Raw genomic sequence first — 70,717 nt, 5'->3', positions numbered from 1 at the left:
GGGTCACGAGGTGTCCCAGGCAACTGCAAAGGAGAAAGATGGTCACACTCTTGAATTGGGTTGGAGTGTTAAGGAACGGCAGCTTCAGACACTCCCGCTTCGGGCTGGCTCGAGACAATGCTGGTCTGCTCAGGACAGCAGTTTCCAAGTTGTCTTTTTGTCCACGGAAGTTGGCAAAATGATCACTCCTGGTCAGCTCAGCTACAGTCTGTTACAACAGAAAGCAGAAGGAGGGTAGGAAAGAAAAAGGAGGGTAGGAAAGAAGATGACAACAGCAGCGCAGACCACATGAGTGAGAGTAGTTGTCTCTCGTATCAGGTGCAGTTCAGGGCTCATGAGAAGCCATGAAAACATTCTAGTTGGTCCAGTCCCTCAGAATCCGGGCAAGGAAAGCCTTTGGTATTGCTGGAAACTGCTGGGGTCTCAAAGAAAGAGCAGTGTAAGTATCACTCTGTCCGCTCCCGCTCCCTCTCATGCTGCTATTGAAATAACAGAACCACACACGACTTGCATGACACAAGTCCCTAATAAAGCCAGAGCCCTTCTTGTCTTACCATCAGATCTCACCCAGAGGTCTGCTTCACAGAAAATGTCACACAGAACACACTCGATGCAGCTTTGCCTGCCCTGGAGGAAAATCATCCCCTCTTTCTAAGACGTTCTCAACTTACTGGTTATGGTTTTAAAAAGCATTCATTCTCAGACTCAGTCAGTAGAAGAGACTCACTGGCGTGATTACCTCTGGGGAGCTCACTCTTAAAAATAAACAGCTATTTTTAATCTCTGAGACTAACCATTCAGTCCATTATTACTGCTTTTGAATGGCCTTCCTCTACATTTCATGTCATGCAAAACAGTTTTCTGTGACCTCATGAAAACACACACACTAACTGAAAAGATACTGGAGAATGATTGTATAAAGACTGTTTTGCTTTTGTCAAGTGCAAGGAAAACCAGATCTTACCTGGGAGCCTCTTGTTCATACGTGTAAGAACCGAATGCCAGAAAGTCTCGCCGTCTCACGCATTCCATCAATCCAATCCAGTTTGTCTGACAACTGGAGATTCCCACGGACCCAGCTGACAGAATGAGCCACCGTTTTCCACGTGTGAAAGGCAAAGCCTCGTTATAAACAATCGGGAGAGTGTTGCTCTTTCTACTAATAACAACGTATTTTTATGACAGCTTGTTACAAACCAGCAAACAAAACTTCCCCCGGGACATTCTCATACGACTCTTTCAAAAACGTGGCACACACAAATATACACTTATGTATTCTAAAGACAGACACAGAACGTGCTACAGCAAACTGCTGTTAAGGCCCATCTCAACGACATACTTTGTACTATTTTCCCCACTCCCCCAAAGGACTACTGAAACAGAAACTCCAGTTTCTCTTCACCTGTTTACATGGGTTTTAAACTGAGTGGACTTTGGTGGAACAAAACCCTTCAATATTAACAATCAATACAACTGTTAATATAACACCTTCTGTATTAACAACACCTATCTCAGCTGAACACAGATTTAGAACTTCAGCACTAAACCAAGTTTCCACCTAGTTGGAAAGTATTTAAGTTGAACGGAAATCATCTGTATGTCATGAATGACGCTCAGCTCAGTACTCAGCTTTATGAGCTGTTCATCCCACACAACTCCAAATCACTCTAACGAAGAGTGAAGCCCGGTGTGATACGTGTCATATAAAGGCTGTTTCTAAGCCGCTGTAGTTACGGTCGTAACATCTTGCACACGGTTTTGTTCTCCTTTTAAGCCGAGCTTCGTTGGCATGCACCGTGAAGTAAAACAGAAACCTGGCAGTTCATTAAAAGTCTTTCTGATGAATAGTACATACAAAATAAAAACCTTCCAGAACTTCAAAATGGTCCATCTAATCAGATACGTTGGAACTGGGACTGAGCATTTGTTTTGGTTTTGTGTGCTTTAAACAGAAAAATACATGGCGATGAAATATTGAGAGTACAACTACACAACAGAGCACAGCACAACAGCAGAGTAAATAAACTCATGTTGCTGCATACAGACTGTTCCAGCACCTGAGCTAAACTGATTATTTCTCCCTATGCTGACTGTAGCTCACCCCTATTCCCATGTTAAGAATCTGGCCTTAAAAAGAATAAACAAACCGGATCAATAGATCCACCCGTAGACATCTGCCTTATTATCAAACCAATCAGACAGCACTCGGAAAGTAAATAAAGGAAAACGTTGATGAGGAACATGAAAGCCCACGTTTTCAAAAGGGTAATTCATTAGATTCACCTAGAAAAACACAGAGGCTGCGTTAACCTGCGTGATGTCTTTCATAGTCACAGAAATCCCTACTTTTTAAACACCGTGACAACTCAATTTATTAACTTTGTATTAGGATTCTCTGCTAAAAAAGTAAACATACATACGTAGAAGTCCCAAACTATTTACAAGTCAGGAAAGTATATCCCCCATCAGTTGAAAAGAAAAGGCAGAATTGTAAATCACAAAGGTCAGGTCTGAATTTGGTCAGAACAAGACTTCTAAGAACTCAACCATCTGAGTATTAAATGCACGGTCTTAAAGAGCAAAGCAATGAGTAAGTCTGACAGCTTAAAGTAAGTTCAAGTATTTAATTTAGGAAAAGCGCCACACTTGACAAATTGCGAAAACAGCTAAGTTGTTCTCAAAACCCCTAAAGAAGTGAAAAATCAGTGAAGGCAGTTTTTCTTCAAGGACATAAATATTAGTAATCTCCACCAATTAACATGTGTACGCCCTGCAACTGAAGCATCCTGAATTGACAATAATTACAGCAGTAAGGCTACAGTTTTACAATACATACCTAAGAAAAAGCAATTCCAAATCTAAGACTTTGCAGCTGTTCAGTTTAATATCCTCGTACATCTGTTCTTTTACTCATTTTATTGACGCTATCAGCCTGTCTGGGCTCTACATTTTTCAGAATGCAAGATGTCTATAGACACGGTCCTGCTTTCTATCTCAATGAACAGTGAAACAGTAAAGGACTCGGACATTTCAGATCATCACTCTAAGGCGGGTTAAAAAGCGGCTGGGACGGCCAAGCACAGAGAGTGGTGGTGAAGGGAGTTCAATCCAGCCGGCGGCCGGTCACAAGGGGTGTCCCCCAGGGCTCAGGACTGGGACCGCTCTGGTGTAACATCTGCAGGGATGAGCTGGGTGAGGGGATCGAGTGCTCCCGCAGGGAGCTTGCAGATGACACCAGGTTGGGTGGGAGTGTCGATCTGCTCGAGGGCAGGAAGGTCCTGCCGAGGGATCTGGCCAGGCTGGATCGAGGGGCCGAGGCCAACTGGATGAGCTTCAGCAAGGGCAAGTGCCGGGTCCTGCACCTGGGTCACACCAAGGCCACGCAGCGCTGCAGGCTGGGGAGGAGTGGCTGGGAAGCTGCCCGGCAGAAAAGGCCCTGGGGGTGCTGGTCGGCAGCCGGCTGAAGGTGAGCCGGCAGTGTGCCCACTTGGGCAAGGCGGCCAGCAGCATCCTGGCCTGTGTCAGCCATGGTGTGGCCAGCAGGAGCAGGGCAGTGAGCGTGCCCCTGTTCTCAGCACTGGTCAGACCACACCTTGAGAGCTGTGTCCAGTTTTGGGCGCCACGGTGTAGGAAAGACCTTGAGGTTCTGGAGCGGGTCCAGGTGAGGGGTCTGGAAAACAGGGCTTGTGAGGAGCGCCTGAGGGAATGGGAGTGTTGAGCCTAGTGAAGAGGAGGCTGAGGGGAGACATCATTGCTCTCTACAGCTACCTGAAAGGAAGTTGTAGTGAGGCCGGTGTTGGTCTCTTCTCCCAAGTGACTAATGACAGGACAAGAGGGAATGGCCTCAAGCGGATTTAGATTGGATATTAGGAAAAACGTCTTTACTGAAAGAGTGGTCAGACACTGCACCAGGCTGCCCAGGGTGGTGGTAGAGTCACCATCCCCGGAGGTGTTCAAAAGACGTACACGTGTGGTGCTTAGGGACCTGGTTTAGTGGTGGGCTTGGTAGTGTTAGGATAATGGTTGGACTTGATGACCTTAAAGGTCTTTTCGAACCAAAATGATTCTATGTTGCACCAGGGGAGGTTTAGATCAGACATCAGGATAAATTTCTTTACCGAATGGGTTATCAAGCATTGGAACAGGCCGCCCAGGGAGCTGGTGGAGTTACCATCCCTGGAGGTGTTCAAAAAAGTGTTGATGTAGTGCTTCCAGACATGGTTTAGTGGGCATGGTGGTATTAGGTCGACGGTTGGACTTGATGATCTTAGAGGTCTATTCCAGCCTAATGATTCCATGGTTCTATGATCACTACTGGCACTCAGATTGGCACAGTTTTAAGAATGGGTCAGTTCATACCTCAGAGCTATTGTTTAAAGCTCTCTGACAGCTCAAGCAGGCAGTATTTTACAGGATTGACTTGGTTTTGGTGTTGAAGGTTTCCTTGCAACTACAGAACTGGTTCTCATTTGAAAACAAAGTTAGGATGACACATCAAAACCACAGGTCTAGCTCTGTTCCCAAGATACTTTCTTTTATGTCCCCTGGGATTGCTGCTATTATTCTAAGAAGTTTGGCTTTACACAAAGTCCTGCTTAAATTGAAGATGGCAAGGAACAGCATATATTGCACAAACCTGCACACAAAGTTCCACTAACAGAACTTCATTGATTCAGATTGTGAAAATTCATGTCTACTCATCACCATGCTTAGAAAAAGGAATCAAACATCTACACAAGTTTACTACAAATATTTCAAATCTTACTGTATTAAGCCTTTGAGTGGAAAGGATCCTCAAAAGCAACAGGACTGCTTCAAGAATGGAAGAGAACTTGCATTTCCAATGCACTGAGAAAATAATAACATCCATCATCATCATTTAGTCGGATGAAAGTAAGTCCTCGCTTTTGATCCGTTATCTGTTTAAAGGCTACATACTTAATAACAGAACGGAGGACTTCCCACATTTAAGATACCCATAGGACTTCCTTAAGCTCCTCAGTACAACCTGATAACTGAAATAACAACATGCAAAGAAAACACAGACATCTCACTGCGTTACTCAAAGGTCCATGGGGACTAAGGGCTTCTCTACGAAAGCCGGGGTAGTAGAGATCCGGAAAAAAACAAAACCCATAAAGCACACTGGAGACTTTTTGGACTACATATTCACTAAAAGAAGGTGCAATGGAGAGGGGAGAAAACTAAACAAAATAGAATCCATTTACCTCCCAGGACACTGTAGACTATGGAAGTGAACAGGACAAAGTCTCCTTATCACAGTAACAGGTAAAACTTGGGGATAACACTACAGATTAGCTATGAGAGGCAGTTTTACGCATTGTGAATACACCTTTTGATGAACCTATTACAAAGTAAACATTTGAAGCCAGTTTATTCCCTACTAGTTGGTTTTCTGTAGTGGCTTTATTGCTTTATACCCAAGGGCTTACAGAAACAAGCATTTATTAGGTCTTTTTTCCAGCTGATGGCAGAATACACATACGGTAATCTGCCCAAACCATTCTTTTCCCATGCTACAGCCACTGCCATAGTAGAGGCTAGCCCTAAAAGAATAAAAAGAGGACTAGAAGCTACTGAAGATATTTTCCTTTTCATCGTCAGAGCAGTGATTGTCTCCATCTCTTTGAAAACAGATTTTACTTTATACCCGTGTGTTTAGATACCCTTGCAGCTGGTTACCCTATGGAGAACTCCAAAGATTAACAACCGAATCTGAAGACCCAGGTTAACCTTGTAAAATACTATCCAGTGATTCTGCATCTTCAATACTGGTTTTGCTCAGCCATGTACCTCTAGTGGTATATTCTACTTTTCATAGCGAGACGCTCTAAGAGCTTTTACCAGCACATTACGTCAGCTTACATGCCTCGTCATGACAAGCTTGAGTAAGAAATGGACTTGAATGCCAAGCTGTTCAGTAAACTTGACCAGATCTGAAAGCATGCAGGGTGTTAACGTCATGGTGTGATACACTTTGCGGCAGCCCTACTGCTCATTGCTTAGTGAAGAGACACCTTCAAAGAGCACTTCAGAGTCTTCCTCAGAAGCTACCACTGACATTTCCAAGAGTTGAAAAGAAAGGCTGTCTTTCTGAAGCCATGCAACAACTTCATGCAACTTCCTTCAGTGTCAGGAGAAGATCAAGAAGTTGTGCAACTTCAGAAGTACACCGACAAATCATACCTCCAATTTTTTTGTCCCTGAGGTCTGTTGGACAGTTATCACTGCAGTTAACTCACAGTCCACAAAGATCACCAATTAGTAAAATGCTTTTGGGCTGCTGAACTATAAAGCTGCAACCATCTCTCACTAGAGGCTCTAGTCGGAGTCTGGAAAACTCTCTGTGAACACCAGTATCACAGAACACAACTATTCCCGTTCTCGTGTTTCAGAGTTGGAAGTATTTGCATTTTATTTCCAGTACTAATGGCATCACTTTTATTCTAGACAGTTTCATTATTTCACTGTCCCAGCTCCTGGTCCTTTTCAGAGAAAGGTTTCATTCAATCCTTTGAACAGTAACGATGAGATTATTAACAAGGAGTTTAAGAAAGAACTGACACACACAAACTTGTTCAGGCACCCAGAACAAAAGAACCTGGAAGTATCGAGAGCAAAGTTCAGGACGATGAAGAAAAGGATCTATTTCTCATTTGTAATTAGACCAAGAAGTGAAAATGTTATAAAGTAGATTCAAATTATTTAGATCAGATTACCAGTGCAGCACTGTGCCAAATTATAAATTAGGACTTCTCTTCTACTTCATTTGACATTTTTCTAGATATTAGGAGCATTTTCCAAAGCCTCAGAGGAAATTGATGGAAAAACCAAAATCTGACCTCTCACACCCTAACCATCAGACTGCTCTCACACCCGAACCATCAACACTTACTCTTCCAGCGGTCATTCAAACACTTGGGACAACTGCAGCAAACAGACCCTAACCAGCAATAAAAATCAGTGCTTAACAAGTATTTTGCATAGTTAAGGCCAACACTTGACTGATGATTGCAAGTCCTAGCCAATTAACTTGAATATATCAAAAGGAAAATAAGCACAAAGTGCATTGAGAGCAAAGCACAAACCAACGGGAACTTCTCACACAGGTGACTGCCGCAGCATAGTATTAATAGTGATGACTGTGGGCTGGGACAACCACCTGAAAACCTCCTATTGACAGAAAGTAAGAGTAAGGCTTCTGCAACTCTACAGAGAAGCTGGCCATTCAAATCCCTGGGGCTCTAGCCCTTGAAGAGACAAAGAATTCCTTTATTTCTAGGAAAAGCAGAAAAGAATTGCCATCGAAACCACCAGAAGACCTTGAGATCTAAAACCACAAGTAAGGTTATTTATTTTTTGTCAGGGCTTTGGTCAGAAACTCATTCATCAGTGTCACCGGGGGGTTTCTGCACTGTCCTGTTCTAAAATGAATGCTCCCGCAAATTTCAAATTCTGTTTATTACTACATATTCATTTCTTCAGAGAAAAAAACTTTAAGAGAAAAAAAATGCTGTATCTCTAACTCTTTGATGACAAAGGCAGACTTCCAAATAAGAATCATTTCAACCCTATGCCCGTAGAAAAATTGCTCCTCTGCCGCCTCTACTGTTCCTATTCAGAGATTTCTAAGCAGCTACGAGTCCCAACCAGACGAATGTAACAAATTCAAACCCTCCTGGCAGAGGCCTGTTTATTATTTTCCAATGTGATTGTCTGCCAAGTTTCCCTGACCAGGGTTTTGTTTGTTCCTTTGGTTTTGTTGTTGTTTTGTTTTGTTTTGTTTTTTAAAGAAAGGAACCCTGTGAGGTAAACTATGTCAGGGACTATCCCTCCAAGAGTTCTCTCAGAAAGTGGAAGTGCTCCAGCACGTATGCAGACTTGTAACTGAATACGGTTCAAAACCATTAGAAGACACAGCACAGTCAAAACTTTAATCTTCAGAAAACAAAATGCTATGCTGTGAGTCTTGGAAATCATTTATCAGTACAGAATACTCACAATTGTTCTTAACACATGATGAAAAAGGCATACACTTCAATGAAATCAAGCTGAAACTGATGAACACAGACATCTTTGCTTCCCCTCACAATACCACCTTTTAATAACGCCTTTGGGTTTAGGACTTGTCCATACAGTGCCTCTTTCCAGTCTACTGCTCGTCAGTTTAGCTGTACAAATCTGCACCCAGTGTTATGGCACAAAAGCACAGATCTCATGAGGGTTTCTCAGAAGCACTGGTGCATCCCGTTACCTTAAATGATGGTGTTGTGATTAAGCACCTTGTGATTAAGGCACCTAAAGGCAAGAAAAGGAGGATGAATCCCCCGCGACCTCGCACAGGTCATTCAATCCCTCACTCTGGATTCCACATCTATAATACCAAATTCACAATTGCTTAAGTATTTTAAAGCACAAAATCATTTCCTGAGTGCATACATGGCACTCAGACGGAAAGGCAGTCGGGAAGTCTGTATGTGCGATAAACACTGAAAACAATTCCTTTGCAGGAGTAGAATTAAAAGAAAGAAAAAAATCAAATGCCTTTGCAAAGGTTCTGCACACGATTCTCAGCTTTCAATCTGAACGCAGTCTTGAAAGGCCAACGTGAACGAATCCTCCTCTTGCAAGAGTTCAAGCCAATCTAAAATAACTCCAGTAGAAGTACCGAACCACAGAGATATTGCTTAAAAGGGCAGTGGTTTGATACGGCGAGCCTTTTGATTACTCTTGTTATTAGGAGGTTTTCAGGTCTTGATGCATAAAATTCTGTCCAGGACAGGAACTGGGGAGTTGGGGGGGAGACAAAACCCTTAAGTTACGACTGCATGAACAACAGCAATCACTTAAAAATCATGGTCATGAAGAGCTAAAAAGTCAAGCCCATACACAACTCACAAATGAGACCGTGGGTTCTGCTGCTTCTCTCCGACAAATAAGTAACTCTCCTCGACAATTGTGCCTTAGAAAAACACAGGACTCCAATTATTGTTTCTAACTAAAAACATTTGTAGCACATTTCTACTAAAAAAAAAAAAAAAAAGATTAAGGGTGGAACTCCTGCAGGTAGCCAGACATACACTGATTTTATAGGAATTGTGAGCGTTCTGTACTTTTGAAAAACCAAGTTCTTGATGTTATGGAGCCAGACCAGCCAGATCATCTCCTGACAAACTTCCTTGCACCCAGCTGAAGGATTGCCCCTTGAAATTTTCATCCTGTCTCAAGGATTAAGAAACTGTCTTAAAACAAAGAAAAGTCTAAGACATGATTTCCTACAACAACGGCAAGTTAACAAAAATATTACATTAATCCTGTTATCGTGGCTGCTACTGATCAATCGCTAGGGATCAAGGGCTCTGTTAACCCAGATAATTCCAGAACAGAAATATTTGTCTTCCCACTGGAAAAAGTGCAACCTCTTTCTAAAGAGATATTAATTATAATCATAACCTTCTACTGCATTTCTCACTTTTTTCACCTTTCACTTAATGGAAAGGATGAGTTTTAACCGCATCCACAATTCCTTTTGTATCAGTTTATTTCACTTTTGGAAAAGATCACTCCGTTTTCATCACATTCTCTACTAACAGTAGAAATGTTTGATTATTTTTCTTTTCTTTAAAGAAATTTTTTAACTGCTTGAGCAAATTCTAATACAAAACTACAACCATGTCAACCATTACAAACCCTCTCTGGAGTGAAGCCTTTTGTCTATGATTGGGCCTAAGCAGAAATACCACTAAGCCTCACGAGAGACCATTTCCAGAAGCCTTTTGAAAGCTAAATAGTCCAACATACAGGTTGGCAAGGAGAGACAATGATGCCCAGTGGCAGCTGAGCTTACTTTAAATGTGACTGAAGCTCCTGAATGGAAAAAGAGCTCCTGACCTGACTGTGCAACCACAGAAAGCCAAAGAGCAGCAATTCTCCCTGCAGATGTGACCCACGCTTCAAGAATCCAGAGCTAAACTTGAACTAACTCACAACAGCAGAAACCACCTCAGATCAGATTTACTTCTGACTTAGGGACATGTGTGCACAGCAGCTGCTTGCCAGAAAAACACCCCTTCATGCAGTTGGCGCCTTGTCCTGTCACACGGCTAGCCTCCAGCCTGAACCTGGAGATTTCCTTGCTCCAAACGCTGGCAGCTGCTAGAACATGGGCGGACGAACAATACTTTTCTCCTTGTAAAATACGTATTGTATCACGGTGATGCATTTTGTTGGTCAACTGAAAAGTCATCAAAAATAGAAAAAAAAACCCAACTCAACAGGTTAAAAAAAAAAAGCAGTGCTTCCTTACATACAAAACCCTCATACTTTTTCCATTTTGATCCTAGCTTGCAAATAATATCAGAGAATAAAAAGTTCCTTTATACTATGTATTAATAATCATGACAGACTAAACACTCAAATTAGAGACTGCTTAAAACACAGTACTTTGGAAAAAAACATCATTGTAATCAGACGCCGTAAAACAGCTGCTGTCCTTTGGCACATGTAATCTTGTTTTCTTTTCATAACGGGATTTTTTAAGACATTACATAGAACTACATTTAGGTCTCACATTTCTGTTAAAACGGAGAGAACACCAGCACTACAAGGAGGAACGACAAAGAACACCAACCACTTTTAAAAGCACGGTAACAGTAATCACAACTAGGATTTGTGTCGAAGTTCACTAGAAGTCATTCCTTTTGTATAGATGACACTATCGCCCTTAATTACAAGTTTATTCCTTTAATTGATTTTTTAAACAAGATTTCCCCAAATATTTTAACGTTCTGTAACAAACCCACACCAATGAATGAAACACACACCTCAAAGTATAACCACAAAGACTGCACTCACACCCAGTCACTCTGGTATTCACAGAGCCAAAGATTTATCGGACAGCTCTCCCTATCACATGTTCCTCCTCTCCCAAAAAGGAGAAGAAAATAAAGAATATCAATACAACAGTTGCAGAATTTTCCAATTATGACTTAATTGAAAAAAAAAAAAAAGAAAAATTAGAGTTACATTAAATTTTAACATCCAAGCTTTTGTTGAAAACTGGATCACAAGATTTGTAACAGCTATACTAGGCTGTATTCTGTCAAAAAGACTCTGGTTCTGAGTATGCATTTAAATATTCAGTTTACAGATATTGAAGAGCAGGCCTGATATCCAGTACAGCAGAGCACATCTAACTCCATCACTTCTAGTTACTTCAAGGAATGGCTGGGATCTGTAACAGATCACCACGTAGTTGAAGAAATTAAGAAGCCTTTGTAATAATGCATAGATGGAAAAACGCTGACACTCCTTCATGAATGCAGATGAAACAAACTTCTAATTCCACCAGTTGGGTTTTTGCCTCTTTTCCTTTTCATGTATGTCTCTTCCTGTAATCCTCACATGAATACACTGCCTGTAGTACTAGCAGTACCCAGGTTTGATGAGCTGAAACAGCACAATTCTTCTGCAAAGCTTCAGTGTGTGTAGTATTTCAGGACACACAACTGGTAGAAAAATCCCCTGCCCTTCTTTAGTCACTCATCACAGTATCCATAGGCAGCTCACAAAATACTCTGAAACAGTAAACTGCTTTCAGCTCTAGAACAGCTCAAACCTCCATTAGTGCTAACAAAGATCCCAGTTATTTGAGGACAATAGACTGAGTCGACCTCCAGAAGAAAAAACCCCAACCAAAACACCACCCCAGCCCTCCTCAGCTCAGCAAATAAATCACATCAGGCTTCCCCCTCTGCTTCCCCCTTCCCTGCAATTCTAAGTGACTTTCTAGCACAAAGGCACTCACAAATAGCCACACTGTGCATTTGTCCAAACAAGCCCAATGAAATCACAACGGCTTCTGAAAGCAACATTTATGCCATGTGACGGCTGCTGCATCAAACCCTCGCCCTAGGAAACTCCTGCTCACTATTGCACACCATGAAACATCTAGGATTATAAACATAAAAGAAAAATAATGCAAGCTACTGGATTGGAAAACTCGTCCATCCACCTTCGAGGCAGGTGCAGATTCAACTGTATGATCAAGCTTCCAGTTTCAGCTGATGGCTGCTGCAAAGCAGCTGTAAAAACGGCCAAAGTTTTGTACTACTCGGTTTTAAACATTACTTGTGCTTCTCCTGACCCTTCTATACCAAATTATCTCTCTTCAGATAATAAAAGCATTACGCTGCAATCTTAGTCACCAAGGTTTCTCCTAAACCCACTTCTTGCTGAAGGGTCTTTGGACAACGCCACTCTGATTTACTGTTACTTTTCCATCATCATTTTATCTCCACAACTTCATTGTCAAATGAATAAGCTTCGGCCTCTCACCGTCAATGTTCTGCCATCAAAATACCAAGTCCCTGGTCATGAGGGTACTACAAGTAGAAAAATGGAACTGCTCAACCTTTAGAAACTACAGAATTCAAACCTTCAGTGACATTCAATGGTTTACTAGGAGACAGACGACTACTGACAGAAACCAGATTATTAACAAAACTAAAACATCGCATTGCTAGTGGTTTCCATAAGAGAATGACATTCTGAGAAAGCCAAAGACTAACTTGGCAAGAATCAGATGTTGCTAAGGTTTGCTTTCAACAAATCAAGCTCACGCAAAACAAGTAAGGTATTTATGGAAGCAACTGAAGAACACGGCAAACAAACAGGCTACAGAAAGCCCCCTGACACTAAAGAAGAGATGATCAGTTGAAGAAGTGACCTGTTTCTCACTCTGTTTGGGTTTCGCTCTGTTTTTCAAATCTGCCACGTAGGCACCTACATTAGGCAGCTCCACCTACCTTTCTCTGCCACCAAAAGTATTTTCTTGTGCACGCATCACCCTGCAGTCAGGCTTGAAGTCTGGCTGGTTTTAGTTTCTTTCTACGGATACACGGGGAAGATGAACACTAGATAGTTGGAATTCATTTTATTTACATTTCCACATCCCTTAACCTAAAAACAACCACACAAATTTTGACGAAAGCAGGCCACACAAAACGTGCTCACAAACCACAGCGCTCACGAGAACACTGTAGTTCTCCGCTCTGCTCAACACCCCTTGGACAGTTCTCAGCAGGGGGACTTTGTCCTCCTCCTCTCTTCTCCCACTGCACAGAGCAATAAACCTCACCTAACACTTCACCTGCTTCCACAAGTCTGGAGATAAGAAATTCCAGGGGATGAGTCAGCCCCGTGAACCAAAGCAAGCGAAACCAAAAGGGAGCAGCCTTAGATCACTGGTCCCTGTTGTTGCAACTCCCACGTCAGTATTTTCTGCAGCCCTGGCTCTCAGCACTCTCTTCCTCCAGCCACCCCCACCCTCCCCCCCACCTCACCTCACATGCTCTACATCTCCCTTTCCAAACAAACTGGTTTCTGTTCTTAACTCTTTCATCTTTAATATAGCCGTGGTTAAAAATGACTATTTTTTTCCTTGATTAGGTTTCCAACTGCTGGTATAAGAACACAAGCTCACCAAAACCTGACATGCTGGCACAATCTGTAAATGCTTAGCAGAGCTTTATCCTGTTCTCCCCATCTATCCTATGGTGCGGGGTTTTGTTGGTGGGTTTGAGGTTTGTTTTCTTTTTAAATGCATCAGACTCAAAACAGAAATCCCGACTGGAAAGGTACTAAATCCATCTCTGCATGGGAATCACAGGTTCGCAAACATACATGTGAATGCACAAATTCCTTAAGAACCATACATTAAAAAAACATAATAAAGAATGACCTGAGTTACCATGGCAAGTTAAATTACTTTATGCACAACATATGCCACTTTTCTGAAGTAAAGAAAACATGGGACAATTTAAAACTGTATTTCTGATACAGAACACCTTCTTAGTCAAATGACGACTTACATTCAGTTATTTTAGATCATTCCTGTTTTCTGTTCAGGTAATACATACCATCAAAAATCAGAAAATACAGACCCAGGATTTATTACTTTTACTTTAGTCATCCCGTACCCAAGATATCTACATACAAGTTTTCTAAAAGCTACAAAACAAGCCTTGCTGTAATCAGAAATGAAATGGAGCGCCTACACGCTCAGCCCAGAGGACGGCATGTTAAAAAAGGAAGCGGTAACAACAAAACACACCCTGGAGAGCTCTAAACCAGATTTGACTGTTATGCAGCAGAGAGAGAAATGAAACTGAAGTGAGGAGAAGCAGCCTTGTGGTAATGCAACACAGAGGCCAGTCACTAGTGGTGCTCCAGAGGGCAATACTGAGGCCAATATTGTTGAACACCTTCATTAACGGCCTGGACAGCGAACAGGTGTACCCTCAGCAAGTCTGCAGATGACAAAATTGGGAGGAGTGCCTTACACACCAGAGGGTTGTGCTGACATTCAGCAGGACCTTGGCAGGCCGGAGAAATGGGCAGAGAGGAATCTCCTGAAGCCCTACAAGGGGAAATGCAAAGTCCTCACCCGCGGAGGAATAACCCCATCCCTCACTGCGGGCTGGAGGCAGACTGTCTGGAAAGCAGCTCTGCAGAACGGGACCCGGGGTCCTGGATGAAGCAGCCAGCAACGCGCCTCGGCCAAAAAGGCGGCCAACAGTGTCCCGGGCTGCATTAGGAAGAGCTCCAGCAGGTTGAGGGACGTGACCCTTCCCTCTGCTCAGCACTGGTGAGACACATCTGGAGTGCTGGGCCCAGGTCTAGGCTCCCCAGTACAAGGCAAACACGGACATACCGGAGCCCGATTAAGGGCTTGGAGCGTCGGACATACAAGGGAAGGCTGTGTGAGCCAGGATTTTGTAGCCTCAAGAAGGACTCGGGGCGGCGGGAAAGAATCTCATCAATGCCTTTAAAAACCCGATGGGAAGCAGTAAAAAAGAGTGGGTCTGACTCACCCAAGTGGTGCCCAGTGAAAGGACAAGAGGCAACAGGCACAACTGGAGACACAAGAAACTTAAAAAGTAAGTTTTGGGTGGGTTTGGTTTCTTTCTTTCCTTTTTTTTTTTTTTTTTTTTTTCCCCCCTTTTCCTCTTGCTGTTTCTTTTCTTTTCCTGAGAGGGTGGTCAAACACTGGAACTTACCCAGACAGGTTGTGGCGTTTCCATCCCTGGAGCTGGTCTAGGTCACCCTGATGTGAGCAGGGTGCTTGGACTAACTAAACGACCTCTAGAGGTCCCTTCCAACCTGAACATTCATCTGAGGGTACAAAACCCACTTCTGTTGCAGGAAACAGACAAACAGATAACACTCACAGCAGAACTGGGTTGGTTTTCCTGCTGCTATTTACATCTAACAGTAAAGGTGGTTAAGCCTCAGTACTACAAAGGTAATTCAAACAGCCCAAAAATCAAAATATTTGATACCAAGTGTTTATAAAACAGCTTCGTTTTACCTCAATGTAAGAAACTGCCTTAATCTCTCTCAGTTTCCTACAGACAGTACATCAGCTTTCACTGCTTACAAATGTGAAGGCCACAAAACTGTTTGCTTAACAGTCATCGGATAAAACCACACAAGAACACGAAGGAAGATTCATCTGTGATGAAAGTTTTTTGTAACATATTAGCTAGGTGAAATATACAGCTTTTGTAAAGGAAATACAAAAGCTGCCATTTCGAGAACTCCAGAAAACAACCTCCTCAACTGGATGACAAATATAATAGAGGTGGCAGCAATAAAAATGTGTTCATTACTGATCTGAAGGCAGGACCTGCAGAAGCGAGGGCTGATTCAGTTTCCAGTTCCCACTGCTTAACCAGAACTGTGCTACACAGAAACCCACCTCGGCAGTTTCAAACACAAAAGGAAAGACTCAGTGTACATCTCACCATACACAACTCAGAAAACTTGTATTGCAAACCTCCCCTGAGGAGTAACGCCAAGCATTACGGATTAGGTGCAACATCCCACAGCCCTTTCAAGATTCCCACTGGGTACTGCATCTTGATATTGCACCTGAAACAGGACATACAGCCTTGCTGTAGCCCACACTGCTTTAGGCAGCAAACAGCACAGAGCACAGCTGGAATGTAAATAAGCAGCCTCTGCTCCTACTTTCTCTGTAATTTTTAGGAAAAGAACCTGTCACTGAGGAACAAACCCAAGCTGGCATGGTCTCTGGAGTTAATAGCTTTCTTTTCTTCTGCTTTCCAAATCTAAATCAGTTTTCACTAACAGCGCCAAAACCTTCCAGTAACTTTTCTTTTACAGCTGCAGGGTCATCAACTTCAAGACAGCTACTTGGCAACCTTTCCACACCGTTTGGATGCAACTGTGTTTACCTGGACACACAAACAGGCTGCACAGAGAGAGACAACATAAGACAGACAACTGTTTTCAGGCCAGCGTCTTATTTTGAGGAGGTTCACTTTACACACTGAAAAAGAAGATATTTCAGCAAGCAGCCAAAGAGCACCCATAAGAAGCATGTGACAGAACTGGACGTTGTAGCTGAGACAGATAAGCTGTTAGCCTACTTCCAGGGGCACTGATCAGAAAAATCAGTCCCAAGTTATATATTCGACCCAATATAGATGCAGCTACTTTGTGAAACACTTTGAAGCCTGCAGCTGATGGAGTTCTAAGCATGCGGTGTCAGTTACACGTATATTTGTTTAATCGAACCACAAAAGCACAAATATAATCAGTGACTCGATCAAGAGGTGATCTACAGTAGCAAACAGAAGAACGGTTATGGAACTAATATCTGGATTCTAGAACATAGATTTTGTCACAGTATTTTAAGGTTTACTCAAGAAACAGAATTAAAGCAAGCTGTATATGGGTACTAAATTTGCTACTGAACGAGTTTCATGCCAGCAGAGCTGAATCTCGCAGTCTCTTCAGGCAGCTTCTCATTGCTCAAACAACTCAGCAGCCAATCTATACAAAGTATGGAACAAACGCCTCAAAAAAGGAGAAGGTTCTTCAAAAACGCCCCCACAACACACTAGAAAACACATCCCTTTAAGAACCAGGGAAGGTAGAGGCTAATGACCTCCCATCTCATCCCTGACAAAATTCAAACACCGAAAACAACCTCAGAATACACACACTGTCTCTCAATTCCTCAGTCCTACTCCAGCCGTATTCACATCTCACAGAAGCTATAAACCTCTGGAGAATAAAAGAAACAAAAGGACAGGAGGCTATTTGCCAAACAGCTCTTCAGAAGCACGAGAAGCCTGCCCGTGCAAGGCGCACAAGTGGTGTGCGGGAAGCAGAGCTACACTGTACGATGCCGTAAATTTGCGAGGCCATGCTGCAGCCCACAGAATAAGCCCCTGTCAGGAGCTGGACGCTGGGGTAGTTTGGGAGAGGGTGTGAGAAAGGAAGGCAGAGGCATAAGCCGCACCACAATGGCTGTGTCCGCTTTGCATCCTCAGACCCTCCCTATGAAACCGCAGAAGGGACTGGAAGGCTGTTGACAAGAAGTGCCCGCTTCTGAAAAACGGAATACGCGAAGTGACAGCAACTGGAACGATGCTGGGCCGTGAGCACTGGGACAGTGAACCAAGGAGGCTACGGGGCACGGGCACTGCGGGAAACGGCGTCTGAAACGGCAGCGAGAACGAGGGGAGAAAAGTTAATCCCGAGCTGAGTGTAGAAAGCAGCGAGTTCCTGCCAGGAGCTCATTCCTTCTCCAGTGAGCAGCACTGGAGGAGAGACAGACACTTGGACGGCATCAGATATACAGCCCAGCCAGGGGAGGGAAGGGGCACAGGGGAGGGAAGAACAGAGAAAAGAAGAGAAGCAGGCCCCCTCACTGAGCCATGCCAGAGCTACTGCTGCTGGAAGGGAGCCAGATTAGAGCTGGAGCACTTGCCTCGGCTTTTTCCCCTCTCAGAAAACCAAGCAGAAGCCACCAAACTTAGACACCTACCTGAAATGCATTCAGATTTTGCCGACTGCAAACCCCTGCTCTGAATTACACCTAGCCTCAGCAAAACTCGTCAGCAAAAGCACACAAGAGTGACTTCGGAACATCCTCTTCTTTGGCTGAGTGTTTGTGCTGCCCTGAAAGAAGATTCATTCTTGGATCAGTGATCTCATAATGTAAAATACAAAACCCTTCAAAAAGAGACAAATACATAAGGCGGCAGCAGAGTTATAATACCCCTCAAATGACACGTTGCTTTGTCTTAGGTAAATTCCTAATCTGCCTTCTCCAAGGCCCCTCCTGTCAACTGAACACACATTTCTCAGGCTAACACCCTCCAAAAGCAATTGTAAAACCTGTACCTATTTCTGTAAAATTTGTCACGTAGCAGCCTCAAATCACACCCAAATCACAATTCTGATTTTTAAAAACACTTCACCTACCTGTTTTACAACTCTCATCACACACCAACAGGGATCTTGTATGCTGTTTACTCTTAGTGTCCTCAGCTGCTTTGCACTCAGGCTTGTGAAGCAAAGCAATAATTTAGCAACGTCGGCTCGTTTGTTAATGTCTCCCCTAACATGACCTCTAGTCTCACCCTGATTTCTTTCTGGATGGATTTACAGCTTGGTTCTGTCTTCCTGCAGCTGAATAAGCACCTGACAGAAACGCCCAACCGAACAGTCACATACTCATTTTGAAGCAGTCAGGGAAATCTCGAGAAAAGGCTCAAGAGCTTGAAATGGCCAAGAGCTAGTAGGGAATAAATCAAAACTTTGATACCTCCATACACCACAAGTTAGCAACAAGGACGACAATTCAAGAATCACCAACTAAACAAGAGGCTGTAAGTAAACAGAAAACCCCATTTTCATTATGATTTCACTCTAATAAACAGGCCTTGCAATTTCTCAAACGTTTTTTGTGTGTGTTGAAAAGAAATACTGCCTTAGAAGGTAACCAAATCTTGTTTCATAGTTCAGCATTGCCTAGTCAATTAAAAGCTATTGTTTCTATATATAAGCAGCAACATTATGAGACTCCTTTAGAGATACAAAGACTACCACATCAAATAATACCTACAACCTTACACCACAAAGCATGAAATTCAACTCTGCTATCATTGTATTACCACCACGGCAGCGCTACAGCATTTCTGAAATCACACTCTCCTGCAAGTCACTGTGTCAACAGACAAGCCAGTCTGCTTCAAGCACCAAAGGGCTAAAATGGAATAAAACAGCTCAACCAGCTCAGATGCATTCAAACATAAATTCTAGCGGTGCTTCACTTGACTTTGCTATTGTAGTCAAAATTTTACTCTCTGTATTTTACAGAACAACAGAAAATCGTAGGCGCATTTTTGGGTTCAAACAAAAGTTTGATTCCTTGCCTTTCATGCTCTTACTATGTAAAGGTGCAGGACATCAAGAGATGACGCCCATAGTCTTGCCAAACGCAACGAGATTTCTCCTTCAAAAGACCTAAAGAAGTTGTCAAACCTTAGTGCCACCACAGCCCATTCGAGGAGTTGATCCTTCTGCTATTTTCAATCAAAAGTCAGGTTTCCACTTCCCCCAAGCACCACACCGCAAACCACTTAAACTTCCCAGATTGTACCAGCAAACCTTTACAAACTGATGGCTGAGCACAGGAGCACACAAAAGCCCTCAGAGAGAAGAACACCGGCAGGCCTTGTTCATACACCTCGCTGAGCACAACCCCTCCAGAAGAAGAGGCAGAAAGACTAGGTAGGCAGCTTCAGAGCCAGCGCCCACAGCTGGCACTAGCCACGAGCTGCAGCGCTGCTGGACGTTCGGCTTCTGAACATCTGCATCAGCCGCTTCCACCTGCCCATCACCCCCCTTCACTCCGCAGGTGGAACGAGGAGCCTGGGCTGACCCTGACTCCCCAGCAGCTGCCCAGCCTGGACACCCAGCCTGACGCAGACGGAGGCTCGTGCGGAGCTCCCCACGCCACAGGAGCAGCAGCCTGTACAGACAGGGTGGGTAGCTGGCAGGCAGGCAGCCCGGCAGCTGAGCGCCTTTCTGCAGGCAAGACACGCACGTCAGACCCCGTGAGAAAGGGTCGTTCTGATCCCTACCAACTCCAGGGAAGACAAGCATCGCGCTGCCTGCGAGCCAAACACCAAGGACACCCCGCTGTCTTGTACAGACAGTTAGAAGTTGTTTCTGCTCTTTCTTGCTCTTCAAAGAAAATGTCAGTGTAGACACAAGCGATTACACTTTATTTCATTCTGTATTTCAACTCTCAAACAAGTAATTGGACAGGCGCCTCTCTCAAGTCACCTACGTGACTTCTGACAATGACTGCTTGGGTCCAACACCTCTGAAAAGAGACACAATTACATTTCTCTCCTTTTTAAAAAAAAGAAAAAAAGAACACAGATGTAATAAGAAGTTCTTGAAGCTTATTAGCAATCATTACTAAAGGTATAGAAAGGAAAAAAAGCCATTAAAAAGTTTCACATGGAAACAAATAGAAGATGGCCAAATCACACTTCCTTTGCAGACTATAGTCAAGTGTCTTCTCTAACCAAGATGAGGTAGAAACGCCTGTCTTATGCAAACTAATATTACAGTTTACGGCTTGAGAAGTCAGGGATTTCCTACTCTGTTTCTAATAGCTGGAGAACTAAACTACTTCACTGTTTACTTTGTGATGCCGCATCCGTGATATGGCAGAGCCTAAACATTTTCTTCAAAGAAAATCACCCTGAAGGAGTTAACCTCACACACAGAAAGCCTGATACCTGCCAGACAACCTCAGGCTCTACAGTTTTTAAGAATGAATAGTTACTCATGCATTACATAAATATTATTACATCATATCTCATATGTATGCAAAGTTAGAACTACAATAAAATAGGTTCCTCTGTTTTAATATTGTATCTATTAATCCCACTCATCCACTTAATTTGGAGCTGTAGATGCATCAGTTCACAACAGCTTTAACATCTTGCATTCCTCTGTGTCTAAACAGGGAACAGACAGATAATTCTAAATACAAAAAAAACCAACGCACCACCACCAACAAAAACCCCAACAAAAACATCTGCTCTACCATAATAACTGGATGAGAGGACAGATACCATTCCTGTGCTTTTTCATTACGTTTTTGTCTTGCCTAATATCTAATGTATACATCAACACCTCACTTTCAGGATGTAAGTAAAAAAAACATGCAGAAATACCTACATTCCCAAGGTCAGCATTACACAACGTGAGTATAAAAGGGATCACAACAAGGACGCTGAACATGGCTCACATCTCAAAGAACATGGCTTTTTTTCCAACTCAGTAATTAACGCATGAGTAAACTACAATAAGTATTACATTCATTTTCCTAAATATTAAACCCGTTAGAAATTTGTTCCGACGGTCAGAAACACACTTGAGTCACGGCAAGACCGTAACCCTGAGCCCATAGAGAAGGGGCAATGACGAAGTGGGATGTGACCTGAGGAAGTCTCGGGGGCAACACGGGGCCAGGGGTTAGGACGTTCCCTTCTGCAGCGCAGCACCAGTGCCCGCCGTTGTAGGCACTTTGTACCACGCTAGCGTAGGACCAACATAAAACCCCCACTTTGCAAGTCCCGCACAAGTCTCCCTCGTGACTACGCCCAGAGGTTTCCCCTCACACGCTCACCCTTAGTCTTACGCTAAAGGGGGAGATGAAAACACAGTAATTTGTGCCCCCTTGTGCTGCACAGTAATCCCACCCCTAAATTCCACTCCCCGTGGCTGAGCGTAGGCTGTATCTAACAGACCCCAGCCTGGCACGAGTAAACCTGTCCCCACGGCATTCCAAAAGTCTGGGCAGAGACTGACTGCTGCTCCTGGCCCCGGCAACTCGGACCTGGGGGTCTCCCTCTTCACCACCTGACGGTGCTCTTGGCAAGCAAGCTCTGGTTTGAGCACCTCCCCAGCAACCCACCAGCACAACTGGTCTTGTACCAGAGAGCTGCCCTTTTTCCTGACAGAAGCAAGGGGCTCGAGGATCTGGAAGACCAGCGGCCAATTATCTTTCCTGAACACAAAACAACCCCGCAGACCCTTACTTCAGCTGATGGCAAACTCCTTCCGTTCACAGCTCAGTCCTTGCACAGTCCTCACCATCCTCCAGGAAAGTGGGTGGGCCTGGAAATAACTGGGTTCTCTGGACATACACACACTCTTCACCTTGAAGGTGTACTGATAGCTGCACCCACAAGGTACCCCAGGGGTCACAGCATACAGGCCTTTTCTTCTGCCAGAATAAAACACACAGCGCGCACCCAGCAACCTGTACCGTGAACTCTGATCTGAGAATCAGAGCTTTTAAAATCCCCAGTTGCTGAGGCTGCTGAACTGGTAAAGCACGGTAGAGGTGGAAAGCTTTTCCAAGAAATTGCTCTGCCTACATTGTATTTACGTGCACAGGCTACAGGTATTTAGAGGTTCTTATTCGTGAGTGCCTAAATTTTAACCAAACCTTCTGAACCACAGCAAGTTCTCCACTACCTCAGGGTTCCTTGTTTTCGAGGAGACTTTCACACTTTGAATCAGCCTGTCTCTAGATAGACAAACCTAGCCATTTCTCTCCCCCTTCATTGCCAAAAAAAGCTTGTTTGATGTTCCCCTGACATGGAGGTGTTTCTTAACTGACCTGCTCCCGTTTCTCCAATCCCACACGTCGGACCAGTCCATAAGTATCGCCTCGGGGTCGCTCAGCCACAGCTTTCCAGGCTCAGCTTCTCCTCGTCCACCAAGCACCTCGTAAGAAAAGACATAATTACAAAAGTTACTGCCATTGCAATGTTGTGGGATTCTAACTGGGCAGAAGAGTTCCCCAAGTCATCCTACTACCCAATGTTACAGCACCCTCAAACACAGGGCTCAACTGGCGGTTCACAGGAAGGTTGAACACTCCTGCCCCAAGCACAGCCACACTCAGAAGCACGAGGAACACCTTTGGGGGCTCTAGCAGTTTTGGCTGTCTAATTGCAATCCACGGGCTCCAGTCCCTTAGAGTTTGCATCCAGCAGCGTGCCTGGCTACGTCACCCCTGAGGCATGACTCTTCCCAGTCCTTCTCCCTCCACCTCTACCAGGAGAGTTGTTTCAAGGGACACAGGAAAAGATGTGTTTTAAAAAAATAAAAAACCACAAAACAAAACAAGAGATAATTCTAAAGCCTCACTGATTTACGTGAGTGAGCTTAAAGCTTTGCAGAAACTTCAGGCAAAGCACCTAGAAACTGAAATGACTGTTTTTATCTTCTTTGCTGGAGGCACCTACACCAAACTGTTCAGAAACTCCACCCAGAAGGGATCAATTCCTTAGTACTGCCTTTTTATTTGGGTTGAGGTTTGGGAAACTGTAGAACAGTAGGTACACCAGAGACATCAGAGAGGACTTCTCTGAAGGAAGGTGAGGCTAACAACGCTTCTGAACACACTGTGAAAGGTCAATAGAGCATTAAATTGTGACTGCAGACAGTAAAACAATGTTGAATCCTTCATACTAAGTAAAATACCACCAGCACCCCTCAAAACCCACAACAGTAAGCAGCAAGTGTTATTGACACTGGCATTACTGAAGCTACAGAGAACTGTGCCTGCTGCAACTCAACAGCTGAAATTTTTACCTCAGCGACAAAGCCAAAAGCTAGAACATTGTCTTGCCATGGAACACATTTATTTGCCACTTAAGAGCCCACCTGAAGTCAAAACTGTTGGCTGCGTTCCCACAGCTTTCAACAGCCACAGTTCTCCTAAGGAAGACCTGCTGTGTGCTGCAAGAAAGCACAATCAGGGACATTTACTGTCATTTTGCTTCAGTTAAACACAACCGCATCTCCGAGTCCAACGATTCAGCTCTGCCCTCACTCGCTTCCCGGCGACGTCACCTGAAGTACGGCGCCACCGCCAAGGTGACAAGTCCCGAAAGCTGCGGCTTCCCAGTTCAGCTCCCAGCCCCCACGGTCTGCAGTTACGGCCGTCAAGCACTTCCCTCCCTCCCTCCCTCCCTCCCTCCCCGGCAGCGCCGAGATGAAACCCTCTCACCTCCACCCCGTCGCGGCCGCCCCCGGCAGGCGGCTCTCCGAAGGCACGGGGCGGCCAGGGAAGGGGAGCGGTCCCGGCGGCAGGGACGCAGAGAGCAGGACCGGAGGCCCCGCAGGCGGACGCCGCGTTACCTCGCTCCCCTCCGGGGCCCCGCAGCGGCGCTCCCGCCGGGAGAGGCCTCCCGCCCGCGGGGCTGCAGCTCCCTCGGCCCGGGCCGGGGCTGGTGTCGCGCAGCCGCAGCGCCGGCCCCGCCGCCGGACGGCGAGGCGGCCCCGGCAGCGCCTCTTCCCCCGGCCTCTCACCGCAAGTGCGAGCGGCGCAAGAGCGCAGGCGCCGGCGCGGCGCGGCGAGGGCGGCCCGGGGCGGGGGGGGTCGGGGCGGCCCCTCCGCTGCCGGGGGGAGGGCGGGCGCGTCCGGGCCGCGTCTCCCGCCGTGACGGCGCCTGCGGGAAAACGGGCCCGGGGCTGCGAGCGTCCCGCCGGCGGCTTCTGCGTTCGGTCCCCGCTGCGGCGATGAACGCTCTCGCGGGGCAGCGGGCGGGAGGCACGCGCGGCTCCCAGACAAAGCCGCAATCAGGCACAGGGTCGTCAGCCACCGCCGGGGCTTGGGGCCTGACCCCAACCTCTGACGCGGCTGCAGAGATGACAGGTGGGAGGTGCCCTTGGGCCAGCGCCTTGTAGCTCCTTTTCAGCTGTTTTTCATCTCAAAACGGAGAGCGCGAGCTGGGGAGGCTCGTGTGGCACCGTGGGGGATGTGGCTGGGGAGCTGACGTAGGCAGGATCTCCCTGCGGTTCCTTCCCTCGGACAGAAATCAATCTGAAACTCGACTTGCCCAGGTCAGTTCTCCTTCCTGGTGGCAGTGTGGGATCCAGGAGCAGCGTCAGGAGTAATAAACCTCATGTTCGCCTCCGTGGTCAGAGCGGAGGCTTCTGCTTATCCACCTCAAACACCCACCCCACCCCACCCCCCCGCCCCCCTTTCTTTTTTACCTTCCAATCTAAAGCTTATTTTCCTCTGTGAGAGAAGTGGAAAGCACTGTTTCTGTGCAGTACATAGTTGTAAGGTGATGGCTCGACTTGAAACCGAGAAAACGGTTTAAACCATTTAGTCTTGACGGTGCTGTAAGCCTTTGTGTTCTGTCTTGATGGTCACTGCTTTTTAAACAAGATCAAGCTCATTTTGTACTTTAGATACATGGAGGAAAGGATTGTAGAAGAGTTAGATTTGTGGGATAACAAAAGGAGGTTAACTCATCCTACTTCTCCCTATGGGAGAGGGAGTGGTTTGCAGGGTTTTTTTTGTGCTTGATATTGATGTCCTCGACTGTCATTTAAAAATCCAGCCAACAAACAAACCAAACCCAAAAACCACAACCAAAAACAGCCAACCAAAAAAAACCCCAAAACCAAAAAACACCCATACAAAAACCCAGACTGTTTTGGATTTTGAGTTTCAGTGGTTTTTTTTCACTATGGTGAAAATTCTTGTTTTAAGACAGCTTATAGTAGCTTCTCTGTGCCTCCCTACTTCTGGCAAATTTGGAAAATTGAAGCCTTGTTCTACATCCATTATGTTCTTAAGTTTACGCTGTAGAAGTTGTAGGCATTGGAGCATCTGAAACTTGGACCATTTTTTGTTTTAAGTGTGTGTTTTAAGAAAGTTTTAGTCGTGTTTTTAGTGCCATTTGTGTCCAGAAAAATCACAGAATCACAGGCTCTGCTGAATTGTGCATCTGTATATCTCTTTAAATGTGTGTTTTGAAGCTTAATTTGCCTCTGCGTAGTTAAAATCTTGATGTTTACCCAAACTGAGTTTTTAGTGAGGCCACTTCACCTCCAGAGCCTGGGAAGCATTTGCTGAAGCAGTGATGTAACTGAATCCAAGAAAACTCACTAACGACTTCAGTGTTGTTAAGCAGGGCTTCTGTATTACGGCGCCGGGCAGCACGAGGGATGGCTCCTTCCATCCGTGCTCCAAGGGGCTAGCAAAACACATCAGTCCCTGTACACAAAAATCATACATATCCCTCAGATTTCCTGAGAAGGGCAGTCTTATGGTGATGAGTTCCCAGCGTTCATAGTCTTCCTCAGCTGTCCTCTAGTTGAATCCTCCTTCTGGAGCACAAGCCCGGGCCCCTTTTCTGATGCAACCTTTTGTAACAAGCAGTTGTGTACTAGAGGTGTCTCCTTGATGGCTGGAGCTTTGTCTCCTTGATGTCAGGCAAGATGTTACCTATTTATCAGCTTTGCTCAGCAAATAGCTAAAGCCATCCTTGCAGGGGAAGAAAAACTCAGGAAAGATGCGAGTAAAGTTTTTCTGTATCTTAGTCAGGGATTGTCAGGGGTTGAACTCTTTCAGTATCGTGAGGGCTCAATAAGCCCTGATAAAATAGATTGGAAAATTAGAGGATGGGGGGGATTTTAAAGAAAAGCCCCCTTGGGTGCGTATTAGTGCATTGGGAGGAAATTGGGGGCCCACTGGGGGGTTGGTAAATAAGAAGACCCTGAGCAAATATTGTAACCAATGGAGGCCCCTTTATGTACTGGTTGATGGGGAAAATGGCCTTTTAACGGAACTTTGAAAGATAACACTTTGTTGCAACTCATGTTGTTTCTACACCGAAAAGGAATGTGGAATCAGCCCAGCGTCCCAGGATCCTATGGTTCTGGTGACAGAAAGACATAAAAATAAGCAAGAAGAGAAATTAAAATGATGGTGTTCGGTATGTAGCACTGGACAGAGAGGTTTCAAAATTGGCTTGCAGAATGAAAGGCTGGAGGATTATTTGCTTCCGACCGAAAAAGAAGGTGATAGGGAGGAGACTGTGGCGCTGTAGGGGGCGAAGAACCAGAGGCAGGGGTCAGAGAAGAGATTGTAAAAAACCTCAGGACCTTGACTGGGAGGATGTGGATGCGATGTTGGATGTGGTGTTTTAGTGAGTCGGAGAAACAGATGCTTGTGAGGGCAGCTAGAGCTCAAGTACAGGCTCTAACCTTGGCTGGGACTCTGCTGGAACAGCGGATAATCACGTTCCAGTTACCAATCCCGGCTGGGACCCCAACCAAACAGGAGCCAGGAATTGATTAGTGCGGTATTGCTGGAGAGTGCTTGGCGAGTATATCGGAATAGAGACAGTCAGAAAGAGAGAATAATGGGCAAAACACTTGCTGGTGCTACAGCAGCTGCTTTGCGCAGGGCAGGAGGTCAGAAACCCCTCTGAATAAGGCTGAGAGTTGTAAGAAGTGGTGCAAGTGCCCCCACCTAGAGGCAGTCAACCCCTCTTAAAGGAACAGTGTGCTTGTTGTAAGCAAATGGGGCATTGGAAAAGGAATGGCCGAGACTCGGCAAATCAGTGACAGCTGCCAACATGGAAGAAGATTGACTGGGACCAGGGGAATCCTCCCTAGCGGAACCCTTGGTAAAAGTTCAGCTAGGGAAAGAAGAGAAACCTGTAGAATTTTTAATAGGTACACGTGCCACATTTTCAGTGTTAAATCAGACTTTATTACCTGTGAGTAGGCAAACTGTTAATATTATGGGAGCAACTGGGCAGGTTGAGAAGGCTTTCTTTCGGAAACCATTAAAATTCAAAATTGGGAAAAGTGTAGGGGTTCATCAATTCCTCTGCCTGCCTGAAGCCCCTAAACCACTTTTGAGAAGGAACTTCCTAGAGCAATTGAATGTCAAAATAAATGTTAACAATGGAGAAATTGAATTTACAGTACCAAAGGAAAACCACACTGAAATCTTAACTTTGGCCCTCACTGTACCCCAGATTAGAGAAGAAGAAATTGTACAAGAAATAAAAGACCAGGTATACCCAGGAGTATGGGCCTTGGGAATACCTGGAAAGGCTAAAAATGCAGAATTGGTTGTTGTTAAACTGAAAGAAAGAGCATGACCCGTCAGGGTAAAACAATATCCTTTGAAATTGGCAGACAGACAAGGAGTGCAAAGTATTATAGGCGAATTTATAAAATTTGGGTTATTAACTGAATGCTCCTCAGAGTATAACACTCCTATTCTGCCTGTCAAGAAGCCTGAGGGTTGGTACAAGACCTGCGGGCAATAAATCAGAGAGCTGAAGATTTCCAGCCGGTAGTGGCAAAACCCATACACCTTATTGACTAGTTTAAAAGAAACCTATGAATGGTTCACAGTATTAGGTCTGAAAGATGCATTCTTTTGCCTCACCTTGGCCCCCGAAAGCCGCAATTTCTTTGGATCTTCTCCTCAAAACCATGTTTTCACTGACTGATTTGTTCTTGCCCATCTCTTAGTCTAACCAAGCAAGACGCTCTGGTGGTACTTTCCGGGGCAGGATGTTTCCCTTTCACCAGTCTGGCGGTTTTCTTCTTGTTCAAAGGAACAGTCACTAGTAAGGTGTGCATTGCTGATAGACCACATGGTCCGGCGGATGAAGCAGACCCTGAATCTTGGGAAAAAAAACAGGACTGGGGTCTGGAAAAACAGGACCAAGCTTTGAGAAAGGAACTCTTGCTGACAGTCCCCTTGGTCCATCAGACAAAACAAGAGGCCCTGAATCTTGGGAAAAACAAGGCTGAAAGAACTCAAGGTTTGGAAATCCTGTGAGAATTTTGTGAAAAACGAGGCCGAAAACCAAAGCCAAACACCAGGGCCAGACTGGGGAAAGAAAAGGAAAGAAAACCTCCATCACTAAAGAGAGAAAAAGAAGGAAAAACGCTTTCTTCGCTTGCCGTACGTGAGCTGCGCGGGGCGGCCCCGTCTGCAGGCGCCCCCTCTGGAGGCCGGGCGGGCCAGAGCTGCCCACGCTGCCGTGCGCTCCGGCTGCAGCAGCGGCCCTTGGGGAGAGCCAAAGCTTTCCGAGGGGGCTGCTCTGCGCCGGGTTTGGTCAAAAGCTCTCTGGCCGTCAGCCGCCGGAGGCATCCAGGTCTGCGGGACTCGTCCCCGTCGCACATGGCTGCTTGCCGGCCACGGCTGAGACCGGGTTGGCTCTTCCACCCCCAAACAGGCGCATACTGCCTGTAGCGGTGATCTTCCCCGGTGTTCGTGTTTTGGGCAGGACCTGGAGGCAAACGGCTGTGGAGAGCAGGGTGGCAGTGAACTTCCCAAAGAGGCCGTCATGCCACGCTTGTTCTTTTCCTGCTGGCTGTGAGCAGGCAGCGCTCGGAGGCAGGCGCCGCTGCCTGCCACGGGGCCTGCGCGCCCTCGTTCAGCAGGGGTCAGTCAGGGGAGTCTGATCCCGGCTTCTGCCTCCCCTCCTGCTTGGAAACCCCCCATGTTGCTGACACCCCCACCTCCAACCCCTCGAGAGACCACCATGCCCCACACCCAGAAACGGCGGCTCTGTGACATCAGCCCCAGGGCCAAGGACACCTCAGGCAGCGTGACTGCTGCGGGCAGTACGTCGGCGGCTGCGCTGGAGGCAACAAGACCTCGTTCTTGCAGCTGACACGTGCCGCCGGCAGCGATGAAATTGCTCGCCCTCCTCGTCCTGCTGGCCGTGTGCCGGCCTGCGCACGGCATGTGGGCCAGCTGTGGGTAAGTGGGCCGAGGCTCTGGGAGGGAGCTCGGGCAGCCCTTCCTGGGCTTCACTGGAGGGGGCCCGCCTGTGCCCCGTGGCCACCCCACAGCTTCCCGAACCCCCTGTGGGAGCCTCAGCTCCTTTCCAGCACCCAGGCCGCTGGCACAACCCATCTACGGGGCTGAAGCGGACAGAGGGCTGGAGGCACAGCCACGGGGTTCCCTGGCCCTGCCGTCCATGCAGCCCCTCGGGGGGAGGGAAGACGGCTGACCTTCAGCCTCAACAGCAGCACAGCCGTCCAGCAGCACACTCATGAGTTTCTTCTTACAGCGGGACCTGCGGGCTCCGGCCCATGGCGGCTCACTATGGCATGTCACGTGTCGTGGGTGGTACGGGTGCCCAGCCAGGGGCCTGGCCTTGGATCGTCAGCATCCAGAACCCCTGGAAAACGGGCACGGGCCACGTGTGCGGAGGGTCCCTCATCAGCCCGCAGTGGGTCCTCACAGCAGCCCACTGCTTCGTCGGGGCCAGGTAAGGAGGACCAGGGAAGGGGGCTATCCCCACAGCACCAGCAGGTGCCCTGTCCGCAGCACCACGAGCTCCTGCCATCCCGGTGCCTTGCAGTGCGCTCGGTGCCGGGGCACTGGCGAGCCCAACTGAGAGACTGCTCCGCAGAAGGCTGGGCTCGTGCCACCGCTTCCTAGCAGCCTCCAGTTCCATGTTCCTGGTGCCCAAGGTGTGCTGGGGCACTGGCACCCTCCGCAGCGCTGCTTTCCTCCCTGCCTTGGGAAGCAGAAGGCAGGGAACTGGGGGGCTGCTGCAGCACGGGGCTCCGCTCCCTCTGAGCCCTCTCTCCACCTGCCTTCCAGGAATGTGACCATGTGGCGCGTGGTGATCGGGGCCACCCACTTGGCTCAGCCAGGCCCTGAGACCCAAGTGCGCAACATTCAGCGGCTGGTGGTTCACGAACACTACCGTAACGGCACGGAGAGGAATGACATCGCCTTGCTGGAACTGGACCAGCCTGTCCAGTGCGGCTACTACGTACAGCTCGCCTGCGTGCCGGACACCTCGCTGAGAGTGTCAGGGCTGACGAACTGCTATGTCAGCGGTTGGGGTGCCACCATGGCAAGATGTGAGTTCCCAAACAGTGCTCGTGTCCCGAGGGCAAGCTCGGCACGCTGGGGAGGTGGGCTGGGCTTATGGCAGCAGCGGCGGCAAAAGCCAGAGTCGGGCTGTGGGGACGTACGGCCACGGAGAGAGGGCCCCAAGCCGTTAGCCAAGGCGAGACGGAAGGGCAAGCCCGGCACAAGGCCTCTGCAGGGGCAAAGGCAAGCCCTAGGGAAGGGCTTCAGCCAGACAGGGGAGGAGAACTGGGAACAGAAGGGCTGCTGCCGGATAACTCCTTTCTGTGCTCACAGCTGGAGGATCGACCGCTGTCCTGCAGGAAGCCCAGGTCCGCCTCATCGATGTCAAGCTCTGCAACAGCAGCCAGTGGTACAGAGGGGCCATCCACCCCCACAACGTGTGTGCCGGCTATCCGCGGGGCGGCATCGACACCTGCCAGGTAGGAGCGTGCTCCACGCCAGCCCCCAGCAGCACAGGCAGCCCTGTCGCCAGCGCCCAAACGTCCCCCGGCGCGGGCTGCGCCCGGCAAGTCGCCCTCCCGCCGCTGGGTCCCCACCGCTGTCGGGGCTCGCCTCCCTTCCCCATCTGCAGGCCCTTGCCCAGCGCCCGCCTTGTCCCAGAGCCCCGGCACTCTGCCCAGAAAGGCCACCCAGTGCTCTTGCCCCAGCCCAGAGCTCCGGATCCGAGTCCTGGCACGATCCCACCTCCACGATCCACTGGGGCAGAGAGGAGAGAGCGCCTGACCTTGCAGGCCCACCAGCCCCTCCTGGACAAGGCCCTGCAGGCTCCAGCACCTGAGCAGAGCCTTTCTGGGCAGTGGGTACGGCTCTGGCAGGTGCCGGGAGAGAGAAGGAGCCCGCCACAGTGCTCCCGGGGCCACCCAACAACACCGGAACCCTCTCTCTCTCCTCCGCTCCGCTGCAGGGTGACAGCGGTGGTCCTCTTGTCTGCCAAGACAACCACGCTGACTACTTCTGGCTCGTGGGGGTGACCAGCTGGGGGAAAGGCTGCGCCAGAGCCAAGCGGCCCGGAGTCTACACCTCCACGCAGCACTTCTACGATTGGATCCTGGCACAGATGGGACTGCGCCCAGCAGGAACGGCTGCTCCAACGCCACAGCCAGTCTTCACCTCAACCCCCGTGCAGAGGCCAAGGCCAATCCCAACCCAGTCGGGCAGGTTTAGGCCCTGTCAGTTTCCACGGCAGAAGCTGCTGGAATTCTTTAACCTGCTGCAGGAGCTCCTGCAGGTCCTAAGGGGGATCAAGGCTTGAGCAGCAGGAGGAACAGGAGCCAGTGCAGCCTGCAGGGTAGCACCACCCTTTCCTCCTGGGGCAATGCCTGCTGAGATGCAAAGGCAGCCTCAGTGCCAGAGGCCTGCTCTGTCCTGCCCATGCTCCTCTCTGGGCACGCACTTGCTGCGCTCGACTTAGTTCTTGAAATAAAGTCACCAGTTGTCACAGCTGACCACGCTTCAGTCCAGTTCAGTCTCCTGTGCAAGGCAAGGACTTCCACGGCAGGCCCCTGTGGCAGGAGGCTGCGGGCAGACAAGTCGGGCCCAAAGGGGAAGCGTCACACCAAAGGGCTGAAACTGTGCCTGGACAGAGGGGAGGGTGCTGGGAGCCCCCATGGGGTGGAGAAGACGGGCCCCCGAGGCTCACAAGAGGACAGGAGACAACGACGTGCCACGCAGACAGCCGTGGGGGCACGCGTTAAGGCACGCAAGCCCATGCTTAGGGCCTGGCTGGGGTGGTTTGACCCTGCTTAGGTGGCAGGTGCCCACCGAAGCCGCTCTATCGCTCTCCCTGTCCTCAACATTTAAAACATGCCATCACATTAGCTATTGCGGTACGAACGGCCGCCTGAATCGGGGCTAGATGCTCTTCCTTTGCGACATGCTTAATCATGTCTGCGATACTTGACCCCACTGGCAGTGATCGTAAGATTTCTTTGGTTGCCGAATTACACTGCTGACGTAAACGATCTGCAACAACCGGGCCTTTCGCTTCCGCAGGCAGGGTCGAGGAATCGACCGCTGCCTGGAGGCGATCCACAAATTGTGTAAAACTCTCACTCTCATTTTGCTTTATCATGGACCATGGCGATGGCTTGACAATAACTCTAGAGGCCGTGCGAATGGCTTCTCTGGCCGCACGAGTAGTTGTCAGAACTTCGTGGGCCCGCAGGCCCTGGGCCTGCGCCTGGGGGGTAATCATTGTTGGGTCTGTACCTATCAGCCGCTGCAGGCTGGAGCCATGGAGCGGGTGATCCGCCCCGGTTACTTGGGCTAGTTTCCTCGCACAGTTGTCCTCCCATTCTTGTTTAAAAACGATCAGCCCTGCCCCATCAAAGATCAATCTACAAGTTTGTTTTATGTCGAACGGGAGCATATCGTCTCCCCCGAAAACGCCATCTATGAGGGTGGAGACCATGGCAGAATTAAGCCCTTTATCCGCCATTGCCTTAACAATCGCTTGTATATCCTTAGGGTTTACTGGCGAGTGGACCCTCTGCCCCCCGTCCGGCACCCGGACCGGGAACGCTAGCGTTCCTAATTTTCCTCCAATTAGTAAGAAGAATTTTTTCCCTTCGCGATCACTCTTTACTTTGGATGGGGATGTTTTGGCATTCAACTGCAGCTACTCTCATTTCTTCTTCCTCTGAGTTTGAATCAGTTACGAGCCGCTCGTCCCAGCTAGTGTCTGACCCGGAGTCGGAGCTCGACTGACTGGTTACTTCCGGTTTGCAGTGCCTTTTTGTCAGGCTTCGGCCCCGCCCACTTCCCTTGCAGGCGGGCCGTTCCCTCCCTCTAGGCTCGCCCCTCCCTCTGCTCGGCGGGGTGTTTGCCCTATAAGGGCATTCTTTCCAGCGACCGCCCTGATTGGCTTTCTGCCCGTCACTCACGCCCCCCTCCTCTTTCCAGTCGCCCCCAGCCCCCTCTTCCCCTGTCGTTCTCCTCCCCCTCCCTATTGTGTGCGCTTGTTAGTGCTAGCGCTTCTTCCCCGTTCCCGCCATGGGCATCTTCACCTCGTCCTCCCCGCTTTGCTCGGCGCCATCTTGGGGCGCGTAGGGCGGTGCTTTAGCCCAGACTTCATTAGACCCCGATCTCTCCGTGGCGCCTCTGGCCTCTTCGGCTAGTCTACCCCAGAAGGATTTAGCTCGTTCTTGTCCCTCAGTAAGCGGGTCGGGGTTTGGGGATTGAGGGGACGTGTCGCCCTCTTGCAGATTTTTAGGCTTAGCAGAACAGTCATCGTCTGGGGGGTGCAAAGTCTGTGTGGCTGCCCCAACTCCCAATTTTGGGGTGGCCCACAAACAGTTCTTTGCTGCCCTCCAGGTCTCCTGCTCTTGTATGGCCTTCTGCAGGGCTTTTACAACTTTCCCCCACGACTTAAGATTTTTCCCTCGACCCGAAGACATCGTCTCCTCAGCTAACGCTTTAGTACATTTATCCCACACTTCAGGGTGGAGAATATCCACCGGCTGGTCAATGACCCCAATTTGCAAAAGCCTCGCAACCACGAGGGTAAAATCTTTAGGTTTACAATCAACACCCCACTGCTTATGTAATTGTGATACGACCTTCACAAGGGCTTCCATCCTCCTTGTTGGTCCGGGAGCGTCCTCCCCGCCGGGCTGGCCCTGCCGCTCTGGCCGCCGTTCACCCGATTCCAGGCGAGTGTTCCTGGGTTTCGGCACCACTTGTTGCCTTTGATGGCGTGGCGACCTGGCTCAGGAACGGCACGGCGGCCTTCCCCGGGCCGCTCGGGCCATTAGCTCGCTGACACCAATGTGGTCGACGGCAAATGGCGTTTATTGCTGGGTGATGCGGCGTTATATAGCTTAGGTTTATGACCTCATTTCCATCTGCTTACATTATAAACCAGGCACTATTGGCTATCGGGAGGGGGGGCCCTATGTTTCCGTACAGCGCGATATCTTCCGGCCGCCAGACCCTAACTATCTACAGTTGTTCGTGCCAGCACTCAAACGTCACGCCGTCATCCCAGCAGGGTCTTTGTGAAGCCAGAGCGGTGTGCAGCAGGGCGGTGGATATAGATTCACAAGCTCTTACGGGACCCAGGAGAAAGTTTCGCCTGCAGTTGGGTCTGAAGGAGGGAATGGCACACTGCTAGAGCTTGGATCGCAGTGTTTCTGCAGCGGGAAGGAGGGGAAAAGCGGTGGAACATCTATCAGAACTCAAGGGTGCTTTCTGAAATACAGCTACAAGCACTATTTATTTCATCTCCTTTCATCCCCAGAGGAGAAAGACAAACTTTACCTCTGCTTATCGTTGCTTTAATTGTTAAGAAACTCGAAGGCTGGCTGTGATCTCCCACATGTCAGTGAGAAAACATGATGAAAAATAGGAAGAAAAAGGGAAGGGAATAATGTTGGCTGAGCAGCTGACTCGGCTACCGTGCAGAACTTACCAGCACATCTGCCTTATCCCATCATTATTATTGTGGTGGCTTGCCATGCCATCTAGCAGGGACTCGGGGAACTGCCAGTCCCGGGGAAGAGGTGACAAGGCAACACAAAAGCAATACAAGGCAAAACGTTCTGGAATAGATATTTACCAAGAATAAACATGAACATTTTCATTTTTCAGAGAAAACCGTTTCGGAATGAAGAGCATCTTCTACAAAGAATACCCTTTGCCTTTAATTGTGTAATTCAGACCGAGCCCTTTCACAGGTTCACCACACATGGTGTACGACAATATTTTTCTTCTACTTTCAAATGTCTCACGTTTGCTCATTTTTTTCTAATATTAAGAAAGAAAATCTGCAGCTGGCTTTCCATACATCATCAGGCATTACTATTTCACCTTCTTTGTACTCCTTTTCTTAATCCCTTCTCCGATTTTTTGTCTGATGCTTCTTTGGGTTGAACGCCCCATGCTTCCAGACCAGCACCGAGACTGCACTCCCAGTGGTTTGTGAACATCACCAGTGACCACACCAACTACACCACCACCTCTCTAATGTAGTTGCACTTTACTCCTTACTGGCACGCAAAAGAGGCTTGTTAGGCTTTTCCTTTTTTGACGGGCTAACGTGCCATTTTTTAAGTTAAAGTCATTTCCCATCCAAGAAATTACTCATCCCCACCAGACAGACCAAACCAAAACAGCACCTTAAGGCAAACTTCATCACTTCATCTTCCTCCTTGAAGACTGTATTTTATACTGCGTGGACAAAATCGTACTTCTGGTCTCTTTCTAAGCATCGCCTGAAGCAGGAAAGTTGAATGGCAAATATTTTATTTGTTTTTAGTATAAAGCTACAGCCGTTCTATCACTTGGCCACACAGGCAAAGCCTTTCCCAACCTGGACATATACCAGTAGTATGTTTGCCCCAAGGAACTCGTAAAAGGACACGAGGATGCCCCTACTGCTGCCCCTCTGCCTCTCGCTGGGAGCCCAAGTCTCGGGCATTCTATAGCCATCGATAACTTTGACATTTCCCTCTCCCTCTTCCTCAATTTCTACTCTGTCTATCTGCCCTCTCTAGCATGAATGCCTTACACTCCACACCCTTCTCCCACAGGCCTTTTCTCCTCACTTTAGTTGTTGTCTTTGGCTTTCTCTCTTGCAGCACGCAGCAGATCCTCCCAACATGTGGTTACGATCCCTCTGCAAACAGAAGCGCTTTGGCTGCATCCTCCCCATTGCAGCTCTCAGGATCACCACCACAGATAGCTCAGGGAAAAAATGGGGACAAGCCACGACCTGCTGTTGACTCCACCCCTGTGCTTCCTCCAGACCCCTCATCCAGCAGAATGGCCTGAGGGGAAAACAAGGACACAGGCCCTGGCTAAAAGACCCAGCACACGACTCCAGCCTCCCCCAGCCCTGCTCTTGGCCATGGACCTATTTCTTCTCGTCCCCCTGTCAACAGAGGGGCGTCAGTCCCTAAAGTGTGCCTCAAGGGTGACGTCTTGCTGCCTGGCGGAGCCCCTCTCTGCAGGCACATCGCTTGCCTATCGTCTGCCCCCAGGCACGGGACGAGGAGGGGGCTGGGGCCCACGGCCCATGAGGGGAGGTGGAGGGCGGTCCCTGGGCCCAAGGGGCAGCCTTTCCCTGGGGCATGTTGGAGCGAGCCCCAGGAAAGGGGCCCTCAGCCCTCACCACCACCCTCCTCCTTCTCCTGTCCTTGGGCACCTTTCAGGCCATGGGCCCCCCATGCCTAAGCCCACCATATTTGGCCACACCCATCAGCCAGCGTCACAACTGACATCACCATGGCCACACTTGACGTCACAATGGCCACCTCACTGCCTCCTGTTCCGGGCCCTATAAAGACAGGGGCCCCTGCAGCTGGCCCACACTTCGCTGCCAGCCCTCGGACGCCAAGCATGCTTGGAAGGAAGGGGAGCTGGAGCGGCGAGGCGGATGGCTGCCCACCTTGCCATGGGACGCCACAGAGCGGCTTCCCGCAACCCCAGAGGAAGAAGCAGAGGCAGCGGAGGAGGAACAACAACAACAAAATCACCCCTCCTGCCGTCAGCGCCAGCGACATCGATTCCCTGGTTGAGGCCATGCAGCGCCTGTCCATAGGCCCACCAGGGAACGGCGTGGAGCCCAGACAGGCCTCCCTGCCAGGGAGCAGCCGGAGCGGCGAGGCGGGTGGCTGCCCACCTTCACGTGGGACAGCACAGAGACGGTTCCCGCAATGGCCAGAGAGGAAGACACCTCTCAGGAGCCTGAAGAAGGACAATCGGCAGAGGAGGAGGAGGAGAAGGAGGAACACCACCACCTCTCATGCCACGAGAGCCGTCGCCCGTGCTCACACAAGCATCATCGTCCAGTGCACCGCAGTGGGCACACAGGGGAACAGCGTGGGGCCCCGGCATGTCTATCTGCTGAAGGCATGGTACGAGGCCCAGGTATGGCAGCCCACCAAAGGACGACGCTGGAGCCATGGAGGTAGATCCACCTCCAGAAGAACCATGGCAGTGGGTGCACCTGCCACAGCCATCACCTGGCAGTACCCCAGCCACCCGGGCTCCTTTGCATGACATGCTGCCAACAGCGTCGCAGGAGCGCCCGGACGGCTCCCCACCAGCGGCCCAGCCTCTGCCCCTTCACCACGGGACGACAAACGACGACAAAAGAATAAAAGTGCTTTCAGCCTCTCTTATTTGGCACTTTGGTGACTGCATCTACACTCCTGTCACCCGTCCTCGTCTCTGTCATCAAGTAAGGGGCTCTTTTGGGAAACTTGACGTTTCCATGCCCACCTTCGTGCTTTGGCGGTGCCTTACATCCTGGGGCTTTTAGGCTGTTACATCACCAATTTGATACTAGGTGGGTTTTTTTTTAACAGACTAAAAGTATCCTAATGAAGGCACTGAACACTACGAATTGCTTGTTTCCAAATTATCAGTCTCACTTCAGCGTCAGGTAAAATTATGGGGGTCATTCTGGGAGTTACTGAAAAACACTTGAGAGACAAGGCACTCGTTGGCCATAGCCAAAATGGGTTCACAAGGGCAAAGCCCTGTTTAACTGAACACAAACGCTAGGCACTTCCACAGGCTCACCTGCCACCTCTCCCACCAATAAACAGTACTTTTGTTAATTGTCAAGGGTTGCGTGGGCCCTTCTTTCCCATCCCCCATCACCGCCCCTTGTGAAGAGGTGCCATCTCTTCTGCACCGAGCCCCAAAGGCAGAGCGGAGAGGCCCTGGCTCCCATCAAGCTGCTCCCTTCCCCACGTGGCAAGGGACACCCACAACCTTGCCGAAGGTGGCCTGATTACTAAACCAAAACACTCATCCTGTCTGAGGAACAGTGATATTCCACAAAAGAGCTGTACCAAGGTCCTGACATGGCCATGTTCCTGCAGCTCTGATTTGGGAGATCCCCTTGGTTTTGCATCGCCTGCTAGGTTTTCCTAGGGCTCTCAATCCCAGGGAGTTTCCTCAGGCAAAGTCCCGACCCCAGGGGAGAGTCCCCGACTGCAGCCCTGCTGCTCCCAGGAGGACCGGCTCCAGTCGGCCTCCGGTGAGGCCGCATGTGTACCCGAGTGATACAAAAAGTGAAGGGAAAAAAGGACTCAAAAGCAGCGTGGCCTTTTCCGTCACTCCGATTTACAGCAGAGCGAGCAGCTTGTATTTTAACACCTCTGAAGGAATCCCTAACAAGGGCTGCTTCAGAACACTGCTTCAGGGCTCCCGAGACTCGGGCAGATCGGATTAAACGCTCAGAGCTGCCAACACAGAATAGGGAAATGAAGAGGCTATTCTAGAAAGTCCTGTTTGTGTAAGGGCAAAAAAATCCAGCTCTTTCATGATTATCACAACTGTGAGGTTCACTTTAGAAAAAGATGGGAATGAAGGAAAATAACCTGCCTAGGTTGAGGTATCACAGAACCACAGAATGCCAGGGGTTGGAAGGGACCTCAAAAGATCACCTAGTCCAACCCCCCTGCCAGAGCAGGACCACCTAGAGCAGGTCACACAGGAACATGTCCAGGCGGGTTTGAATGTCTCCAGGGAAGGAGACCCCACAACCTCTCTGGGCAGCCTGTTCCAGTGCTCCGCCACCCTCACAGTGAAAAAGTTCCACCTTATGTTAATGTGGAACCTTTTAATATGGAAGCTATAGCATGATCAGTTCATGAATGACCAGGGATTACTCTGTCCAGAGAGGGCAGGAAAGATCCCAGGAGCAGGGTGAATTTTACTGCAGAGGAAACAGCATCAACACCCTGGCAGCGTGAAGGCTACAGGAGACTACTGAGAAGATTGCAGGCCCCAGTTCTCTGTGGGACCATTATCCTGCAAGGGGCTTTGCTGTGGCAAGGCGACGGCAAACCAAACACGGCCACTTCAGCACTCGAACTACAGCGTCACCATCCCAAGGGGCTCAAGTCCGCAAGACTCAGACAGACTCAGCTGAGAAAAGAGTGAGTCCAAATGAAATGGATCTCCAGCAGGCAGAGCTCCATGGCCTGAGCACAGCACTATGCTGTAAGCTCGACTGACTGAACCTCTATTTTTCTACACAAATGCTAGTGATCTCCATGAAGAGAAAGCTGGTTTAGGCAGTTCTCCTCCAGAGCCCTTACACTGGTAAAGCCAAACAAAGAGGAGGGCCCTTCTGCAGACAGCCACAGCAAGCGGAGAGGAAAACACTTGTTAAACCCATCTGGAAACCCATTCCAGCAGAAAACAGAATCCTTACTGGACTGCTGGCAAAACTCCCCACATCTCCAGGCTGGGGGACATCAGCAACATGTCCGCACCTCTGACGTGTGGGGTCCACAACAAAGATGGTTTCCGTTCTGTGGAACCCTCTCAGCTTAACCCATCGGCAGGAGCTGGCTCATCCTGGGACTCGGTACCCCTCAGGCACGCGACCTGCAGTCCAGAAGTGCCCCTGAACAGCCCTCGATGGCCTGCATTAACACACCAGCACGTGCTTGAGACGGCAACACTGCCAAGTCATCTCTGATTTGCAGCACATACAGAGGACCCAATTGCGCAAATTGAGCCTCGCTTCTGCTGAAACTTCCCTTACAGACACCTCCTTTTCTGTGTTCACAGACTGTAGCAAAGACCTGTTCTAGTGCAAAGGCTCAAACCCGGCCTACGATGAAGAAGCCATTTAGACAAGCCCAGTTTTCTTTCCTCACTGCTCTCTTGCTTCCCAGAAATCAATCAGGATCAGAAGCTCTGTATGAAGACTGCATAACAAAGCCAACTGCAGGTGCCTTTACCTGGTACTATTTTTGTCAGGCACCGTTCTAGGAAGAAACCAGCTTTTCCTACGTGCTTTGCTACAGCCTCGTTACCTTTGAAGATGGCGCTTCTTACCTCTGCTACCCCAATGCAGCCTCACAGCCCAGCCAAATCACACTGCAGGGAGGAAACCTTCACCGTACAGAGATGGGCACGCTACAGGAACACGTTACTCTCAAAGAACAGGCTCTTCCAACCCCTCTTCCTTTTGCTTGCCAAAGTTCAGAGTGTGCTAGAAAACAACAGCAGCAAAGCAGCGTTCCCTCTCACATCTGCCAGAGCCCATTATAACAGCCATTCAACATTAAGTCTAACTCCAGGCTGAAGCCCAGAATAAGAAATACATCTTAAAAACTGCCGGGAACAGGAAGGGCTTAAGTGGCAAGAGCAGAGAACATTGATGGAAGCCCCATCACGCAAGTACCTGATCACAGACTAACTGCACCGTTGCCTGAGTAAGCAACGTTCTCCACTGACGTGCAGCCACCGGCATCCGGAAAATGGCTCCGGGTCTCTTTTTTATTAGCGCTGAGCACACGGGTTGGAATTGGAGCTGAGGAAGAAACACACAGGCAGTCGGTCTGGTTTCATTTAAGTGCATTAAGACAAGTCCAGGTCACATTTATGAGGAATCACAGCAGGTCCCACCCGTCCCTGCAGACCCCAACACCGCTCCTCTGCAGCCTCCCTAGGAGCAATAACCATCACACAAGAAACCTTCCTTAAAAATAAGGCCCACAGCCTGCTCTTTCAACGAGGTGCACAGAGCACAAGCTTGGGAACAACCTCTGCTTTAACTACGCCTACCTCTGCCATCTGCTTAAGGAGATCAGCTCCTAAATGATCCCTAGCCCTAAAGACACGGATCTCCCCTAGGACAATGCTAGGTAAATACCAGAGCACGGGGATACCTGGTCAGGCCAGTTAAGCTGATGGGGTGAAGGGCTAGAAAGAGAAAAATAAGATGAGGGAAAAGCCTGAGGAGCCAAGAGAGAAAGAAAGGTGCAGGGAAAAGCCCAGAGAGACAGAGAAATCAAGAAAAATAGGGACAGGGAGTCTTGCAGAGAGATGAAGGAAGAAAAAGTAGGGTCGGGGAGCAGCACAGAGGGATAGGGAAGAGGGTGGGAAGAAGGAAGACGGGACAGAGAAAGACGGGGACAGGGAATAGGACTTACAGACAGAGCGAAAAAGAGGACAGTGAACAGGACAGAGAAAATAAGGACTAAGAAATAAAGAGAGGCAGGAAGAGGGAGCAGGGCAGAGAAAGAAAAATAAGGGCAGGGAGAAGGAGAGAGATGGAGAAATAATCTGGGGTAGGCACCAGAACAGAGAGCGAGTGAAAAAGCAATAGGGTCAGGGAGCAGGACAGAGGGACAAAGCAAGAAACAATGGGACAGGGAGCAAGACAAAGTGACAGACAAGAAAAACAACAGAGAGAAAGACAAGGGAGTTTGAGCCTCACCGAGGGATGGAGAAAGAACAAGAGGGATCAGGAGCCCTGTGGAGAGATGAGGAAGAAAAAAAAAAAAAGAAAGGGGGTCAGGGAGCAGCAGAGAGGGGCAGCATGAGTAAGAGATGGACAGGAAGAAGGACAGGGACAGTGGGATACAGAATGAAAAAAACCCACCCAGAGACAGTGAGCAGGACAGAGGGAGAGAGAGAGAAAGAGAAGGAAGGTCAAAGAAAGTGTAGCCCCCGATGAGCAGCAACAGTAACAACAGTAACAACAGACAAGGAGAAGGCTGAGGTTCTCAGCAACTTTTCTGCCACAGTTTTCACTGGCAACCCCTCTCCTCACAGCTCTCAAGCTAATGGCCCACAAGACAGCCACCAGGGAGACCAAGTCCCTCCCACAGTAAGTGAAGACAAGGTTCGTGACCGTCTGAGGAACCTGAACATACACAAGTCCACGGGACCTGACGAGATGCATCCCAGAACCCTGAGGGAATTGGCTGATGCAGTTGCCAAGCCACTCTCCGTGATATTTGAAAAGTCACGGCAGTCAGGTGAAGTCCCTGGTGACTGGAGAAAGGGAAACATGACGCCCATTTTGACAAAGGGTAGAAAGGAGGACCCTGGGAACTACCGACCTGTCAGCCTCCCCTCTGTGCCCGGGAAGATCATGGAACAGATCCTCCGAGAAGCTATGCTGAGGCCCATGGAGGACAGGGAGGTGATTCAAGACAGCCAGCGTGGCTTCGCCAGGGGCAAGTCCTGCCTGACCAACCCAGTGGCTTTCTACAACGGAGTGACTGCATCAGTGGGCAAGGGAAGAGCTACGGGTGTCGTCTGTCTGGACTTGTGCGAGGCCTTTGACACAGTCCCCCCCAACATCCTTCACCCTACGTTGGGCAGATACAGATTCGATGGGTGGACGGTTCAGTGGATAAGGAATTGGCTGGATGGACGCATCCAGAGAGTAGTGGCCAATGGCTCAATGTCCAGATGGAAAACGGTGACAAGTGGTGTCCCTCAGGGGTCTGTACCGGGACCAGTGTTGTTTAATGTCTTCATCAATGATATTGACAGTGGCACTGAGTGCACCCTCAGCAAGTTTGCAGATGACACCGAGCCGGGTGGTGCAGTCGATATGCCAGAGGGACGGGAGGCCATCCAGAGGGGCCTGGACAGGCTGGAGAGGTGGGCCCAGGCGAACCTCAGGAGGTTCAACAAGGCCAAGGGCAGGGTCCTGCACCTGGGCCGAGGCAACTGCTGCTATCAACACAGGCTGGGAGAAGACAGGCCAGAGAGCAGCCCTGTGGAACAGGACTTGGGGTGCTGGTGGATGAGAAGCTGGACGTGAGCCACCAGGGCGCAACTGCAGCCCAGAGGGCCAATCGCACCCCAGGCTGCATCAAAAGCAGTGTGGCCAGCAGATCGAGAGAGGGGATTCTGCCCCTCTGCTCTGCCCTGGGGAGACCTCACCTGCAGGGCTGCGTCCAGCTCGGGAGCCCCCAGCACAAGAAGGACGTGGACCTGTCGGAGCGTGTCCAGAGGAGGGCCACGAAAATGATCAGGGGGCTGGAGCACCTCTCCTATGAAGACAGGCTGAGAGAGTTGGGGTTGTTCAGCCTGGGGAAGACAAGGCTCTGGGAGGACCTTATACCTGCAAGGGGCCTAGAAGGCGGCAGGAGAAGAACAATTCACAAGCGTTTGTCGCGATAGGACAAGGGTAATGGTTTTGAGCTAGAAAAGGGTAGATTTAGGTTGGACATTAGGAAAAAGTTCTTTAATATGAGGGTGGTGGATCACTGGGACAGGTTGCCCAGAGAGGGAGTGGAAGCCCCATCCCTGGAGACATCCAAGGTCAGGCTTGACGGGGCTCTGAGCAACCTGACCTCGTTCGAGATGTCCCTGCTTGTTGTAGGGGGGTTGGACTAGATGGCCTTTAGAGGTCCCTTCCAGCCCAACACATTCTATGATTCTGTGAAGGGGAGAGAGAAAGAGGAGGACAGGGGTAGGATTGGGACTTACAGGCAGAGAGAGAAAAAGCAGCTCAGGCAAGAAGCCAGAGAGATTGTGAACAAGGAGGGATGCAGATTGGGACAAAGAGGCAGCAACCGAAAAAACAGCCGTGCGCTGCAGGACAGAGACACAGGAAGGAAAAAAGCCGGGCAGGGAGCAGGACAGATGGAGAGCAAGAAAAACCAAAGGGGCAGGTAGAATAGCAGAACAAGAGAGGGGCTTGGAAACCAGAGAGGGATGAACAGGGAGCAGGGTACAAGAATAGACAGAAGAAGAAAGGTACAGGGAAGAAAAACAGTGACGTCAGTGATGGAAGGTGGGAAGGCACAGGCACAGGGAGGGACCTGCACGCAGAAGAAGGGTGACACAGCCCCAAGGGCCCAGGACTCACTGCAGCTCCCGCTCTTGGTGCTGCTGGGAGGATTTTACTGTTCAGACACTTCTGTCTCTGCCTCTCTCAGCTCTTACAATACGAAGCTTCCTAGATACACAGCCTCACATGCGCACACACACACACACACACTCCACGGCTGTACCGTGCTTTGGCTACGCACACAGACCCCGCGGTGCATGTTGGTGACCAGCTCTGCTGAGGACTACTCACAGGGACCCTTCCTCACGCCGAGAGGCCCGCTGTCTCTTGTCTGCAGCTGGGGGCAGCTTGCAGCCGGATCCCCTTCGTGTCCTTCTCCGGCTGCTTTTCCTTTTGCCCATCTCCTCAGCTTCAGCCTGAGCTGGATGCAGCTGACGACATCCCCAGGGCAGGAACAGACAACCGAGCCCCTGGCACGGCCTCTGGCAGAGGGAAAGAACCCTGACTGTCACAGCCGGCCCCAGGCCGGAGCCCCTCCTGCTGCAGCAGCTCCTGCTGCAGCAGCTCCTGCAGACCCCGCTCCTTCCCCGCACGGCTGCTGAAGGCCCCTGGGTTAACAGAGCCCTGGGCCTGCCCGAGGCCCCGCTCGCCGCTGCCAGGACAGGCCGTGGGGCAGCCTGGGGCTGCGGGACAGGCCTCAGGGGAGGGGCTGGGGACGGGGCAGCTGCAGGGGGGGAGCGGGGCTGGGGCGGCTCAGGGGGGCTCTGGGAGTCGGGGTGCCCAGTGCCTGTGATGGGGGGTCTGTCTCCCTTCTCCTTCCCCTTCCCAGCTCTCAGGTCACCCCTGGGCATGCCCCAGCCGGCCCGACTCCGACTCCGGCTTGGAGCTCCCACCCACCACCCCCGGGCAGCCAGCGGGCAGGAGACACCCCCTCGCCCGCCCAAGGGCCTCGCTCCTCTCAGGGGCAGCCCCAGCACTCACCTCAGCTGGGCCACGGCTGGAGCAGAGCCTGCACCTCCCGGCACCAACATGGACGCCCGGCAGCCCCTGCCCCAGAACTACAGCTCCCGGCATGCTCCGGGAACCAACATGGCCACCGGCAGCTCCTGCCCCAGACCTGCAACTCCCAATATGCTCCGGGAACAAACATGGCCGCCCGGCAGCCCCTACCCTAGGACTACAGCTCCCAGCATGCCCCGGCGCCCCTTGCCTGCTGCCTGCCCCTGCGCAGGCCGAGAGCAGGGCGGGAAACAGCCCCCAGAGCCTGAGGGCCAGCGGGAGGGGAGGTGTGGGGCAGGGCGGCAGAGAGGGACCGAGCAGCGATGGCCTCCGGGCTGGGGGAGCAGGGGGAGCACGAGGGGCCGGGGCAGGCAGGGAGGAGGCTAGAAAAGATGGAGACGAGGAGGCAGAGTGAGGAAGAGGAAGAGAAGCGGCACAACAGGCTTCAGGGCAGAAAGGGAACAGCTGGAAACCAGGGAGCCAGAGCCTGAGAGAAAGGGAGAAAGACCAAAAATACCGGCTGTGGGCACTGCTGCCATTGCTTGAGCCCTGCCCAGGAGCTGCACGGCCAGGAGCCTCAAAATAGGGGCGGCCTGTGAAAGCCCTTGCCCCGGGCCCGCTCCTGCACATGTCTCATGGAAGTCGTGTGTGGTTCTGTTATTTCGATAGCAGCATCAGAGGGAGCGGACAGAGTGATACTTACACTGCTCTTTCTTTGAGACCCCAGAAGTTTCCAGCGATACCAAAGGCTTTCCTTGCCCAGATTCTGAGGGACTGGAACAACTAGAATGTTTTCATGGCTTCTCATGAGCCCTGAACTGCACCTGATACGAGAGATAACTACTCTCACTCATGTGGTCTGCGCTGCTGTTGTCATCTTCTTTCCTACCCTCCTTTTTCTTTCCTACCCTCCTTCTGCTTTCTGTTGTAACAGACTGTAGCTGAGCTGACCAGGAGTGATCATTTGCCAACTTCCATGGACAAAAAGACAACTTGGAAACTGCTGTCCTGAGCAGACCAGCATTGTCTCGAGCCAGCCCGAAGCGGGAGTGTCTGAAGCTGCCGTTCCTTAGCACTCCAACCCAATTCAAGAGTGTGACCATCTTTCTCCTTTGCAGTTGCCTGGGACACCTCGTGACCCAGTGCAGGTTCTTGTCGGTCTTGCTGGTGCTGGCCCTGTGTTTTGGGCGGGGGGCGGCCCTGGCAGCAGAACCGCGGTGGTGTTCAGTTGGTATTTGCCAGTTCAGCTCCCTGATCCGGTTCACCACGATCCTCGAAGAGTGCCGCTGTTGGAGGAAGAGAGGAGAAACGCAGAGTTAGGGACAGGGAGGGGGGGCTGGCGTGCTGCCGACGTAGGGGTGCTTGAGCGGTCACGGCTGCAGCCCGCAGAGCCTGTCCTGCGTGTCATTTTCTCAGATGGCCGTGCGTGGGGGTGAGAACAGAAACAGGCTGCATGTTCTGTCCTGACTGCTCTTTTCTCTTTCCTTCTGTGTACTTGGGTTTTGTTCCCACTCAGCCTTTCCAGATCACAACAATAGCAGTTGCAGCAGTTCCCAGTCACCACAGATAATTTTTTTTTCTCTCAGAAGAATCATCACTGCCATTTATGTAGATACTCCTTTTCTCCTTAGCTGGAAAAGAGGTTAAACGGAATAGCACTAAGAACAGATTTCAGGTATTTTATTTTTTCCATATTTTGTATCTCTTATTAAGTTTTACATGACCTTTTTTAAACGTCTTTTCTCTTTTATTTTATTAAGCTATCTTGACTATTCCATAGTAGACTAAACAAATCTAACAGGGACATGGTCATAGGCATACGGATTTTTGGTCAGATGATTGAAGAACTTGCTGAAAACTAGAAAAGACAAACGAAAACCAACCCAAACCCCTAGCTCTTGCCAGATCCAGTCCCTGAGCACCTGAGCTCAGCACTGGACACAAATTAGTGCAAGGCAGCAGCAGCAGCTTATGCTGATGCAGAGCTACACTTTCAAACCCCAACCTGATTTTGAGGTAGCAGGGTCTTGTTAAAGCTGTTGGTTCTCTGAGTTCATTGATAATGTCAAAGTTGAAGAAATTACACCGAAGCTGTTCAGTACACTACTTGACTATGTAGTGCGTCAGGCAGAGGTCTTTGAGCAGGGATTTAATTGCTTACAAAGAACAGAATCTTAGGATTATATGGGGTTGTTCTTTGAAAATTTGGAATTTTCAGTCCTTTGCCACCCATGTGTGTAATTTTCAGCTATTTTGTTTTTTATTGTGAATGGACACAGTGAATACCTGGCTATCAATGCTTTTAAAGCCTTACTAAAGCATTGAATAATAAATAAATAGGGCTGGTTTTGACTTATGTTGCTACCTCCACACGCAATATTTTGTGATGTCTCGAACAAGGTGAAAGTTCTTAAACTTTTGGGGTTTTTATGCTTCCTATACTACTTGTGGCATCCTCAGGGAGAAAGCACGATACCCAGAGCAAAACAGCAGACTTTTGAAATGGGCTAACTTAGATTCTTCCCCTACTTCTCTTGCTGCAAAGCACGTTCTAGTTACTCCTCCTGGTTAAAAGCTTGGAGGCACAATTACCAGCCTACACAGCTCTCATGCCATTTCTCTGTTTTCCCAGATGTTGAAATAATAATGCAGTGCCTCGTTCCTGGAATGGTGACTGGGAAAATGGTCACCAGCTGCATGTTGGACTTTGTTTTCTTCAGTATTCTGCAAGTCCAACAAAAATAGAGTTCAGTAAACGCTTGTTCCCTGACTGCAGCATGGCCATCCGTATATGTTGTTGCAGCCTGTTGGGTGTTTATTTTTCCATAGGTAAAAATTAGAAGTACTTGATTTTCAGTTATTAGGGCCAAATGATGAGGAAACCCATGGAAAGGTTCCACTCTATGGGACAGAAAATGTACCTTAAAAGTGAGAGTATGGCTGTTTATTTTGGAAAACTGGTTGTCCGTACTTTAAATTCAGGAAATGGGAGTGTGTACTCGCACAGTTGGATACAGCCGTGTTTACTCTGCATTTCTGATATTACAGTGACTATATCCAACCTGTTGTGCAGTATCGTGTGGAGTCCATGGTGCTGCGTATTGCAAAGCCAACGAATTGTGTTCCTGGGACACCCAGCATCCAGCCGCGAGCTCAAGGGAAAGCCCTGCAACGTGCTCCCTCAGCAACAGAGCCAGAATCCCGCTCCGACGGCAGTGCTGTTCTCGTGTGAGCCTTCCAGCCGTTAGAGCCTTCCGTTGGGATAGCACACAGCTACTGATTTTCAGCCTGCCTGGGACAGGTTGAAAGCTTAGGGAAGTAAGTGGTTAACATTTTCTCACAAACTTTGTTTCCCTGGAGACTTTAGCATCTTTTCCAAGGTACTGAGAACCCTTGGGTGTCATTGGAAACCACTGGCACGTACGAATAGCACCATTTTCAGCTACACAACAGAGATGATAAAAATCTACCGGGGGGGGGGGGGGGGTGTATGCACACACATATACCTATGCACATCAATATGTCTCTTTGATTAAACAGAGAATTAGACTCTGTTCTGTTAAAAAAGAAAAATCAACTCTATATGTCCATGTGTGTAGAGCTGTCCCATTGTTGTGGTGAGGCTGATTTTTCCTACTGCTTCAGAATAAGTTAGAATGTCACATAAATGCACTACCTCTTTTCAAAACTGGACTAGTATTATTCGGCTGTATGTTAATAAATTATTGTGGTTCTCTTTTAACCGTTGTAGTTCATTCTGGTCTTAACCATGCAAAATGGAAAGATAGAATGAGTTACTCTGTGTGGCCTCTCTTATGGAGCTTAACAGCAACTCTGTTAATGGGAAAAAAGTCTCATGGGTCATTATAACATGTTCTTTATAATTGTAGGTAGGTAAGAAATTTTGAATGAGAGTATGTTTGTTTATAGCTGAGATTATAATTGTGGTTGTATCCTTGGTAGTGTTACCAGCATTTAATGTGAGTTGGTGGGTTTCCTTGCTCGGGCTGTAAATGAAAGAATTGTCTTCCTATTTCGTTTTCCTCTTTATTAGATAGGATGCATTCAAATCTGGCCGTGCATCTCTCAGAGCACTTCTTGACTGGCTTTACCAGATTAGAGATGATACCCCAGTGTCACCCAGTGGAGGAGCTTTTGTCAAGCTGACGATATCAGGGCTCTGTGACGGGCACTTTCCCTTCCTGTTGGCCGAGCAGCTTAAGATCAAACGGATCTTGTAGTTTATATTTTGCTGCATTATGAGCAGAGAGAAGGGGGGGAGGTTCAGTCTCCCATTTCCCAATGTTTTTGATATTTGTCAGCCGGCTGAACTTCTGGCAGTTCAGGAAATATTTACACTTTATGCTTTCATGTACACTGACGGCTCATTTCATCAATAATTAAACTGTGTTTTACTTGTGCAGTTTGGGGATCAAACAGTAACTATCTGTGTGTAACACTTCCTTCTTCTTCTGCCTGTAGAGCAGAACGTTTTCCTAGGCAAAGAGTCGTGGTTCGGGAGATGAAACTCCCTGACCTGCTTTCTGTTGTTCTCATTTTGTATGAGGTGTCTGCTGGCTGCTTTGTAAGGAAGTAATAAATATGGCCTGGAGCTCTTTCAAATAATTAGCCAATCACCAGCATACACCTATTTGCCGTAAAAGAGAAACTTTAAGTAAAGAATATTTGTTCCTTTGGCATTTGCCAGTTTGAGAATGAACAGTTAACTCTTGAAGTCCCGTTTCAGGTAACAAGGGTATCTAACCAGTGGGTGAGTGGGGCTGATGGAAACAAAGAACAACAAGCTGTTTACCCTGCCCTCAAGAGCTTTACCTGCAGTCGGAGTTGCTTGTGGTAGTTGTGGGAAGAGCCAAACCGTTGGTGCCTGAGGCACCTTGCAAACTAATTTGTCCTCTGAAGAGCGATTATCTCAACAGTTCTGGGTTTTGCTTTTACTCCTCACTATTTAGGTTGGGCTTTTTAACGTGATTTTTCCTTGGTTCCCTTTGTGGCAGCCTTCCAGAAGAAAGGGTGTGCTGCCGGGAGTGCCGGAAGGGATCTTGAAGCCGAGGGTCGTGGTGAAACAGCCCGTGAAGGCTTATCAGCCTGCCAAGGCTGTAACTGGAATGGCTGAAGCTCGGCAGTCAGGTCTGGAATTTACAGCTGATGTTACCTGTGGTGACACCGGTGCTGATTGTTCTGGAAGAGTGCCCCGCACTGAGGTGAGCCTTGCAGGTAGAAATGCAGAAAAACTGTGGAAAAGACACGGTGAATAAAGGATAGTCAGCTAACACAGTAGTATTATTTGAAACGTGGTTAATCTAAATACCTTCACAAAAGCTGGTTTTATTTGTAGTACTGAAAATCAGCAACTTGGGATTTATTTGCCATCTTCTTTAAAAAAAAAAAGTCTTATTTTTATTCTTCCCATAAAAATGCCATTTGGCATTGGCATTTCTGTAGAACTCTCTCCAGAAGTAGATTACAGTTGTAATAGCGGAAATAAAATAAAACATTGTGGCTGTTTCATAGTTTTCATGAAAGGAAGAATCAGAAGAATCCAAAAACTAGATCAAATGATCCTAAGCAGTCTTGACGTGCTCCTTACCCTTCTAACATGCTAAAGAATTTTAAACCAAATTTTCCTTTATTTTAATTCTTAGTAATTTGTGATCACTCTTCCTTTAATTCATGCTATTTTGGGGTAATGTAAGCACCTTTTTATTTATTATATGCATTAAACCCTTCAATAAAATATATTGCCTCAATATAGTAATTTTCATAAGCAAGGTTGGACTGTGTTTACCAAGAGCTAGTACTGGGTTTAGCAGTAAAGATTTTCAGTTTATTTTTAACTTTGTAGGTTGGGGATAACCCTGTGCACAAAGCCAGAGAAACGCTGGAGCGCGCTATAAAACTGGTGAAGGACACAAAAACCGGGGTGCTCCCTTGTGTATGGTGACAGGGACAGGCATCAATGGTCTGACTCTCACGGCGTTTTAAAACCGTAGTAGTTCTTCATAGATATATTTTTCTTTTGTCTCGGCAAGGGAAATTCGTGATACTGAAAAGGGTCTGTGGACCCTCTTTGGGAGGTTGCTTACTGTCTTGCAGGATATGCAAAGTAAATAATATTTATTTCCTTGGAGTTTCTTTTGGGACTCTTAGAAAGAGCTTTGAGGGTTTCCTTTCCTTTGAAAATTATGTAGAAGAGAAGAGGGGAGGATATTTTTTCAGGTGTGAATTAATGTAAGTCTTATTTATTGAATTAATACTTTTGTGCCTGCTTCTGATATTTTTTATTTTGGAAAATAGAGTCTTTATGATCCAGTAGGTATTGCATGTTGATACTCAGAGCAAGGCACTGTTTTTAAGCCTGAAAAGTGGACACAATTCAGAAGCGACCACCAGAGCATACAACGAGATGATCAGGCGGCCTGAAAGACATCAATACAAGTATCTCCCATCTCTCAGTCTAGGATACACTCTGGGCACGTCCATCTCTGGTGCTGGACTTGGGTAAGTTTCCAGCCATGGGAAACAGAGCCTGTCTGGCTGTCCTTCCTTAATAACTTGAGAATCCAGCGAGTGATTTCAGCCAGATTTCATGAAAGAATTGAAATTTCAAATATACTAAGTTCATAGTAGCTTCAACTGATATGGGAATATAGAAAATATCCAGTACAGACTGGATCCCCTCCCAGTACAGACTGGGCCCTGTCCCAGGACCGACTGGATGCCCTGATCCCCTCTCAGTACAGACTGGGCCCTGTCCTGGTACAAATTGGATCCCCTCCCGCTACAGACTAGGCCCCGTCCCGGTACAAACTGGATCGCCTCCCGGTATAGACTGGGCCCTGTCCTCGTGCAAACATGGCCTTGCTGCGGCTCCTCAGGACCAGTGAACCCCAGTGCTGGTAGCCAGGCAGCGTGGGGCCTTCCCACGGCCCCCTAGGACCAGTAAACCCCAGTGCCAGTAGCCGGGCAGCGTGGGGCCTTCCCATGGCCCCCCAGGACCAGCCGCTCCAGACCCCTGGGTCTGACGCTCCCAAAACCCCTCCTGGCAGACGTGCCCAGTGGCCACTGAGGCACGGACCCATCTGAGGGGAAAGCTGAGCCTGAGACCCCTTTACTCCGCAGGGACACCCCCTTGTACCCCCCCCGAGATACTATTTTTAGCAACAAACCTCTTTATCTCCCACTGAGCCGCTTGCTTTCGTCCCAAACTGATTTATACCCTCCTGCAAGGCCTCCTCACCGTGGTGTTCCCACAGCTTCTCGCCCACCAACGCTGGCTCCTTCCACAGGTCGTTCCTGACTTGACTCCTACCCAAAAAGCTTCCCAGAAATTGTGGCAAAACAGAGAGAAAGGGAGGAAAATATCCAGCGTAGAGCTACCCGAGACTGTCATCGCTCAGGGTCTAAGAGAGGAGGACGTCGCCCTGTTGGGGAAGGTAGAACTCGTTGGGGTTGCTGCTAAGGTTTAGCTGAGAGCTGCTCTCTCTCTTGAAAAACACACGCAAAGAATTTTTCAGAATTCCCAGAACTTCATTCTCCACTGAATATTCCGACGGTTTGACAGCGCCGGGGCTCAGCGTGAAACGAATAAGCTGGGAAAGGGTGCGTGTGTTGCCAAAAACCAGTCTCTCAACTGCGATGATCCACACGCTGCAATTGTTCTTCCTGACTGACCGAAGGTGCCACAAGTCAGGGCTTTCCTCCCGTTTCTTCCAGAGAATGGCCTTCTCCCAAAAAGGGGGTAAAGTGGCTGCCGGATTTCTCCTGGAAAAAGGAAAGAGGGGAAGGAAGATGGTTACCTCTGTGCTCGCTGCTGGGGCAGGATGAACGCTGAGCGACCATTGGAAGGAACAATTGTTCCATCAGAGCAGCCACTGACCGGAGATAGTTCACATCCTTAATCTGGGTAATCACTGCTTTCTCCCCGAAACTAAAAGACGAGCATTTGGTGACCTTTCAGCCACGTGAAACAGGCTTCCATTAGCAAGCAAGGACACCAGAGGTGGCTTTCACCTCACTCCAATCACTTGGTGACTACTCCCACTTTTTAAGAGAAGGGTGCTGTGAAAAACCAAGTGTGGAGAGAGGAACCACAAACTCGGGCAATAGTCCTCATGTCCTAATTCCGTGCAAAACTGGGAGGGATCCAACTCGATTTACCTCTTGGTCTTTCTGAACCGGCGGGTGTGAGTTTCTGTCGAAGGTGATTTTGCCCATCTGGAAGTCGTGGTTGGGGATTTCTCTGGAAAAGCAGCATAAAAGTACGATGAAAGGAGAAATTTTGTACCTCCCATCCACCTGAACGCAGCGAGGCCTATTCTGTGTCGGTCAGTGTTGTACCATCGCTGGCTGCGAATTTTCATCCCCAACTATTTCTAGATGGAAACCACGGAATTATTTCCTAAAGGGGGGCATACGTGGCACAGAGGAGATCATCAGCTCCTGGACCTGCTGTAGAAGCTTGGTTTCCACGTTGCCTGTGGTCTCCACAGGGCCACGGACGTGCTTTTCCACCAGGGTTCAAGATTTCCCGCGACACCACGTTTCGCTTTAGGAAACGGGCAGGGCTCCCTCCAGCCCACCAGACTCGGCGAGCCTGCTGCCTCTCCCCACGTGTCTTCTCCAGAACCGGAGTTGACTGAGAGAGTTTTGGCAACGTCGACTTAGGATCTGCACCTTCAGCAGTCAGGGATGTCACAGTCAAGTCTAGAAGACCAGACTTGCTTTTCTAAACGCCAAATTAGGAGGAAAACACCTTGTTTATATTGCAGGAGCAGGAAAAAAAAACCTCCACTCAAATGCTGAACCTTCACTTGCTGACAAGGGAACGAGATGGACCAACCTTTGAACGGCTCCTGGTTCAGCTGCCGACGGCTCAGCACCTTCCTTCTTGCTGTCTAGTCTGTACCCAGGACCGGAGAATGCCTGTGTGCACAGAACGAGGTTTAATTTAATTGAAAGCAAGCTGCATGGGGCTGCTCTATTCTGTAAAAGCTTGCTATCCATTTTATTCAATTCTTTGGTTCAGCAGTTTTTTTTCTGGTGTGTCAAAGATGCCGCTGACCCCTGGGGGTGTGGATGTTTTCATCGCCTAGTTCTCGCCTCCCCCTCGAACGACAGCAAGTCGTGCCCTTCCTGGCCGTGAGCAAAACAAAACACGGGCAGAGACTCGCCAGTGAAGTGAGGAGCTCCTCTAAGATCAAGTGTTTTGCAGTTTCTACGAGTATTTCGCAGTTGTTTGGAGCAGCTTTCCCTCACCCTTGCACAACATTGGGAAAACAGCCGAGATGGGGGACTTACGTGAAAGCCTGCGTCGCTCGCACGTCCACTGGGGTCTCCTTCAGCGTCCTGTGAGGGGAAAAAAGTGACTTCCTCGTGTTCCTGGTGCGGTGTGCAGAACACACAAGAACAGTTCCACGTATTTCTGACCAAACAAAACTTTAGAATAATTCTGTGCAAAATGAGAATTATTATCTTTCTGAAATCAACTGTTGGTACACAACCACCTCCTCAGTAACACAGGAAAAAGCATCCGGTAAGGAAAGGTCAGCCTTAAGAAATCGTTTCAGGCAAAAATAAACGATGTTGGAGCTCCCCGTTCCCTCACAAGCAAGGCTGGTTGTCTAGAGGATGCGTTTGTGGAGAGCAGAAGCTTAACTTATTGTGGTCTCTTCCTGTTGTGCGCTTCCCTCTGGTTCTTTGGGCCCCACGGGAGCAACAAAATCCACCTGTTTATAGAAGCAGCGTGAAAATAAGCATGAACGATATTTTTCTTTGGATCGTAAGGTTTAGAGCACTGTTTCTCCAAACTCCACCAACTATCACTCCGTTTTGATCAAGAAAGAACTGACGTCTGCCTGTTACATATTTTAACTCAAAAGTGAAAAGACTAAACCTCCCAGGAATGAGCCTTAGCACAGAAGTGGGACAGAGCCGTGAACCAGCACCCCGCAATTCTTTGAACCAAGAAAAGGCTGCTCTATCAAACTCAGATTCTAAAACACCTTGAGGACAAACACGGCCCCCGAGGCATGACAGTCACCTGAGGGGACATGAAGTGCAGCTCAGGACCACAGCCGTGGTCACAAAGGCACACGGGGTTCTCTCAAACGAGTCCTCTTCCCCGTCCCATCTGACTTGACCTTTCCTGCCCCGTCCTCAGAGGTGCCCGGTGGGCGATGCTGTCACTGACTAAGATGCCCTCTCCTTTGGGGAGGACACAGGCTTTCCATGTCAGCTTGAACTTACCTCGAGATCACAGTCTGTGATGGACACGGCCTTCTCTGGTTTGGTCTCCACCACCTGAAGCTCATAGATCTGAAAGAGCAGTGAATATTTCAAGACGGCCCATGAAAGAGCTCAGCCTGTAGAAGAAAAGCATGGCAAAACCTTTCCCTTCAGACAGCTTCAAGAAAACTGAAGGAAGTGCTCCCCTTACTCGAGGACTGGATACTACAGGACCTCCACAGAACATGACAGCAAAGATTTTTTTGCCCTAGACACAAGATTGCTGTATGGTGGAACGAGAGAACCTGCCTTTTACTGTACCTTGCTGCGCTCTGACTGTACCTTAATCTGCATTTTTGAAAGCAAATTACGAATGTAGGGTAAAACTGAAAAAGAGCTTGTAAGAACATCAGCAGCACAAATGTGTGTTTTCTCATGAGTCAACAACCAGCCTAAACATCATCTGTGTTGATTGTTTTAGCATCGACATCGAAGAGCTGAGCTGAGTCTGCAGCCCCAACGGATCCAGTGGGCACAACACTCACCCATAGAATCGCTTCTCAAGATGTAGCCAAGGTACTTGTGCAGTCACAACTGACTGTACGGTGTCTATATCTAATATACTGTACCTTTTCGTTGTACTTGATGGCAATAACATCCCCCGTAGTGAGACAAGGGTAGTTTCTCAAGGCGTTTTCTAATCTTGGGAGGATGTTAAGATGAAACGTTTGTCTTCGATGCAACATCAAAGCTTTAAAGCTACTGTGTCATTAAAACCCTGATCCTTGGTCCCTCAAAGGTGGTTTAGAACCTTTTAGTAAACCTTAGGGTGTTTAAGTTTTTCTAGAGAACACTCAAACCCATTGGACTTTCAAGATTCACGCTTCTGCCCTCCAGGTGACGCTTTGTGCCAGCAGTTGGCGTCATCTCTGTACGTAAGCCCTCCATCCTTCCAGGAGTTACTGGAGGAGTGTGAGCCACGCCTGAAGAGCGAGCTCTGCCTCGTCCTTCCATTCAGGAGAAAACTTGTGCCCCACTCCGTAGCCGGTAGGAAGGATACACAGCTTTGACGCTGGTGATGGAAAGAAAATCTGGGCTCTGGGGCTGAAATGTGGCGGAAGTACCCACGGGAAGGTGGACGCTTTCCACTTGTACCAGGCCTCCCGCTTCCAGCGACAAGTTCTGCATCATCTGCGAGAGTGAAAACAAGGACACGAACCACGATCAGCGAGATCTCTTTCCTTATTTTCGCTGGGGCCACCACCTGCCCTGAAACGCACCAGTCGGCCATGTTTTCTTTTCAGGAATAACGGCCTTCAGAAGCAGTCTGCTTCGCTTACGGAGTTAAACAGGGGGAGGGAAACCTGGCTGAAAGCTGTGAACGTGACTAGCGAAGACAGGCCCGTCCAGGACACCTCCCACCTCTTTAATACCAAACTGGCAACTCATTTGTCCTGCTCTTCGGGTTTGGACACGGGAGACCACTCACCCAGGGCGGAAGGTAGCAGACACCCTCCTCAGCCTCAGATTCCAGCACTCCACAGTGCGTCGCTCGGTCCGCCTTGGTGTTTGTCAGCCGGAACAGCATCGGGCAGGGCATGTCAAGTCGGACTGGGGAGAAAGGAGACAAAAACGTTACTTGTTGACAAGCCCCTACTGCGTTCTCTTGTGGAGAAGGTGCACGCAGGAAGATCTGGTTTGTAAGATTTACCTATTCTTCCCAGCCCAGTAAGGTCCAGTGATCTCTGCCCCGTTCACCATCCACACCGCACTATGCCTGTTCACAAACAGAACTACATGGATTTAATGAGGATTAATTTGGCATGCTGTCAGTCACTTACCGAGGAGCTGTTGTAAATCAGGCGGTCTCTCCGCCTCAGGTTCAGAAGGATCTCTTAGTTTCTGGTAAGGGATCTCAAACCTTGGGAGGCGTCCCTGCTCAAAGGGGAGAGTCACCGGGCGTGCAGTCTGGTTGCAATTTAGGGAGAGCTCAAGTTGGGCTCATGCAAAGATCTGTGGCTGGTAAAAGGTCTCTCTGCCTCGAGGAACCACCTTGAGAGGTGACCCAGCTCAAGGGGAGATGACTGCCATGCAGCCACGCTGCCGAGCAGGGAGAGCCCAGAGCGGCTCACTTAGGCCGTCACATTGATGGGATGAAGTGGTTGGCTCGTAGTCCATCTGCAGACAATGGGAAAGGTCTGCATGAGACTCCTTGTGCCCACAACTTTCTTTGTGCCTTGATCAATGAGTCTGGGAAGAACCACCTGCTATTGATGTGTTAATCACGTGATGGATGATCCAAGCTCATGTGCATCGATACTCGCTGGGTCACCCTGTGTGGGTTCCCTAGAACCTTCCGACGTTCCAAATTTCCCCAAAAAAACCCATTTCTTTTCCCCAAAGGACTCTCCGAAAGCAAGTTCAAGAAGAACTCTTTGCATCTCAACTCTCACCAGCACATCGCCATTCTGGTGGATGAAAGCCTTGTCGTCAGCCCCAGCTGGGAAACCAGGTTGGTGCTGGGACTATCTATGGGGTCCCTCACTGGAGTGCAGGTCCCTCACAGTCTTTCTCACAGGTCCACTACTGGTCCCAGCTCTGCACAATATACCCCAAAGGAAACAGCCCAAATGACCAAGGACTCACTTTTGGCCAACATGTTATTTCTTATTTATTCTAAAAAGCATCATCTTCTGATGTACAGCATCCCAGTTGGTACTGGTAACAACTGCTCATAGACAGCCCAGCTCAGCTCAGGTGCCAGGAGTCAAATCCCAGTCCATCCACGGTTTGGCCACAAATACCCCTGCTCACCCTGCTCCACCGGTCACGGCGGGGGTACAGAGCTGGCTCTGAAGGCCATGGCCAGAGCCCTGATGGGACCCAGGCGGATGAAGGCCACTCCAGCCTCCCTGTGACTGCTGGCACAGCCCGAAAGCTGCTGCGTTTTCCAGTTCTCATTGTAAGGAAAGTGTCGACAGGAGTGACAGGCCTTGCCATGGCCCAGTTACCCCCATTGGCCATCCCCATGGCCACCACAGGGTTCCGGAATGTCTGTCTGTCACAGCCGGGGCGTTTGTGACGTCATGGCATGAGCTGGACTCATCTGCCCGCACGGCTGCCCCCCAACTCAGTGGTGTGTTTGCCACAGGCAGCGGAGGACCGAGACCTGGGGCTCTTCAGCCTGAAGAAGAAAAGAGTGAGAGGGGACCTCATCAACGCTTGGAAATATCTCAAGGGTGGGTGTCAAGGGGATGAGGCCGGGCTCTTTTTGGTGGTGCCCAGTGACCGGGCAAGGGGCAACGGGCACAAACTGGAGCACAGGAAGTTCAACCTGAACGTTAAGGGTGACAAGAGCACTGGAACAGGCTGCCCAGGGAGGTTGTGGAGTCTCCTTCCCTGGAGATACTCAAAACGCTGCCTGGACACACTCCTGTGCAACCTGCTGTAAGGGGATTAGCAGAGGGGGTTGGACTGGATGATCTCCAGAGGTCCCTTCCAACCCCCACCGTGGTGTGATTCTGTGACAGCCTGCGACTGCACCAGCGCCACCCCATCTCTGTTGCTGTGATGCAGCTGAGGTCTGGACGTCGCACAAAGTCACCGTCCCCCTCTGTGGGACCTCCCCCGAGGAAAAGGAAGCGCCGGGCTCGCGCGGAGGAAGGTGAGTGCAGAGCATCCCCCCTCCCCGGGCGCCTAGGGCCCGTGGAAGAGCGGCCGTCCCTCATTCGCAGGGCAGCGGGGGCCAACAGCCCAACCCATGCCGGGCCTTTGGCAGTGGGGTTGGGAAACGGGAGCTGCGACATGTGCGGGGCGCCGGTCCCAGGGGTTGCTCGGCTGGAGGTGTTGCAAATCTGGAGAAGAAAAACTTCTCCACACACAGACCAGTAGAGACGTCGTTTATTAACGACGCGCAGCGGGGATGTGGGATCCTTCCCCAAGATGGCCGCCTGCACGTTGCAATCAACAAATATTTATATATTAAATTTGTACATATTCAGTCATCATTGATATGTATCAATGATATATCACTGAAATATCATCCATGCATATTCATCATCATCCTCTCGATGATTGGTTCTTCTTCTCTCGCTCCTGATGCAAATGAGCACGCAGCCTCTGTCGTAGTCTTCCCTTGTGAGTAGGGGGTATCATTTAGGTAGGTGGCCCGTGAGTCGGAGGTCTCGACCGCTCCTCAAATTGACCATGTTTGGTCAAGGAACATGTCCTTGGCTCGTAGGCTCTTGGCTCGTACCTGCTTTGGTCATGATGCAAAGATTATACACAATGGGCACCATCATAAATCCTGTCCAGCAGACATCTTGGACTACAACACACTGTCCTTGTTTCTAACCACTAACAGATCATTGGTTAATGAATACCGTAGCTCTGGGACTTTACAGGGGTATGCTAGCAGCATTGGCAATACAGATTGTATTTTATATTTGATCGTTTATCCCATTTGAGACTTATTTTCCCAAAGTAATCATTAGTTTCTCCTATTAATATCCACTAATTAGAATTCTTGATATTCAAATCAAGATGGGAACAGTAAAGGGATTTCTAAGCAGTATCCTAAAATCCTAAATCTGGTGCTTTCTGCACCAGAGGCGCCGCGCTGGCTTTGGCTGCCGCCGCTGCTCCTTGTGCCGCCGCTGAAGGGTTTGCTTTGCCGTTTCAGTGAGTCCCCCGGAGAGGCCGGAGCGGCCGCAGCAGCACGAGGAGCCTGGAGAAGGGCCGAGCGACCAGAGCAGCCCTCCGCAGCCGTCGCCACGTCAGCAGGTGCGAGACCCCCCTGGCCGGGGGCAGGAAAGGTCAAGTCAGATGGGACGGGGAAGAGGACTCGTTTGAGAGAACCCCGTGTGCCTTTGTGACCACGGCTGTGGTCCTGAGCTGCACTTCATGTCCCCTCAGGTGACTGTCATGCCTCGGGGGCCGTGTTTGTCCTCAAGGTGTTTTAGAATCTGAGTTTGATAGAGCAGCCTTTTCTTGGTTCAAAGAATTGCGGGGTGCTGGTTCACGGCTCTGTCCCACTTCTGTGCTAAGGCTCATTCCTGGGAGGTTTAGTCTTTTCACTTTTGAGTTAAAATATGTAACAGGCAGACGTCAGTTCTTTCTTGATGAAAACGGAGTGATAGTTGGTGGAGTTTGGAGAAACAGTGCTCTAAACCTTACGATCCAAAGAAAAATATCGTTCATGCTTATTTTCACGCTGCTTCTATAAACAGGTGGATTTTGTTGCTCCCGTGGGGCCCAAAGAACCAGAGGGAAGCGCACAACAGGAAGAGACCACAGTAAGTTAAGCTTCTGCTCTCCACAAACGCATCCTCTAGACAACCAGCCTTGCTTGTGAGGGAACGGGGAGCTCCAACATCGTTTTTTTTTGCCTGAAACGATTTCTTAAGGCTGACCTTTCCTTACCCGATGCTTTTTCCTGTGTTACTGAGGAGGTGGTTGTGTACCAACAGTTGATTTCAGAAAGATAATTATTCTCATTTTGCACAGAATTATTCTAAAGTTTTGTTTGGTCAGAAATACGTGGAACTGTTCTTGTGTGTCCTGCACATCGCACCAGGAACACGAGGAAGTCACTTTTTTCCCCTCACAGGACGCTGAAGGAGACCCCAGTGGACGTGCGAGCGACGCAGGCTTTCACGTAAGTCCCCCATCTCGGCTGTTTTCCCAATGTTGTGCAAGGGTGAGGGAAAGCTGATCCAAACAACTGCGAAATACTCGTAGAAACTGCAAAATACTCGCAGAAACTGCAAAATACTTGATCTTAGAGGGGCTCCTTCCTTCACTGGCGAGTCTCTGCCTGTGTTTTGTTTTGCTCACGGCCAGGAAGGGCACAACTTGCTGTCGTTCAAGGGGCAGGTGAGAACCAGGCGATGGAAACATCCACACCCCCAGGGGTCAGCGGCTTCTTTGACACACCAGAAAGAAAACTGCTGAACCAAAGAATTGAATAAAATGGATAGCAAGCTTTTACAGAATAGAGCAGCCCCATGCAGCGTGCTTTCAATTAAATTAAACCTCGTTCTGTGCACACAGGCATTCTCCGGTCCTGGGTACAGGCTAGACAGCAAGAAGGAAGGTGCTGAGCCGTCGGCAGCTGAACCAGGAGCCGTTCAAAGGTTGGTCCATCTCGTTCCCTTGTCAGCAAGTGAAGGTTCAGCATTTGAGTGGAGGTTTTTTTTTCCTGCTCCTGCAATATAAACAAGGTGTTTTCCTCCTAATTTGGCATTTAGAAAAGCAAGTCTGGTCTTCTAGACTTGACTGTGACATCCCTGACTGCTGAAGGTGCAGATCCTAAGTCGACGTTGCCAAAACTCTCTCAGTCAACTCCGGTTCTGGAGAAGACACGTGGGGAGAGGCAGCAGGCTCGCCGAGTCTGGTGGGCTGGAGGGAGCCCTGCCCGTTTCCTAAAGCGAAACGTGGTGTCGCGGGAAATCTTGAACCCTGGTGGAAAAGCACGTCCGTGGCCCTGTGGAGACCACAGGCAACGTGGAAACCAAGCTTCTACAGCAGGTCCAGGAGCTGATGATCTCCTCTGTGCCACGTATGCCCCCCTTTAGGAAATAATTCCGTGGTTTCCATCTAGAAATACTTGGGGATGAAAATTCGCAGCCAGCGATGGTACAACACTGACCAACACAGAATAGGCCTCGCTGCGTTCAGGTGGATGGGAGGTACAAAATTTCTCCTTTCATCGTACTTTTATGCTGCTTTTCCAGAGAAATCCCCAACCATGACTTCCAGATGGGCAAAATCACCTTCGACAGAAACTCACACCCGCCGGTTCAGAAAGACCAAGAGGTAAATCGAGTTGGATCCCTCCCAGTTTTGCACGGAATTAGGACATGAGGACTATTGCCCGAGTTTGTGGTTCCTCTCTCCACACTTGGTTTTTCACAGCACCCTTCTCTTAAAAAGTGGCAGTAGTCACCAAGTGATTGGAGTGAGGTGAAGGCAACCTCCGGTGTCCTTGCTTGCTAATGCAAGCCTGTTTCACGTGGCTGAAAGGTCACCAAAACGCTCGTCTTTTAGTTTCGGGGAGAAAGCAGTGATTACCCAGATTAAGGATGTGAACTATCTCCGGTCAGTGGCTGCTCTGATGGAACAATTGTTCCTTCCAATGGTCGCTCAGCGTTCATCCTGCCCCAGCAGCGAGCACAGAGGTAACCATCTTCCTTCCCCTCTTTCCTTTTTCCAGGAGAAATCCGGCAGCCACTTTACCCCCTTTTTGGGAGAAGGCCATTCTCTGGAAGAAACGGGAGGAAAGCCCTGACTTGTGGCACCTTCGGTCAGTCAGGAAGAACAATTGCAGCGTGTGGATCGTCGCAGTTGAGAGGAGAGACTGTTTTTTGGCAACACACGCACCCTTTTCCTGGGTATTCGTTTCACACTGAACCCCGGCTCTGTCAAACCGTCGGAATTTTCAGTGGAGAATGAAGTTCTGGGAATTCTGAAAAATTCTTTGCGTGTGTTTTTCAAGAGAGAGAGCAGCTCTCAGCTAAACCTTAGCAGCAACCCCAACGAGTTCTACCTTCCCCAACAGGGCGACGTCCTCCTCTCTTAGACCCTGAGCGATGACAGTCTCGGGTAGCTCTACGCTGGATATTTTCCTCCCTTTCTCTCTGTTTTGCCACAATTTCTGGGAAGCTTTTTGGGTAGGAGTCAAGTCAGGAACGACCTGTGGAAGGAGCCAGCGTTGGTGGGCGAGAAGCTGTGGGAACACCACGGTGAGGAGGCCTTGCAGGAGGGTATAAATCAGTTTGGGACGAAAGCAAGCGGCTCAGTGGGAGATAAAGAGGTTTGTTGCTAAAAATAGTATCTCGGGGGGGGTACAAGGGGGTGTCCCTGCGGAGTAAAAGGGTCTCAGGCTCAGCTTTCCCCTCAGATGGGTCCGTGCCTCAGTGGCCACTGGGCACGTCCGCCAGGAGGGGTTTTGGGAGCGTCAGACCCAGGGGTCTGGAGCGGCTGGTCCTGGGGGGCCATGGGAAGGCCCCACGCTGCCCGGCTACTGGCACTGGGGTTTACTGGTCCTAGGGGGCCGTGGGAAGGCCCCACGCTGCCTGGCTACCAGCACTGGGGTTCACTGGTCCTGAGGAGCCGCAGCAAGGCCATGTTTGCACGAGGACAGGGCCCAGTCTATACCGGGAGGCGATCCAGTTTGTACCGGGACGGGGCCTAGTCTGTAGCGGGAGGGGATCCAATTTGTACCAGGACAGGGCCCAGTCTGTACTGAGAGGGGATCAGGGCATCCAGTCGGTCCTGGGACAGGGCCCAGTCTGTACTGGGAGGGGATCCAGTCTGTACTGGATATTTTCTACTTTCCCATATCAGTTGAAGCTACTATGAACTTAGTATATTTGAAATTTCAAGTCTTTCATGAAATCTGGCTGAAATCACTCGCTGGATTCTCAAGTTATTAAGGAAGGACAGCCAGACAGGCTCTGTTTCCCATGGCTGGAAACTTACCCAAGTCCAGCACCAGAGATGGACGTGCCCAGAGTGTATCCTAGACTGAGAGATGGGAGATACTTGTATTGATGTCTTTCAGGCCGCCTGATCATCTCGTTGCATGCTCTGGTGGTCGCTTCTGAATTGTGTCCACTTTTCAGGCTTAAAACCAGTGCCTTGCTCTGAGTATCAACATGCAATACCTACTGGATCATAAAGACTCTATTTTCCAAAATAAAAAATATCATCAGAAGCAGGCACAAAAGTATTAATTCAATAAATAAGACTTACATTAATTCACACCTGAAAAAATATCCTCCCCTCTTCTCTTCTACATAATTTTCAAAGGAAAGGAAACCCTCAAAGCTCTTTCTAAGAGTCCCAAAAGAAACTCCAAGGAAATAAATATTATTTACTTTGCATATCCTGCAAGACAGTAAGCAACCTCCCAAAGAGGGTCCACAGACCCTTTTCAGTATCACGAATTTCCCTTGCCGAGACAAAAGAAAAATATATCTATGAAGAACTACTACGGTTTTAAAACGCCGTGAGAGTCAGACCATTGATGCCTGTCCCTGTCACCATACACAAGGGAGCACCCCGGTTTTTGTGTCCTTCACCAGTTTTATAGCGCGCTCCAGCGGTTCTCTGGCTTTGTGCACAGGGTTATCCCCAACCTACAAAGTTAAAAATAAACTGAAAATCTTTACTGCTAAACCCAGTACTAGCTCTTGGTAAACACAGTCCAACCTTGCTTATGAAAATTACTATATTGAGGCAATATATTTTATTTAAGGGTTTAATGCATATAATAAATAAAAAGGTGCTTACGTTACCCCAAAATAGCATGAATTAAAGGAAGAGTGATCACAAATTACTAAGAATTAAAATAAAGGAAAATTTGGTTTAAACTTCTTTAGCATGTTAGAAGGGTAAGGAGCACGACAAGACTGCTTAGGATCATTTGATCTAGTTTTTGGATTCTTCTGATTCTTCCTTTCATGAAAACTATGAAACAGCCACAATGTTTTATTTTATTTCCGCTATTACAACTGTAATCTACTTCTGGAGAGAGTTCTACAGAAATGCCAATGCCAAATGGCATTTTTATGGGAAGAATAAAAATAAGACTTTTTTTTTTTAAAAAAAATATCGCAAATAAATCCCAAGTTGCTGATTTTCAGTACTACAAATAAAACCAGCTTTTGTGAAGGTATTTAGGTTAAACACGTTTGAAATAATATTACTGTGTTAGCTGACTATCCTTTATTAACAGTGTCTTTTCCAGAGTTTTTCTGCATTTCTACCCGCAAGGCTCACCTCAGTGCAGGGCACTCTTCCAGAACAATCAGCACCGGTGTCACCACAGGTAACATCAGCTGTAAATTCCAGACCCGACTGCCGAGCTTCAGCCATTCCAGTTACAGCCTTGGCAGGCTGATAAGCCTTCACGGGCTGTTTCACCACGACCCTCGGCTTCAAGATCCCTTCCGGCACTCCCGGCAGCACACCCTTTCTTCTGGAAGGCTGCCACAAAGGGAACCAAGGAAAAATCACGTTAAAAAGCCCAACCTAAATAGTGAGGAGTAAAAGCAAAACCCAGAACTGTTGAGATAATCGCTCTTCAGAGGACAAATTAGTTTGCAAGGTGCCTCAGGCACCAACGGTTTGGCTCTTCCCACAACTACCACAAGCAACTCCGACTGCAGGTAAAGCTCTTGAGGGCAGGGTAAACAGCTTGTTGTTCTTTGTTTCCATCAGCCCCACTCACCCACTGGTTAGATACCCTTGTTACCTGAAACGGGACTTCAAGAGTTAACTGTTCATTCTCAAACAGGCAAATGCCAAAGGAACAAATATTCTTTACTTAAAGTTTCTCTTTTATGGCAAATATGTGTATGCTGGTGATTGGCTAATTATTTGAAAGAGCTCCAGGCCATATTTATTACTTCCTTACAAAGCAGCCAGCAGACACCTCATACAAAATGAGAACAACAGAAAGCAGGTCAGGGAGTTTCATCTCCCGAACCACGACTCTTTGCCTAGGAAAACGTTCTGCTCTACAGGCAGAAGAAGAAGGAAGTGTTACACACAGATAGTTACTGTTTGATCCCCAAACTGCACAAGTAAAACACAGTTTAATTATTGAGGAAATGAGCCTTCAGTGTACATGAAAGCATAAAGTGTAAATATTTCCTGAACTGCCAGAAGTTCAGCCAGCTGACAAATATCAAAAACATTGGGAAATGGGAGACTGAACCTCCCCCCCTTCTCTCTGCTCGTAATGCAGCAAAATAGAAACTACAAGATCCGTTTGATCTTAAGCTGCTCGGCCAACAGGAAGGGAAAGTGCCCGTCACAGAGCCCCAGCTTGACAAAAGCTCCTCCACTGGGTGACACTGGGGTATCATCTCTAATCTGGTAAAGCCAGTCAAGAAGTGCTCTGAGAGATGCACGGCCAGATTTGAATGCATCCTATCTAATAAAGAGGAAAACGAAATAGGAAGACAATTCTTTCATTTACAGCCCGAGCAAGGAAACCCACCAACTCACATTAAATGCTGGTAACACTACCAAGGATACAACCACAATTATAATCTCAGCTATAAACAAACATACTCTCATTCAAAATTTCTTACCTACCTACAATTATAAAGAACATGTTATAATGACCCATGAGATTTTTTTCCCATTAACAGAGTTGCTGTTAAGCTCCATAAGAGAGGCCACACAGAGTAACTCATTCTATCTTTCCATTTTGCATGGTTAAGACCAGAATGAACTACCACGGTTAAAAGAGAACCACAATAATTTATTAACATACAGCCGAATAACACTAGTCCAGTTTTGAAAAGAGGTAGTGGATTTATGTGACATTCTAACTTATTCTGAAGCCACAAGAATGGGACAGCTCTACACACATGGACATACAGAGTTGATTTTTCTTTTTTAACAGAACAGAGTCTAATTCTCTGTTTAATTAAAAAGACATATTGATGTGCATAGGTATATGTGTGTGCATACACCCCCCCCCCCCCGGTAGATTTTTATCATCTCTGTTGTGTAGCAGAAAATGGTGCTGTTCGTACGTGCCAGTGGTTTCCAATGACACCCAAGGGTTCTCAGTACCTTGGAAAAGATGCTAAAGTCTCCAGGGAAACAAAGTTTGTGAGAAAATGTTAACCACTTACTTCCCTAAGCTTTCAACCTGTCCCAGGCAGGCTGAAAATCAGTAGCTGTGTGCTATCCCAACGGAAGGCTCTAACGGCTGGAAGGCTCACACGAGAACAGCACTGCCGTCGGAGCGGGATTCTGGCTCCGTTACTGAGGGAGCACGTTGCAGGGCTTTCGTTTGAGCTCGCGGCTGGATGCTGGGTGTCCCAGGAACACAATTCGTTGGCTTTGCAATACGCAGCACCATGGACTCCACACGATACTGCACAACAGGTTCAATATAGTCACTGTAATTTCAGAAATGCAGAGTAAACACGGCTGTATCAAACTGTGCGAGTACACACTCCCATTTCCTGAATTTAAAGTACGGACAACCAGTTTTCCAAAATAAACAGCCATACTCTCACTTTTAAGGTACATTTTCTGTCCCATAGAGTGGAAACTTTCCATGGGTTTCCTCATCATTTGGCCCTAATAACTGAAAATCAAGTACTTCTAATTTTTACCTATGGAAAAATAAACACCCAACAGGCTGCAACAACATATACGGATGGCCATGCTGCAGTCAGGGAACAAGTGTTTACTGAACTCTATTTTTGTTGGACTTGCAGAATACTGAAGAAAACAAAGTCCAACATGCAGCTGGTGACCATTTTCCTGGTCATCATTCCAGGAATGAGGCACTGCATTATTATTTCAACATCTGGGAAAACAGAGAAATGACATGAGAGCTGTGTAAGCTGGTAATTGTGCCTCCAAGCTTTTAACCAGGAGGAGTAACTAGAACGTGCTTTGCAGCAAGAGAAGTAGGGGAACAATGTAAGTTAGCCCATTTCAAAAGTCTGTTGTTTTGCTCTGGGTGTCGTACTTTCTCCCTGAGGATGCCACAAGTAGTATAGGAAGCATAAAACCCCAAAAGTTTAAGAACTTTCACCTTGTTCGAGACATCACAAAATATTGCGTGTGGAGGTAGCAACATGAGACAAAACCAGCCCTATTTATTTATTATTCAATGCTTTAGTAAGGCTTTAAAAGCATTGATAGCCAGGTATTCACTGTGTCCATTCACAATAAAAAACAAAATAGCTGAAAATTAAACACATGGGTGGCAAAGGACTGAAAATCCCAAATTTTCAAAGAACAACCCCATATCATCCTAAGATTCTGTTCTTTGTAAGCAATTAAATCCCTGCTCAAAGACCTCTGCCTGACGCACTACATAGTCAAGTAGTGTACTGAACGGCTTCGGTATAATTTCCTCAACTTAGACATTATCAATGAACTCAGAGAACCAACAGCTTTAACAAGACCCTGCTACCTCAAAATCAGGTTGGGGTTTGAAAGTGTAGCTCTGCATCAGCATAAGCTGCTGCTGCTGCCTTGCACTAATTTGTGTCCAGTGCTGAGCTCAGGTGCTCAGGGACTGGATCTGGCAAGAGCTAGGGGTTTGGGTTGGTTTTCTTTTGTCTTTTCTAGTTTTCAGCAAGTTCTTCAATCATCTGACCAATAATCCGTACGTCTATGATCATCTCCCTGTTAGATTTGTTTAGTCTACTATGGAATAGTCAAGATAGCTTAATAAAATAAAAGAGAAGAGACGTTTAAAAAAGGTCTTGTAAAACTTAATAAGAGATACAAAACTATGGAAAAAATAAAATACCTGAAATCTGTTCTTAGTGCTATTCCGTTTAACCTCTTTTCCAGCTAAGGAGAAAAGGAGTATCTACATAAATGGCAGTGATGATTCTTCTGAGAGAAAAAAAAAAAAATCTGTGGTGACTGGGAACTGCTGCAACTGCTATTGTTGTGATCTGGAAAGTTTGAGTGGGAACAAAACCCAAGTGCACAGAAGGAAAGAGAAAAGAGCAGTCAGGACAGAACATGCAGCCTGTTTCTGTGCTCACCCCCACGCACGGCCATCTGAGAAAATGACAGGCAGGACAGGCTCTGCGGGCTGCAGCCGTGACCGCTCAAGCACACCTACGCCGGCAGCACGCCAGCCCCCCTCCCTGTCCCTAACTCTGCGTTTCTCCTCCCTCGCTCCAACAGCGGCACTCTTCGGGGATCGTGGTGAACCGGATCAGGGAGCTGAACTGGCAAATACCAACTGAACACCACCGGGGTTCTGCTGCCAGGGCCGCCCCCCGCCCAAAACAGAGGGCCAGCACCAGCAAGACCGACAAGAACCTGCACTGGGTCACGAGGTGTCCCAGGCAACTGCAAAGGAGAAAGATGGTAACACTCTTGAATTGGGTTGGAGTGTTAAGGAACGGCAGCTTCAGACACTCCCGCTTCAGGCTGGCTCGAGACAATGCTGGTCTGCTCAGGACAGCAGTTTCCAAGTTGTCTTTTTGTCCACGGAAGTTGGCAAAATGATCACTCCTGGTCAGCTCAGCTACAGTCTGTTACAACAGAAAGCAGAAGGAGGGTAGGAAAGAAAAAGGAGGGTAGGAAAGAAGATGACAACAGCAGCGCAGACCACATGAGTGAGAGTAGTTGTCTCTCGTATCAGGTGCAGTTCAGGGCTCATGAGAAGCCATGAAAACATTCTAGTTGGTCCAGTCCCTCAGAATCCGGGCAAGGAAAGCCTTTGGTATTGCTGGAAACTGCTGGGGTCTCAAAGAAAGAGCAGTGTAAGTATCACTCTGTCCGCTCCCGCTCCCTCTCATGCTGCTATTGAAATAACAGAACCACACACGACTTCCATGACACATGTCCTTAATAAAGCCAGAGCCCTTCTTGTCTTACCATCAGATCTCACCCAGAGGTCTGCTTCACAGAAAATGTCACTCAGAACACACTCGATGCAGCTTTGCCTGCCCTGGAGGAAAATCATCCCCTCTTTCTAAGACGTTCTCAACTTACTGGTTATGGTTTTAAAAAGCATTCATTCTCAGACTCAGTCAGTAGAAGAGACTCACTGGCGTGATTACCTCTGGGGCACTCACTCTTAAAAATAAACAGCTATTTTTAATCTCTGAGACTAACCATTCAGTCCATTATTACTGCTTTTGAATGGCCTTCCTTTACATTTCATGTCATGCAAAACAGTTTTCTGTGACCTCATGAAAACACACACACTAACTGAAAAGATACTGGAGAATGATTGTATAAAGACTGTTTTGCTTTTGTCAAGTGCAAGGAAAACCAGATCTTACCTGGGAGCCTCTTGTTCATACGTGTAAGAACCGAATGCCAGAAAGTCTCGCCGTCTCACGCATTCCATCAATCCAATCCAGTTTGTCTGACAACTGGAGATTCCCACGGACCCAGCTGACAGAATGAGCCACCGTTTTCCACGTGTGAAAGGCAAAGCCTCGTTATAAACAATCGGGAGAGTGTTCCTCTTTCTACTAATAACAACGTATTTTTATGACAGCTTGTTACAAACCAGCAAACAAAACTTCCCCCGGGACATTCTCATACGACTCTTTCAAAAACGTGGCACACACAAATATACACTTATGTATTCTAAAGACAGACACAGAACGTGCTACAGCAAACTGCTGTTAAGGCCCATCTCAACGACATACTTTGTACTATTTTCCCCACTCCCCCAAAGGACTACTGAAACAGAAACTCCAGTTTCTCTTCACCTGTTTACATGGGTTTTAAACTGAGTGGACTTTGGTGGAACAAAACCCTTCAATATTAACAATCAATACAACTGTTAATATAACACCTTCTGTATTAACAACACCTATCTCAGCTGAACACAGATTTAGAACTTC

At 48.6% G+C, this 70,717-nt stretch overlaps 2 protein-coding genes and 1 long non-coding RNA gene across 3 annotated transcripts; 1 reads left to right on the top strand and 2 right to left on the bottom strand.

The window, feature by feature from the left end:
* Positions 1–17,903: 17,903 nt before the first annotated feature.
* On the bottom strand, positions 17,904–23,967 carry LOC147412638 (uncharacterized). Its single transcript, XR_015184184.1, has 4 exons — positions 23,948–23,967; positions 23,602–23,676; positions 22,550–22,656; positions 17,904–18,015 (listed from the first exon to the last, which is right to left on the bottom strand). It is a non-coding gene; the product is annotated as an uncharacterized LOC147412638 (long non-coding RNA).
* Positions 23,968–29,805: 5,838 nt separating this feature from the next.
* Positions 29,806–31,919, top strand: LOC147412637 (acrosin-like). The gene is made up of 4 exons (XM_086481121.1): positions 29,806–29,984; positions 30,323–30,588; positions 30,875–31,020; positions 31,506–31,919. Exons 1-4 carry the CDS (start codon positions 29,806–29,808, stop codon positions 31,851–31,853), a joined length of 939 nt encoding a protein of 312 aa, XP_086337247.1. The 3' UTR covers positions 31,854–31,919.
* Positions 31,920–46,888: 14,969 nt separating this feature from the next.
* On the bottom strand, positions 46,889–57,527 carry LOC147412636 (ubiquitin recognition factor in ER-associated degradation protein 1-like). Its single transcript, XM_086481120.1, has 17 exons — positions 57,482–57,527; positions 57,271–57,284; positions 57,061–57,094; positions 56,839–56,960; positions 56,410–56,540; positions 55,979–56,051; positions 55,371–55,439; positions 54,781–54,850; positions 54,423–54,546; positions 53,965–54,024; positions 53,283–53,364; positions 53,167–53,183; positions 53,002–53,052; positions 52,797–52,886; positions 52,292–52,430; positions 50,278–50,356; positions 46,889–46,962 (listed from the first exon to the last, which is right to left on the bottom strand). The coding sequence occupies exons 1-17, from the start codon at positions 57,525–57,527 to the stop codon at positions 46,889–46,891; spliced, it is 1,275 nt and encodes a 424-aa protein (XP_086337246.1).
* Between the last annotated feature and the right edge of the window lie 13,190 nt (positions 57,528–70,717).

The sequence above is a fragment of the Leptosomus discolor genome, unplaced genomic scaffold (genome assembly GCF_034619465.1).
Source record: "Leptosomus discolor isolate bLepDis1 unplaced genomic scaffold, bLepDis1.hap2 HAP2_SCAFFOLD_45, whole genome shotgun sequence".
Classification (NCBI taxonomy): Eukaryota; Metazoa; Chordata; class Aves; order Leptosomiformes; family Leptosomidae; genus Leptosomus; species Leptosomus discolor.
Note: the sequence above shows the minus strand (reverse complement) of the source record. Positions and strands in the feature narration are given on the sequence as shown.

Excerpts from the sequence above, each read along its gene's own strand:
- LOC147412637 (XM_086481121.1), top strand. The coding sequence starts at position 29,806 with ATGGCGGCTCACTATGGCATGTCACGTGTCGTGGGTGGTACGGGTGCC. Across the intron at positions 30,589-30,874 it reads GGGTGCCACCATGGCAAGAT|CTGGAGGATCGACCGCTGTC; the intron begins GTGAGTTCCCAA and ends CTGTGCTCACAG. Across the intron at positions 31,021-31,505 it reads GCGGCATCGACACCTGCCAG|GGTGACAGCGGTGGTCCTCT; the intron begins GTAGGAGCGTGC and ends GCTCCGCTGCAG.
- LOC147412636 (XM_086481120.1), bottom strand. The coding sequence starts at position 57,527 with ATGGACTACGAGCCAACCACTTCATCCCATCAATGTGACGGCCTAA. Across the intron at positions 54,547-54,780 it reads ACAGGAAGAGACCACAATAA|AAATACGTGGAACTGTTCTT; the intron begins GTTAAGCTTCTG and ends TTGTTTGGTCAG. Across the intron at positions 52,431-52,796 it reads CCTGACTTGTGGCACCTTCG|GAGTCAAGTCAGGAACGACC; the intron begins GTCAGTCAGGAA and ends CTTTTTGGGTAG.